This window comes from Lithobates pipiens, unplaced genomic scaffold (assembly GCF_037356315.1).
Source record: "Lithobates pipiens isolate NorthernLeopardFrog02 unplaced genomic scaffold, aLitPip1_a1.2 Scaffold_8, whole genome shotgun sequence".
Classification (NCBI taxonomy): Eukaryota; Metazoa; Chordata; class Amphibia; order Anura; family Ranidae; genus Lithobates; species Lithobates pipiens.
The window spans coordinates 124,208,315-124,264,041 of record NW_027507903.1 but is presented as its reverse complement, the minus strand read 5'-3'; the positions used below and the strand labels follow the sequence as shown (position 1 = coordinate 124,264,041).

Sequence of the window (55,727 nt, the reverse complement as noted above, 5' to 3'; positions counted from 1 at the left end):
ATCAAATGCATGTAAAGTAGGTTATATGGTCTTTAATGGCATAGTTCACACCAGGGCTTCCAGTTCCAGGAAAAAAAAAAAAAAAAACATGCTGCATTTTTCCTGCAGCGGAAGGCTGTAAAAAGAATAAAGCACTGGGACACACATGTCCTTAAGTTTAAGAAAAAAAAGAGGGGGGGGGGGGGGGGTTGAATGCACTGGACTGCATCAGATATGCACTGGAACACATCAAAAAATACGCATTAGGACTGTTTCTACGATGTGAACTGGCCTTGACAGGGAATGCAGGAGATGATAGCTACTGTGTTACTTGTTGTTTTGGCTTAAAATGTTACATTGAATTCGCAGAGATTATCTGTCCGAGTGATCCATTCAGCGAGGAAGGCATCCAACTAGCCTAGCTCCCAGTCATAGGATCTTGGGTTGTGCATAGTAGCTGAGATAAAATGTTAGTGCAAGGTGTACAAGACACATCCTGTGTACAGAGGGGGCTTTAGGGACGTTTGTAAGATGCCCAAGGTAGGCAACTGGTTAAACTATTGTGATAGCAATAAAGTTAAACGAAAATGTATTAAAAACCAAAAACATCTGTTGCCTTGCACACACACAAATGCAAATATGCGCAGGGTGCAAACGTGTGTGTAAACCACAACTGCACCACACAGGTAAAGAATGTTTGAGAGAGAGCAAAGATTTTAGCAACAAAGCTCACAGTTGACTCTAAACTGAAGAGCTGTTAAGGGCTTTTAAAGAACTGCCTACAGAGGCTTTTTGGTACTATTGTTTTAAGACGTGTCATGTTTGGTATCTATTTACTTACCATAATCCCATTTTTATATTTTAACCAAAGGAAAAAGTTGTTTGTGTACATTAAAATGTATTTGCTTATTAATAAACAGTTGTGCAAATATTGTGCAACAAAAAAAAAAAAATTGCAACTATCTTTTTATGCTAAAATGCCTCTGTTTTTAGAAAAGGAAAAAAAAATTCTGGGGCCTTTGAGTAGTTATAGCCAAAAATGCATATTTTTACATGAAATGGTTAAAGCGGAAGTAAACCTATCCATAAAACAGTAATTTCCAGCTCGTGCCGAAAATGTAACTCTACCATTGGTTGTGCTCTCAACCAAACCATCCACTGGCTGATGTCATAACTGATCACATGTGCAGCATCATGGCAGTTGTAGATTAAAACAAAGAGGCAAAGATGGCAACTTCCTTGGCTGACAACTCTGGGGGGGGGGGGGTTAATTGCACTTTAAACTGCTTAAGAAGTTCTTTACTGTTGGGGCGAAAAGTTGTGGAACACCCCTTCCACAGTTGGTGGTGTCCGCAGAAAGTGTAGGTTCGTTAAAAAAGTGTGTTAGGGGACACATTGTACAAGGCTATGGCAAACGGTAGTCTCTCACATACATACTTTATGCAACCTTACAAACTATGTATACAGGTGTGAGCTGAAAGAGTTAAAAAAAATCTTTGCATGACCAATGGTGCAGGAGAAGAACCATTTAACCACGCCAGCTCCGTAAGTTACCCCCTTCATGACCAGGCCATTAAGTGGTACGGCACTGCGTTATTTTAACTGACAATTGCATGGTCGTGCAACGCTGTATTTAAATAAAACTTATGGTTTTTTATCCACAAATAGAGCTTTTTGTTATTTGATTATCTCTGCATTTTTATTTTTGGCGTTAGAAAGTAAAAAAAATGTTTGTTTGGTTTATGCTATAAAACATATCCAAAAAAAATGTAAAAAATCAAATTTCTTCATCAGTGAAGGTCAATATGTATTCTGCTATATGTTTTTGGTAAACAAAATCCCTATAAGCGTATATTGATTGTAGATGCTATAACTTTTGCGCAAAGCAAACTATGGGATACATTTTTTTTATTTTACTAGTAATGGTGACAATCAACAACTTATAGCGGGACTGCGATATTGTGGCAGACAAATCGGACACTGACACTTTTTGGGAACAGGGGCTACTAATACAGTGGGTGTTTTTTTACACTGTGGGATGTGCTTTTACTAGGGGAAAGCATGGATCCATGTCTTCTCTACTGACAGAACGGCGATCTGACTTGATTGGCAGGTGCCAGTGCACATTGAGTCGGCAGTACCTGTTCATTAGCTACCATTGTGTATAAGCTAGTGGAAGCGAGCCGTTGGCAGAGTGTGTCGCGCCCTCTACCCCGGAAATGCCAGATTACAAATTATATACACACATGATCCGGTGCACAGCTGCCGCCCTGTAGCAGTAAAACATAGCCAGTGGTTAAAATTAGATACATTTTGTTGTTAAGGGGGGGCAAAATCAGACTACACCCCCCCCCCCCCCTCCCCATTTTAAATATATGGGGAGGAAAAAAATAAAAATAAAAAACACTGTGAATTGTACAAGTAGCTTTTATTATAGTTCTGTTATTCCTAAACCATTTAAACACCATCAGTAAAAAAAAAAAATATATCAGGCTTGGAGTAAAGTATCCTGTAAAGGGTATGTTTCTGTAATTACAAAGATCTTTATTTTTTTGTTAAGCAGCAGCCGTTTAATAATTGGCAAGTGGAATTTCCTTTAATTTTTCTTTATTAGTTCAGTCATTGCTGGTACTGCCTATAATAGGAAAAAAAAAAAAAAAAAACATTAATGTTAAAACTGGGATTGGGGTTTAATTCAGCATAAACAATGAGAGAATTCAGTCCTTGTCCTGGAATATGCAAACATTTGTATCTCCTGATTATATCAATAATATAGAGAGGGGTTATCTGTGACCCTGCATACAAGGACTTAAAAAAAAAAAAAAAAAATGACTATCTAGTCCACTGTGTTACTAAAAACTGAGCTGTGGAGGAGCAAGAAAGCTATAAGATGTTCACCATCTATTCTAGCAACAATTTGAAAAATATTACATCTGATAAAGCTGCTAAAATTGATGTAAAATAGTAGAAAACAGCAAGACCTTTGAAACCTTCTGAGACACTGAGAATTAAGTGATTGGATTATTTCTGTGTATTGTGTAAATAGCTATGGGACTAGAAGTGTCCCACTGTTCCCAGCCAAGATCCCCTGTAGAAAATAATCCTTGAATTATTTACATTATCTGTGTTTCCATCAGGTGGAATTAATATGCTCCTACAAAATTTATTGGGGAAATTGTCTACATGGTGTACATTGTAAGTGGTGGTGTCTTAGATCTGGCCAGCAGGCGTCAGTTCAGAAACCGCATTAAAAACTGGCACTACTGCCTGCTTTTCCCAGTAGACAAACGTCTGGTCACAGAAGACATCATAAAAAAAAAAAAAAGTACAGTTTGTGTATTTTAAACAAAACAAAAATGCATTCTCTTTAAAACAAAGTACCCGTATGTCTTTTTTTTTTTTTAAAGAAGACAGACATACGGGTACTTTGTTTTAAAGAGAATGCAGTTTTGTTTTAAAAAGTGCAATTTTTGTGTATTTTAGGATAGTGTACAGAGCCATAAAATCATTTCTTGCCACCTGCAGTAAAGCATGGGGACATACAAGACAATATAACTACAACAGTTAATGGCAACCAGAAAGTCCTCGTGTGTGTGTTTTCTTAAAGTGTGCTTTTTGTCCCTTTGCCCTGATCTAAAAGATCCCACCATCTACAGCTTTATAATTGCCAAGATCCAACGGCTGTAGCCTGCTTTGTTTACATCCAGTGGTGAAAGGTTCTCTCTCCCGGCCACACCTGCATATTGCAGCCCTATAGTCTTCTAATGAGGCCATCTCCTGACCACGAGACAAAGATAGACTAGCCTTATAAAAGTCTATTGGGGCTGTACTGCACAGGTGACACCAGGAGAGGGAGCCTTTCATTGCTGGATGAGCAAACAATCGAGGCCATAGAGAGTGTAAGATTGTTTTAAGTCAGGGCAAAAATAAATGTGTACTTTATCTTGAAACTTTCTGCTTTTAAACAATCAGTGCAGACTCTGCATGCCACCAAAAATCCATCACACAACCCAATCTCTTAGAGACATGTATTCCAATCTGTATCCAGCTGTTTTGGACTTATATGGAAACTGTTCTGGATGCACTATTGGCCAAAGAGGAAAAGGGCTTAAAAAAAAAAAAAAATAATAATAATTTTACTCTTGGTAGCAGTCACTGATGACAACAGGCCTTAATGAATACCTAGGTTTATGCAAGAATCTAAAATATTCGGTCACACCTTTTATTAAACATATAGTAATATTTATAAAATGATGTGTATTTGACTTTACTTAAAGTGGAACTGTAGTTTGGTGGAAGAGTTTTAATTTACAATCACATACTATGCAATACTAAATAAAGGCTTCTTAATCCTTTTTACACTGAGCTGCACAGCTCGACATACAATCCCAGCATTTGCCAACTGCCACAATTAACACCTGTGTGTGAAGTCATCTCACACCACTGCAAACCCCAAAACAGCATGAAGTTGGGGAGATTGTAGCTATTGCAATGCCAGAGCAGTGGTAAGTATAGAGGAGTTTATTTCCACTTTAATTGCCGGGGTGACCCGAATCCTGACACCTGCTGCCTTTTCAGCTCCCTAACATCGCACACAGACTCCTGACATACCAAGAGAACACTGTAAATTACTATTTCAGGATGAAAATTCTTGTTCATGCTCCATTGTGACTGGTTTTCTTTTGGATGGAATGGAGGAGGATTGGATCCAATATATTTTTTTTTATTGGATCTGCATCCCCATCAGGACGCTTTCCCCTCAGGTCTTACCTTGGTCACACTACAAGAATAAAATTGATCACAGATATGCCAGCAATGACACACTGCATGCTTTGCCTCAATTTACACATTGGAAGTAGATCCCTTCGAAGTGGCATGAGTCAAGATATCCACAATTGCTAGTTTAACCCTTTCATGACTAAGCCTATTTTTGGAATTTGGTGTTTACAAGTTAAAATCCATATTTTTTGCTAGAAAATTACTTGGAACCCCCAAACATTATATATATTTTTTTAGCAGAGGCTCTAGAGAATAAAACGGCGATTGTTGCAATATTTTATGTCACACGGTATTTGCGCAGTGGTGTTTTAAACGCAACTTTTTGGGAAAAGGGACACTTTCATGAATAAAAAAAAAACAAAACAGTAAAATTAGCCCAATTTTTTTGCGAAATGTGAAAGATAATGTTACGCCGAGTAAATAGATACCAAACATGTCACACTTTATAATTGCGCGCACTTGTAGATTGACGACAAAGTACGGTACCTAAAAATCTCAATAGGCGACGCTTTAAACATTTTTTACGGTTACCAGGTTAGCGTTACAGAGGAGGTCTACTGCTAGAATTATTGCTCTCGCTCTGACGATCGCGGCGATACCTCACATGTGTGACTTGAACACCGTTTACGTACGCGGGCGCGACTTCCGCATGCGTTTTCTTTGCTTCGCGAGCTCGCGGGGACGGCGGGCGCTTTGAAAAAATTTTTTTTATTTTTTTATTTATTTTATTTATTTTTAAATGACTAAATTGTTTAAAAAAAAAAAAAAAAAATTTGATCACTTTTATTGCTGTCACAAGGAATGTAAACATCCCTTGTGACAGTAATAGGTGGTGACAGGTACTCTTTATGGAGGGATCGGGGGTCTAAAAGACCCCCCACCCCTCCTTTACACTTCAGTGTATTCAGATCGCCGAAAACGGCGATTCTGAATACCGGATATTTTTTTAAAACCGGCGCCATTGGCAGCCGAGTAAACGGGAAGTGACGTCATGACGTCGCTTCCGTGTTTACGATGAGGAGACTGGAACGAAGCCGATTACGGCTTCGTTCCAGTTCCTCCCCAGCAGCCAGAGCCGACGGATCTTTAATCGGTGCTCCCGATCGAGCGGGAGCACCGGTAACAGCGGCGAGAGGCGGCGGGAGGGGGGGGCGTCCCCTCCCGCTCCTCCGGCATAACAGCCGAGCGGCTTTTAGCCGCATCGGTTGTTATGCCTGGATAGCCAATCGCCTGCTGTAAAAATCGGTACCGGGATGATGCCTGCAGGTGCGGGCATCATCCCGGTATAACCCCCGGAAGCCGAGTACGCAGATGTGCGTACGCTCGGCGGGAAAGGGTTAACCAAACTCTGTGGCAATATGCTACTTGGTATCCCTTGCTGGTCAAATGGCACAGGTGACCTGAGAAATGTCTGTTAACCAGTTTAGGAGAAACCTCACGCAGCCACCGCCCACCCAATTTTTTTCCTTATATTTAATTTGTTAGGCTGGATTGTCCATAATAAATAAACTAACATGCCCAGCAAATCCAGCATAAATCTGTAATGACCTGCCACTCCATGCCTGTTCCCACGCCTCTTCTGGCTTCTTGCTGTCAGCCCCCTGATGATGCAATGGGGGTTATTAACTAAAGGCAACTCCACTTTGCACTGTAAGTGCACTTGGAAGTAAAGTCGCTGTAGATCTGAGGGGGAAATGCAAGGAAAATAAACAGCATTTTAGCTTGCACATGATTGGATGATAAAATCAGCAGAGCTTCCACTCACTTCAGATCTACCCCTTAGATTCCAAGTGCACTTGCAGTGCAAAGTGGATTTGCCTTTCGTAAATAACCCCCTCTGACTGGTCCTTCCTCCTCTAGCACTATAGGCCTCGGCTGATGCCTGCTGGGATGTCTGATGTAGATATCCCAGGAGGCTGCAGGACCAGCCGGCTGTCATTCTAGCCAAGGCAAGAAAGGGGCAGAGGATGGGGTGGACCAAAAAGATTAAGGACGGGGAGGGGACTACAATGGGGGGAGCATTTTAGATCAAAGGTTTTTATTTATGGCACAACATGTAGTTACACAATGATACAAAAACAAACTACTCTACCAAATTTAGGTTGGTAATAATTATCTATGTTGTATAGTGGAATACATACAAGTGCTATGTGCAAAGAGGTTACCTGCCTTCAGCAGTACCAGAATATGCCTTCCCAATCTGATAATAGAATTTCTGCAGTAGAGCCCTGTCTTACTTCTACAATAAATGTAAAGATAACACATAGGGGGAAAAGACTTACCTTAAATAAATCTGCCACTAAACCATAATCTGACACCTGGAAAATTGGAGCCTCTGGATCCTTATTTATGGCAACAATAGTCTGCAGATTGAAAACACATAATCATCTAAGTTTACTTGAACACAAACCAAAAAACTTTATATATAATTTTTTTTGTTCACATGGATAGCAGGGGCAAGGGACAGAAGTGCTGTTATGTTCTTATTACTGTGTCTCCTCTGGAGAACTTTCCTTTATGGACACTGAACAGAAAGCAGAATTCCCACCTCTAACAGTTGTCCCCATTGAATATTTCCCCTCACCTCCAGTTCTTGTGACATTTTGCCCCAGTGGCAGTTATGAAATGGACTAATGTAGAGGGGGGGGGGGGGGGATCTCTAGAAGCCAGCAATAAAAACCAAGGTTACAACTCTTCCCTCCTCTACCTAAGGCTAGAAACAAGTTTTGGGTGTTATTAACCCTTAATGACAGTTATACATTTCAGAGTACAAAAAAAATAAAAATAAAACACTAAATTCAGAAATCACTTTTTACAAAACGGTCGTCGGTGAAATAATCAAACTGGTGCTCCGGGGCTCTGTATGCACATCTTCACTGAATAGGTCAGATGTAAATATACAATTTGCAAAATGAATGATTACTGCATAAATTATGATATTTTGTCTTACAAAAAAAAAAAACAGTGATTTTTGACTGATGTGTCGCTGGAGGCTCCCAAGAATGGACTAAAAGCTGCATACAGATGGTCACCAAAGATTTTACCCATTTGGCCAACCACAATGCTGTAGAATTACCTAAAGCAACCAGATTTTACCTTTCATTGAGTTAGATTAAAGCAGAACTTCAGTAATTTTGCTCAACTTTCCATCTATTAAGTCTTCTGTCCTTGTTGTTTTAACTTGGGATAGTATATAAAAAAAAAAAAATCTGCCAGTAAATACCTTATACAGCCCACTTCCTGATGCTTGTGTGGTAAAAAGCCTAGGCTTATGACATCATACACAGCTCTCTCTCTCACTCTTGTGAGAGTTTACCAGAAAGGGAGGGGGGTGAGTCATAAAAGGGCCAATGAGAGCTGCAGGTGTATCTGTGTAAATCCAGAAAGTGAACAGGCTTCAGCTGCCCACAATTAAATTGGATGCAGCCAGACTCAGTGGATGGAGATTTCTGCAGCATATTTGGCAAGTACAGAATCACAGTATATATAAAATAATATGCAAAGTGGTTGGTGAGAAGCTTCAGAATGGCAAAGATGTTTTTATGTTAGACTGCAGTTCCTCTTTAATATATATAACAAAAAAAAATAAAAAATAGAGAAAACAGAACACATACACAAACTTGTATAACCAGTGAAGAAATCCTGTCAAATGGTGCTAGATTCAATGCACTACTATGTTGTTACAATATAAGAAGAAAGTGCAGCACTTTTTTCTTATATTTTTTTATGCCTAGTATCTTGGTTATGGTGTTCAGCTGCTGATTTTTTTTATTTTTTACTAAGCGCAGATTTTTTTCTGTTTATGTTGTTAGAACAGTAATTTAAAGCAGTGACAACAAATGAGAGCCGAATATAAGTGGCTGAAATTAACTTACAGCATAATGATTCAAGTATTTTATCTATAAAGTAATACATTAACATTGATAGTTAAATTGCTGCAAAAAATACAATGACCTCATTTTCAATTGTAGCTGTTGTGGCATAGTATTTATTGCATCACTTCATTGCTAGCAAAAAAAAACGAAGGACTTGTGGATTGGGGTAAGGTTATAACAGATCTGGGCAAATTGCAGCCCCCAAGGCCAGATCCCGCCTTTTGACTGTCCCAATCTAGCCCTCGATGTCTCCACTGTCAGCGTGCCTTTCTGAGCCTGTCAGCTTCCTTCCTGAGGAGCTGACAGATGTCCATGTGGAGAGCTGCAAGAACTGGAAAGATAGCCTGAGGATCTGATCAGTACAGCAGGGAGGCTTAGTTCTGGTGGGAGAGTGCTGCCTAGGACACATGAGGCACAAAGCAAAGCATCGTAGCTACTGCATATGAGCAGCCCCATCCAACTCTTATTTTGCAGTTTGGATGGGTGGTAAAAACACGACTCAGCCACTAGTGTTTTTTTTTTTTTTTTTTTACCAACCCTTGACTGTTAGTTGTACCTATTATTCCTAGTGGCAGGCATTTGCTTTCTATATGTTATCCCCTTCACGCCAACTGTACGCCTATATCTTGGCTTGAAGGGGGGGTTATTGAAGGTAATGCCTGCAGGCATCACCCCAGTAGCCTTTTATTTTACAGCGGGCGGTCGGCTCTTCAGGGATAACAACCAATGTCCTAAAGGAGTGGGAGGGGCCATTCCCTCCTCCCACGCCTCCCGTCCCACAATCCGGCTCTTCCGCCAGCTAAACTGAGACCGGAACAAAGCCGCATGTATCTATGTAAAAACACGGAAGCGACATCACAACATCACATCCGGTTTACTCGGCTGCCAATGGTGACAGTATTCAGAATCGCTGCTTTTTGCATCTTTTAGACCCCCGATCCCTCCATAAAGGGTACCCTGTCACAAGTTAGGCTTACATTCATTGTGACAGCAATAAAAGTGATTAGAGGGGGGTTTTTTTCCCTTTATTTTTTCATGTGAGGTATCACCATGATCGTTGGAGTGAGAGCAATAATTTTAGCACTAGAGCTTCTCTGTAACTCTAATCTGGTAACCGGTAAATTTTTTTAAAGCGTCGTAGTTTGTCGTCATTCCAGGAGTGTGTGCAATTTCAAAGCCTGACATGTTAGGTATCTATTTGGCATATCATCTAGCTTTACTGTTTCATTTTTTTTCATGAAAGTGTATTTTTTTCCCCAAAAAAGACAATTTTAAAGACCACTACACAAATACAGTGTGACATAAAATTATTGCAAAGATCACCATTTTATTCTCTAGGGTCTCTGCTAAAAGATTATATATGTTTGGTGGTTCTAATTAATTTTCTAACAAAAAAAATATGGATTTAACCACTTGAGATCCGCGCTATAGCCGAATGACGGCTACAGCACGGACCTCCTTTACAGGGACTACGTCTATTAACGTCGTCCCGTGCACGAGCGGCCTGCGCGCCCTGTGATCGGCGAGTCTGAGACTCGCCTGATCACTGATCCGAGCAAGGGGTCGATCCCGACCCCTTATCACGTGATCAGCTGTCAGCCAATGACAGCTGATCATGTGATGCAACGGAGCCGGTAATCGGCTATTATTCCTCCTCGCGCTGTCAGCGCGAGGAGAAAAAAAAAAAAAAAGAGCCGATCACCGGCGGCCGTGATCGGGACATCAGTCCCGATCACGGCCAGCCCTGCCAGTGCCCACCTGCCCCCTGCCAGTGCCCACCTTAATAAAACATAAGTGCCACCCGGCAGTGCCCACAATCTGCCTCAACAACGGTGCTGCACCCCAGTGCCACATATCCGTGCCCAGCAGTGCCGCCGATCTGTGCCACCCATCCGTGCCCATCGGTGCCACCCATCCGTGCCCATCGGTGCCACCTTATCTGTGCCTATTAGGGCCGCCTTAACTATGCCCATCGGTGCCACCTTATCTGTGCCTATTAGGGCCGCCTTAACTATGCCTATTAGGGCCGCCTTAACTATGCCTATTAGGGCCGCCTATCAGTGCCGCCTCATTAGCGCACTTCAATGAAGGAGAAAAATGACCTGTTTGCAAAATTTTATAACAAACTATTAAACATGATTTTTTTTGCAAAACTCCCAGCTGTAATTAAATACCACCAAAAGAAAGCTATTTGTGGGAAAAAAATGATAAAAATGTCATTTGGGTACAGTGTTTTATGCCCGCGCAATTGTCATTCAAAGTGCATCAGCGCTGAAAGCTGAAAATTGGTCTGGGACTGAGGGGGGGTTTAAGTGCCCAGTAAGCAAGTGGTTAAACCTGTAAGCAACACATAGGCTTAGGCATGAAAGGGTAAAATACTTATGGACCTTTGCAGTGTCCCTAAACAGTCCCCCAGTTTCTCAGGTGGCCCCTTGAAAAAAAAATGAATGGCCCACCCTGGGACATAGGAAAGGCATCCAGGGGGTATGTCCTAAAAAGATTTGCCTGTTTCCTATCGCCTAAATGTACCAACCTATAACCCAGGGTCTATTAAAATGAAGCCTGTGTCCTGCAATGTAGGATTAAGATCTAAACATACAGGGCAGACAAGATGTCATTCAGACTATATACATTTTTACCTTGCTGTCCTTCATTCCAGCCAAGTGCTGGATAGCTCCTGAGATACCGACCGCAATGTACAGCTCCTGCAATCAACACAGCAAAGTTAATAACTTGGATAAGATTAAGTAACAACTCTTAGATTGCTATTTTTGTATTTAGAATGTTTAAAAAAAAAACATAAACAGAGAGAAATCCTATAAACAAAGGGGAAATAAAAATTGTCATTATGAAGGATGGGGCTTGATAGTCAATTCCCACATCAGTGTTGGAGGCAAAGTATCAGCACAGGGTGTATGGTACCTCTACCGACAAAAATATAGAAAACAGCAAGTAGGGTATGTTCCTTTTAAAACCCATTCCCACCAAAACACTTTTCTATGGTGGTACATTGCTGCTTGCATAAAGAGGTGCGATAGGCATTTACCTGCAAAGACGCCTTTTCAATGGACCAATACTACATGTGCATCTTTTCAAAATGTAATATATTTCAGCTTAATAATCCTTAGCTATGGTGGCTACTTTATTTTTCTTTTTCAGGGGTTTCCTCTTTATTTTAACCCTGTAATCCTGCGAATAACACACTTCCTGTCTATATTATCATATTTACTTGTTTTAAACTAATTGCGTTTCCATTTCTTCAGTCACTTCTTGGTTTTCAAGTCTAGGCAAATGATGTCCCAGGAGTCTATAACGGAGGGGGGTTTCTAAGCTAAGCACATGCCTGAGCTGAGGGCAGATGGATTCCAGGAAGTAAATGCTACATGAATCATCTGCTCTTACTTCAGATAGCCACGGCCAGAAATACTAGGGGGTGTTTTTTAAAAGTGATTTCTCAGAAAAATAAAACATGGGGACATGTATATGACACAGCTGTTCCTATATATTAGCATATAGCAAAGTTGCACATAAAATATTTTTTGTTCATGTAATGTGAGAGATTATTGAACAGAAATTATTTTATATTGTATGTAATATCACATACACTTAAAGTGTAATTCCAGGCAAACAGCTAAACAGTTTAATTACATAGACGTTTACTTGCAAAGAATTGGTAACTGTGTAAGACGATCGAGTCAAGATTTTGGAATATGTACACCTCTACCTCAATCCACAGCAGAGCGGATGACCTACCTATTCCCTGGTTGAGCAATACGGCTTCCTTTATGACCGCCTCACTTTAGATCAGCAGGAAGATGCTCCAGAACAGTAAGGAGGTTATTTACTAAAACTGGAGAGTGCAAAATCAGGCTCACTTCTGCATAGAAACCAATCGGCTTCCAGGCTTTAGTGCCAAAGCCCAATTGACCAAGCTCAGGTTAGAAGCTGATTGGCTATCATGCAAACAAATGGAAGTGAGGGGGAAAAGGATGCAAAAAATAAAATGAAAAAAAATAAAAGACAGTAAGAAACAATACAAGAATAGAACAGGGTCATTAGGTAGTAGATGTGTATGGACTATTTTTAAAGAATAAATAGATTGTTCAGTGTCCCTATTCAATTTCTATCTGGGCTTTCTCTAAGCCTCCGTTCACACCGGAGCAACCTGTTATGCGATTTGACAGTTCCGAATCTCATAAGTCAAACCCCATTGCTGGCAATGGAACCAATCATCTCGCTGTGTCTCATGTTTCAGCGACTTTGAAAAAGATTCCTGCACTACTTTTTGCCGATTTCATTGCGACTTGCACAGACTAATGATAAACGAAGTCGCAATGAAATCAAAGGTGAAAACTGCACTGATCTGCAGCTTTGAATTCATACTGAAGTAGCCCAATTTGAAAGCCGCACCAGTCTGAACCAGGGCTAAAAGGCAGGATTTCTGTGATCAAACCACAATTCAGCTGTACCCAGGCTACTTATGCTGAGAAATCTAGCACAGGTCAGGTATAAGGACGAATTACATACAAGTTCTGCACAGATGTATTTAGGTGGAGCGGCGGTAGGAAAGAAGCATAAAACTTTAAGTAGATGGGATGGATATCAGGTGGGAGTGATTTTTACTTTCTTATTAAGCCCTTAAAAAGCTCTGGGCTGACAGCCTCTTTCATCCCAAATTATCCAGCTCAGCCTTTAACTGCAGGAGAACAACATTCGCAAATTGATTCGCAAGTCCTATGGGGCCGCCGGGAAAAACATTAGATTGCTGTAAAATATTCATATGTCAGTGCATTTAGCTGAAAGCAGTTGACGTGCTGCTCCCTGGGGGTTAAACATAAAAGCAATTTGGCCAGGATGTTCTGGATCCCCCTTTAATCCCTATTAACTCCTGTGTGGCTACAACAGTGCAAGATGCGGACACATTAAAAACAAGCCAACATATACCTTCAAACAAGCCTCATTAGCATTGTGCGTGAGAAATGCACCAGATGTTCTTCACTTTACCAGCAAAATTTTATATCAAATACATAATAAATCATATAATCTAAGATATAATCTAAAGCAAAATTACTTTATTTTCTATGGATAGGGAGGATGCTACTGGCCTCTGCCATAATGAGCTTCATTGACTGCAATAAATAAGAACTTTTTTTTATTGCCTCACAGCAACCAGTTGAGCTCAACCTCACACCACAAAATTACAATTGAATCCTTGGTTGCTATGGGCAACACACCCAGCACTTATTACAGACATCTGTATACTTAGGGGTTCATTTACTAAGACAGAGAACAGTGAAGTATTAGCAAATTTTTCTAAGCTGTATGAACCTGGAAGTGCTAATTTCTGAGCACTTCTGGGGTCAGAGCTGTCAAAATCCAGTGGGCAGCAGCTAGGTAAGCAACTTTGATCTGCATAGCCCGAGGACAGAGGAGGCATCGGGGGTTTAATGGACCCCTAATGTTTACACAAAAAGAAACTGTCCCTGCCTCTGTTCTATCTCCATGGGGCTTTCCAGCCCCCCCCTTGTGAGAATAATAAAAAGGTAAAAAATATATAAAAAAATATTTCAACTATATTTAAAAAAAAAAAAAAAAAAAAAAAAAAAAAAAAAAAATCTTCTTCCACACACATGCATACCTAGTTAAGATGCACATACATATGTAAAGGTATTTGTGTGATGCTTTAAGTATTGCTCACTTGCCAGAGGTAGAACAATCATTTTAGTCATTATTTATGTTTAAATCAAAAGTGAATGAGGGACTTTTGTCAGGCACTTCAGTCACAGAGCCAATTTTTTGCATACAACATGTTGTGGCATTTTCAAAACCCATATATTGGTAAAAAATACACTAAAGTTCATTTTAGTGCACACAAACATAATATTTAACCCAGTTTTTTGGGGGTTTTTTTGGTTAAAAATACAAAATATGAGGTTGTGCTGTGTAAACAGATACCCAACAATTGACACCCCATATCAAGTCTTAAAATTGCGTGCACCAGTGAAACTGACAAATTTCAGTACCCCAAATTGTCCATAGGGGATGAAAAGCCCCTACAGGTCATCAGTTTGGCGTTAAATGTGAATAAAGGGCTTAGAATTATTACTCGGCGTTTTCAAAAGTTTAACATGTCACTTTAAATGTATAAAACGTTTTTGCCTTTATTGAAACATCAGGGGTCTTCGGCTAATGGAGTACAGAATACACATCACTTCCAGGTTCATTCACCAGTAGAAGAATCAGTGAACTGACATGTGACAATGGCTACCCTGGGCCTTCAGATGGGACAGAAGAGCCTGGTATTCATGGCTGGGCAGGCGGCATGTTGCCTTGGTTGTGGAAGCTGCCTGAATCTCTTTAATCTGAAAGCCGACAGTCAGCTTAACAGGAGTACACACTTCCAGCCGCTATAGCATCCGTGAGTGTGTTTAAAAGCCCTTCATCCTAGTGCGGTTTTACAAATGTTGAGACTCAAGTGGTTACACCTATTTAAAACTTGATTGAGTCGGGTTGGTCTGTGGCGGCCGCGCACGGGCCTCAGAGAGCAGAGACATTGATAACTTTATATGGTGAGGGTGTCTAACGTGAAATGCGAGGGGGCTTAGAGCCAAACCAAAGTGCAATGCAATCCTCTCTTATGTTAGAGTGCAGATATTATGGTACTGGTGGAAACTCCCCTTACAGGCCAACTCATGCTGACACTCAAGAAACCCTGGGTGGGCTGGTTATACCAGGCCCCATACACTAACTCCAGGGGGGTTGCTGTCATGGTGGCAAAGATGACTCAATTCACTTTAATACAGCTTAAATCTGATCCCCAAGGCAGATTTTTATTTCTGTATGCCAAGGTAAATGGCTTGGAATTGCCAATACTGACGATCTATACCCCCTCCCTTCCAATTTGCAGTTCTGACCGAAGGGTTGGCATTTATGTCCCAGTTACCCAATGTTCCTGCAATATGGCTAGGGGACTTCAACAATGTAACCAATAGAGACCTGGACAGACACTCAACGCTTCAATCTGACACCTCTACCCACCCACACACTAGATTTGGTAAACTCCTCCTTGACCTTGCCCTGGTGGACACATCTCTACCCCTTGGATAGAAAATTCTCAGGTTTCTCCACAACGTACAATACTATGTCACCTATAGACCTATTTCTGAACCCTCCTTCCCCGGGTGGGCAATGTTGACTTTAATCCCCGTGTCCTGTCGGACCACGCGTCCTATTGGATTGAGATTCAGCTGGACGTGGCCCCCTTGCCTTACACCCCTTTTGGTTGGTGGTGGTCCCGGGTCTAGAGGAGGCCAGTGGGAGTTCTACTTCCGGACCAACGGGGGTACCGCATCACCTGAGATGGTCTGGAAATCTTTCAAGTCCCACGCTCGTATGTACCTATCCCAACATATCTCTAGATACCGGAAAACCTCATGCCGTGTGGTCAGGCAGGCAGAACAAGCATTAGAGACCGCAGAGCATGAGTTTACTAACAACCCCTCCCCATCTAAAGCAGATCAGTTAAAGCTACAGTCCAGGGTGGTAAATGGTCTTTACTTTGAAAAAGGAAGAGAGGAAGATATTTTATAATAAAGAGCGGTCATGTGAGTGCGGATAGCAGGCGGGACACCTCTTGGCCTACCTGGCCCACAAGCCTCCAACAGTGGTCTCCATTCGCACTTCTGACGGGACCTTGCTTACTGAGCCCGATGAGGTGGCTGGGGAGTTCCGGTCGTTCTTCGCATCTCTGTACTCCTCAGCTGTCAATAACCCTGGGGAAGAGATTGCTACACTCTTGAACGGAATAGACCTGCCCGCGCTCACACACCCCCAGGTTGAACTGTTAGAGGCCCCCCATCACTAAGGATGAGATACTGAAGGCAATGTCCTTATTAACCCATCTAAAGCGCCTGGTTCGGATGGCCTTCCCCTCGAATTTTACACCACTTATACTGACACCCTAGCCCCCAGACTCCACAAACTATTCTCATACATATTCGAATCCGGATCCCTACCTCCTTCTATGAGTGAAGCCTACATTGTACTCATTCCCAAACCTGGTAAAGACCCAGAGCTCCCCGAATCTTACCGCCCAATATCCCTGCTCCAACTAGATATTAAGAGCCTGTGGCACCAGAGAAGCATCATCAAAGCACCAAAAAAGTATGTTGAAGCGGTAGGCGCTTTAACGTGTGTTGAAGCCGAACAAGTGAAAATCAGCCCTAAGAGAAGCTGACCTGCAACAAGGCACCTGCCTGGGATAAGTTGAGCCTAGAAGTTGATTTAAAAGCAGAATTGTAGATGGTGTTATTTCCTCAAACTTGTGAGTCCCGAAAGTTACGGCTGCTCTGGCTTTTTTTTCCTTTACTTTCAATTTAGCATTTGATTCAGACGTACCATTGTTCCATTGTAAGAAAATCTTGCTGACCTATCGGTATGTTCATATATTTATAATACTGGAACCTTCATGCAAACTAAGACAAATCATCCTTAGCGCTGATACTCTGCCTCTATGTCCCATTTGTCAGTGGGAGCTCATGTCTGTACCATCTTGTTTTGTTCATAACTAAAATTGTATAACTTTACTTTTTTTTTTTTTAAGGCCCGTATGCGCCAAAAAACTGATGGAAAAAAAAAATGCACAGGTTTCAGTTGCAGAATCCTGCGCAGAAAAAAATCTACACGCAATACCAGTGTTGTGGTGTGAACAAGGCACATAGAGAACCATTGTTTTCTTTGTGCCCTTGCAGAACGCATGCAGAAAAACTTATGTCACTACACTATGGTGTGAACTAAGGCCCCTTTCACACTACTGTGAAACTTAAAAGTCAAGCGATTTCGCAGCTGCGATTTCAGGGAATGCCCTGTGTCAACTTGCATCAAAGTCAGACCAAAGTAGTACAGGGACTACTTTGAAGTTGCACAGATATGAATAGTACTCATTGGAAATCACGGGGTACGACTTGTCCTGCGACTTTGCAGTCCCAAGTCGCACAAGTGTGAAAGGGGCCCAAGTAATTTACCTAACCTACATATTTTGTCCATAAGAAAAAAAACAAACATAACAAAATAAAAAACTCTATAATAAATTACTGAAAAAAAAAAAAAAAGCTGCACAATGCCACGTATTAACCACGCTATAACCAAATGATGGCTACAGCGTGGCTCGATAACTTTGGGAGGGTGTACATTGACGTCCTCCCAAAATCGGGCACACGGGAGTATCCGCGACCATCACGGTAAACGGCCCTACTCAGCCATCCACATTTGTGACTCAACCATGCTCAGCCACTCCCATCCACAGCTCATCCATCCCCATTCATACTCATCCATGCCACATCAGTTCTCATTCATGCCTCTACAGTGCCTCACAAAGGAGTAATTGGTAGTCAAATTAGATTTGAGAAATGTGTGCCCCTAGAACAGCTGATGGTGCTCCCGGCATGTTGGGCCTCTGTATGTGGCCAGGCTGTAGAAAAGTCACCCACATGTGGTATCACCATACTCCTCCATGCTCAGGAGGAGTAGGAGAATGTATTTTGCGGTGTCATTTTTGGTATGAAATGCATTTTCATTTTCTTTCCACATTTTCCAAAATGTTGTAGAAAAATAAATAAATAAATGTTCAAAAGACTCATTATGCCTCATATTATATGTTTGGGTGGTTGCTTTCCAAAATGGGGTCATTTTTGGGGAGTTTCCATTGTCCTGGTGCTCCAGGGCCTTCAAAGGTGCAAGAGGTAGTCAATAAATTATATGTGCAATTTATGCTCCAAGAACGCCTGACGCTGCTCTCTGCATGTTGAACTATGTGGCCAAGCTGTGTAAAAGTTTCCCATGTGGTATCACCATACTCAGGAGGAGTAGCAGAATGTGTTTTGGGTTATAATTTGGTATGCATATGCTGTGTGTGAGAAATAAACTGCTAATATGTCAATTTTGTGGGATTTTCCAAATAATTGTGGGAAAAAAAGTACAACTTCAAACACCTCACCATGCCTCTTACTAAATACATTGGAATGTCTACTTTCCAAAAAGCGGTAATCTGGGGGGATATTTGTACTTTCCTGGCTTGTTAGGGTCTCAAGAAATGAGATAGGCCACCAGTACTTCAGGTGTGATCAATTCTCAGAGATTGGCACCATAGCTTGTGGACTCTTTTCACAAAGACCAAATAACATACACCGATTTGGGTTATTTTTTACCAAAGATACGTAGCAGTATAAATTTTGACCAAAATGTATAAAGAAAAATGACTAAATTTGCAAAATTTTATAACAGAAACGTAGAAAAATGTATTTTGTTTTTTTAACCGAATTTTCAGTCTTTTTTTTCTTTTATAGCGCAAAAAAATAAAACCGGTGATTAAATACCACCAAAAGAAAGCTCTATTTGTGTGAAAAAAAGGACAAAAATTTCATATGCTCCAGTGTTGCATGACTGAGTAAAACCTGAGAGCACCGAAGCTAAATATTGGTCGGGTAAAAAAAAAAAAAAAAAAATACTTGTCATAATCATTTAACACCTTCATAATATGCACAAATACATCAATATTCATATTAAAAAGTACACTTAAAGCAGTTACCAATTCTTAGATGTGATGGCTGCATTAGTTTTCTTTTTTGGCTTTATTTGTCAGTAAGTCTGTTGCTTTTCAAAAGAAAAAACTGCCCTGCAGATGTAGCTGTAAGCCCTTGTACACACGGTCGGAGAATCCGTCGGAATGTGTCCTATCGGACCGTGTTGTCGGATAATCCGACTGTGTGTGGTATGCATCGGACTGATTCCGTCGGACCCAATTTTCCAACTTGTTGGAAATATTTCCCGACCAACTGGTTCGATCGGACATACTCCGATCATGTGTAGAGAATTGCATGGTCAGATCAAATTCCTACATCAAAGCTATTGGCTACTAGCCTGAACGTAGTCCCATCATAACAAAATTACGTCATCACGTTCTGAATGATCGGATTTTTCGACAACTTAGTCCAACTGTGTGTATGCAACAGTTTCGGACAAAATCTGACGGATTTGGTTGTCGAAATCTCCGACCGTGTGTACAGGGGCTTAGAGTGTTGACACAAACCATTTATAACGGGCAGTGATGCTTACAATGGTCAGCTTTTATTCATATAAACCTTTATCTCAAAAGAAAAAAAAAAAACTGCTGTTGTAACTGCATATAAAGTGTGAGCTGGAGTTTGGCTTCAATCTGTTAGTGTATCCAAATCTGCTAGTACATCTAACACTCTGCCTCCCCCAGATTGATGATGCTGCTTTCCAAAATAGCGTTTCTGTGCTCCTTCAGCCAGTGTGTAGCCACCCTAATACAGGAGGTTTGTTCCTGACCAGATCAGGTGAAAAAGAAAACCAATACAGTCACCACATGATTGGTAAGATGCAATATATTAAAATGTTTGGGTTGGGTTAAATAGCGCTTTAACTACTTCCCTACTAGGTACTTTTACCCCCTTCCTGCCCAGGCCAATTTTCAGCACTGTCACACTTTGAATGACAATTACTCGATCGTACAACACTGTACCCAAATAACATTTTTATCATTCTTTTTCACAAAAATAGAGCTTTCTTTTGGTGGTATTTTATCACCAATGGGATTTTTATTTTTTGCTAAAAGAAAAAAAAAAAAAAAAAAAAAAAAAGGGACTGAAAATTTTGAAAAAAAAAAAAAAATACAAATAAAAAAATTCATAGTTTGATATAAAATTTTGCAAACAGGTAATAATTCTACTTCACGGATGTGGGCTGATGAGGCAGCACTGGTGGGCATTGATTTGCAGTACTGTTGGGCACTGTTAGGACTGCCCTGATAATCATGACATGGATAATCAGTGCCCTGACCAGATGTCCCTTTTAACAAAAGCCGGTTGTCTTCTCCCTTCTCACTGTCAGCGTGAGGAAAAAGAAGGCGATAACTGACTTGTGTTTACATCCATGATCAGCTGTCATTGGGCACAGTTGATCACTTGGTAAAGGGCCTCTGTGATTGGCCCTTTACCCCGATCTGTAATCGGCTAAATCCTGAGGACTTGGCGATCACAGAGTGCACCACCCGAGCTCTGAGAGGAACACCTTACAAAGCAAGGGAATCCCAGCGTGTCACCAGAACTAGTGTCCCTTTTGGAAGATCTCCCCTCTATTACTGTAACAACCCAATTTATTGTTTTATTTCACCATCAGTGATAATAGTAAACCAGACAAATAGAGGGTGAATCTACGCCAATGGAGGCACGGGTAGAAAAAAAATATTGTAATCCCTGTCCGCTCTATCCAAAACTAAAAAAGAGGTTTATACTTTTACGTCTTTATTTTTTTTATAAGAAAGATGTCTGGTGCCATAGAATAGCCACACTGGGTATTATGTACACTACACCATTTTGAAATGCTAATGCCTTCTGAGACAAAAATAACAACACTATAATGTTTGTCAGTCTGAGACCAACGCATAAATATATAGCATGGGGGGGGGGGGGGGGCTGCACACATTTATTAGTGTATAAGAGTCAACAGGCCCTTAAAGAAAACCTGTCATGAAATAAATAGGTGGCTGCCATCGCTGTACTCCTTCTGGTCTTTGATAGGTTCCAAGTAAATGACCAAAAACAAATTGGAGTTACTTAGGAGAACTCTGCGTTGACAAACAGTATGGAAAGACGAGAAGACAATCAAGCCCTGCCATAATATACCCCAAACCTATTTTTTGGTAGATGTTTTTAACATGGAGGGTCCCATGCGATTGCTGTGAAGCCATGCATTATTAAAATTATAATTTTTTATGTTGTACCTTTGGAGTCCAAGTCTGAATGAGGTCAGCCAGAATAAATGAAAGCTCCTATATTCATCAACAATACTTAAATTTACATAAAATATAGTACTCACCGGTGCTACGATTTTTCCTGTCTGCCCCACCTGCATATCATTGGGGACAAATCCAGCATCTACAGCAGCGCGAGAGGCACCCACTACAAAAGAGAAGACGGTTGGCATAACTATTACTATATTTCTCTCACTTTTAAAAAGGCTCTATAGCACAAACTGTTCAGGCAGGATTTTGTATATGTATTCACCCAACCATAGAATTTGCTGCATTTTATAGTGTTAAGCTCGCCATACATTATACAATTTTCTTACTCCATTCCCTTTAGATTTACCTTCAACTATGTAGTAGTGCCAGCCTGATTGCATACAAATTGAAATGTTTAGTTTGGCCTCTTATTATATGGTTTTAGTAAGTCTGAAGGAAAATTGTATAATGTAGGGCCAGCCTTAGGACCTGAAATAAAAAAAAAAAAAAAAAATATATAAATAAAAATGTTTAATTGGGATTTTCTGTCACCTAAAAAATTATATGACACAATGTCAAAAAGGAAAAAAAAAAAAAAAAAAAAATGTATTTCAAATAGAAATACAAAAGAAAAAAAAAGAAAAAAAAAGAAAAGAGATATATATATATATCTTTTCTTGATTTCACATATTTTTACCCCCTCTATAAGGTCTCTTGCACACGGCTGCCTAAAAACACAGGTCTTTTTTTACTGATGTAAACACACAGACCATTGTTTTCAATGTACTTGTACACACACAGGTGCACAAACATGTTGCATATAGATCTGTAAAAAAAATTTTAATAAAATAAATATGCGTTGCTGGTCAGCATTTTTACACAAATAAAAAACATACATCATACTCCCTTGATTAAAATAAAGCGTAACCATTTTTACAGGTGTGTAGGTGTACACACAAATATGAACAAGTGCTTTACAGTCCATCCTCCCATTTTCTTCCTGACAATATCTGATGCTCAACAACCTATTACTTTTAGCAGTCACAGAGCTTGATGAATGAGATGCACCAACATGCAATTCATGTCACATGATCTCTAAAAAAAAATCCCATACATTTCTGGAAACCAACAGAACTTACTTAAACAGAATCCTGAAAACCAAGCAGCTATCAAAATAATTTTGGTGTTAAGTTCTAGATATGCACCAAGTGGAATGAGGTTATTAGACAAATAAACATCCGCGGATCTCCATTCAAAAATATAAAAAACACTACTTATCCTTTTCCTATCCACAGCCCCTAACAAATTTGCAGAATTTTTATTTTTGGGGAGTGGGCACCTCTTTTCAATAAGTGACGACTTTTAAAGTGGTTCCAAAAGCTGAAGGTTTTTTACCTTCATGCAGGTAGAAAAACCGTCAGTATGCAGCTCCCCCCACAGCCCCCTTAATATTTACCCGAGCCCAATCACGATCCAGCGATGTGCATGAGAATGGCTGCTTGCCTAGGTTTCCACCACCAGATTGGCTGGAAGCCAATCACAGCACATAGCCAGTGAGGAGAGAGTGGGGGGGGATGGGGCCTGAGCCCCATTCTGTGTACCTTATGGACACAGAGCACGCACAGGTGTCCCCATAGCAAGCAGCTTGTTATGGGGTACTCAGAGAAGAGGAGGGGCCAGGGGAGTCGGTGGGAAACTCGAGAAGAGGAGGATCGGGGCTGCTCTGTGCAAAGCCACTGCACAGGGCAGGTAAGTATAACATGTTTGCAGAGCAGGTAAGTATAACATGTTTGTTATTTATTTAAAAAAAAAAAAAATACCTTTAACATCACTTTAAGTTTTAAAAATTTTTTTTTTTTAAAGGAAAAAAAAAAAAAAAAGTGAACACAAATGCCCACTTGACCTAGAAAAGGTGGCCCACCAAAAATCAACGATCAGTTAAGGAGGGCGCCAGAAAGTTGATCAAGAGGTCAAGTGTAGCTCTGAAGCAGCACCAGATATTCACAGTTGAGATGAGAGAAACTATGAATAGAACAACTGCACCCACAAAGCTGAGATTATGGTAGAATGGCAAAGAAAGTCGGCACTTTTGCATGATTGATTTTGTATCATATTTTTAAGGTGAGCAGAAGAATAAAAAACAGTAGCAGAGAGGAAGCAGGGAGCCTTTGTGCAATTTGTGATTCTGGAATTGAGCTTGAAAAACTTTCCTAGTGAGGAGATTTAGTATGATGTTCTAGGGCAGTGATGGCGAACCTTGGCACCCCAGATGTTTTGGAACTACATTTCCCATGATGCTCATGCACTCTGCAGTGTAGTTGAGCATCATGGGAAATGTAGTTCCAAAACATCTGGTGTGCCAAGGTTCGCCATCACTGTTCTAGGGAATTCCTGCATCAGCACACTAATGCAAAGCAATAGCTATACATTTCAAAAGTGTAATACTTTACACAGAACAAAGTCTCACATGACAAATATACACACACACACACACACACACACACAGTACATTACCCGCAGCATGCAGCTGATCTGCCAGATCGTACAACAACTTGAAGTTATCGCCACTCTTTAACCCTCGACCTATGATGAAAAAACAGACAACACAAGAGTGAGATGCAGTTGTTTTTACAGTTACGCTTCACACTAGAGATGCACCAAAATTTCTGTGGCTGAAAATTTAGTTTTTGGCATTTTGCCGATAATGGCACTGGAAAACACACGATTTCGACGAGGTTTCAACTGTGTTTTTCATAGGTCATGTGACTCAAAAACCCCACCAAAAATGCAACACAGGTATGTTATAGATGTGTTCTTGCTGCGTCTTCAATGCATTTCAAGGGGGAGGTGCTTTTTGGTGCAGTTTTTTTTTTTTTAAACTGACAAAAAAATGCAGCAAGCGAGATTAACACCACAATGGAAGAGCAATACTAGTGCACAGACATACAAAGAATTTAAAGGGATGCATGTTTCTTTAGCTAAAAAGGTGCCGATAATGGCTGACAATAAATTTATATTTATTTAAATTCGTGATATTGAATTAAAAAGTTGAATATAATACAATTATATATAAAAAAAACACACAAAAAAAAAAAAAAAAAAAAACTACTAAGTGCACCCTGCTTTTTCGGTTTTGGCACCAACATTTCCTTTCAGTGCACCTCTACTTCAAACTAAGCATTTTAGAACAGCACAAACTAAACATATTTCTATAGAAATGTAAAAAATAGTTTTCAGTCCAGCACTATATAGAAGGACTCATCTGTTCTGAAAGGGAATCTATTAGTGCGGGAATATAGGAGCTTCCACTACAGACTTACCTCCAGAGACCACAACTTTAGCACTGGTTAACTCTGGACGATCACTTTTGGTCAGACTCTGCTGCAACCATTCAGATTTTCCAGCCGGTGTAAGTGGAGTCACTAGAGCAATAACAATATTTTGTGTTACAAAACAACTTTGGTACCAATGCTGTGCATGTATATATTCTCTTTTTTTAGGTTTCCCTTTTTAGATTGCATGACCATATGCCCAATAAATCACATTACTTAAAAAGGATAAGTTCACCCTTGGGAACATGTAACCCCAAAAAAATAAACGGGTGAAAAATCTAACATGTTCCCACTGCTGCAACTGTTCTCCTGCCTCTAGTGACAGTGAACCAGGGTTCTTTTCTCCAAACTCGCAGTCACAATTAAAAAAAAAAACATGGCCATGCAGGGCTCAGCCCACCCAGTCACATATTTAATTTAGAGTTCTGTGAATGAATGAACTACAAGAACTGACAGCCTTTGCAGCCGTCGACTTGTAGTTCTCAATGGTGCTGCTGAGTAGTTCATTATTCCTTGCTGTCATTGTATAGCTACCTGCTCATACGAGGTACAAGCAGACTGCTTACACAGACAGTCTGCAGGAGCCCTGCATTGCACCTGCAATCTGCTGATTGCTGGTGCAATACTTTGCAGGCTTCTAGTAAAAAAAAAAAATGCAAATTTTTTTACCTGCAAACAAATGTGCATTTATATAAAAAAAAAATTTCAAAGGTGAACTTATTTTTTAAAAACCCTGTAAGTGCCATACAACAGATCAAACAGTTCTGGAAATCTGGCAAAAAGCATGTAGTATTATTAGTATAGGTTAGGCCTCATGCACAAAGAGGTTTAAAAAAAATAAAAAATAAAAAAACACTGCTTCTACAGGTGTTTAGCATAAAGCACCTCTATGTTAACCTATGTGGCCATGCACAGCCACATATAGGCATTTACACACGTTTAAGGAAGAGCATTTACAAGCAAAAAAAAAAAACCAACACGATAAAAAGTCATGTTCTGAGAGGAATTATATAAAACGTGATCAGCGCAACTAATTCAACTAAATTACAATTATGAGGTATGATAAATATAATCACTGTGCAAATGATGGTAGTAAACAATATAATAAAGTGACTAAATAAATATGCGTAACAGTGTCCAATGGTCCTGTGCAAAAATCAAATCCAATAATCCTGTGCAAAATTTCTAAACAGTGCACATATCACTATAATGTGTATGACAAATAAAATGACTTACTGAATAATCTGCCTTATTATAATTATATTATAATCACTATAATTATAGTTATATGTGCACGGTTTAGAAATTTTGCACAGGATTATTGGATTTGATTTTTGCACAGGACAATTGGACACTGTAATGCCCTGTACACGAGCTCGGACATTCCGACAGCAAAATCTGTCGATTTTGGCCCGAACTTGTCTTGCATACACACGGTCGCACAAAGTTGTTGGAAAATCCGATCGTTCAGAACGAGGCGACTTAAACCACGTACGACAGGACTATAAAGAGGCCAATAGCTTTTGTCTCGCAATTAATTCTGAGCATGCGTGGCACTTTGTGCGTCGGAATTGTATACACACACAATCAGAATTTAAACAATCGGATTTTGTTGTTGGAAAATTTTAGATCCAGATCTCAAACTTAATGCGTCAGAAATTCCGACGGAAAAAGTCAGATTGAGCCCACACACAATCGGAATTTCCGACAACACAGTCCGATCGCACATTTTCCGTCGGAAAGTCCGACCGTGTGTACAGGGCATTACACATATTTAGTCACTTTATTATATTGTTTACTAGCAGTATTTGCACAGTGATATATATATATATATATAGATATATATACACACACACACACACACACACACACACACACACACAAGCATTATTTGCACAGTGATTATATTTATACCTCATGATTGTAATTTAGTTTAATTAGTTGCGCTGAACACTTTTTCTATAAATGTATCTGTTATGAGTGCACTGTATACACTTTAGATCTAGCTGCAATTTTTAGATATATTATTGTTCATTTAATAGATTCACTTTAATAGTGCGAGGGACTAACTTTATGTTCTGAGAGGACCTTGACAGCAGGAAAAAAAAAAAACGAAAATGCATCTAAAACACATAGAAATGTGTGTATATGCAACTAAATGTATTCCAATGGCCAGAATAAAATATTCTGGCCAGTAGGAATGAAGTTAAGCTCACATGCCATAAATATGCGCACACATATTGTTAACATAACATTACAGCCATTTTTCTGCCAAATTCTGGCAGAAAAATGCTGCTTATTTTCATAAACCAGTGAGCACGAGGCCTTATAATTTGATTATCACCACCACTAGTCTAGAAAACACAAAGTTGTAATTTCTTACAATTTTCAAGGCTTGCGTTTCCTCCTGAAATCTGAGCTGCTTCAAAGGACGTCCCCCTGATAGTGAACACTTTTACAGACTCGTCACATTTCACTGTACACAAAGCATTTCCTACAGAAAAAGGGGACATCAAGGTGATTACTTTGTCTGCAGGGAAACAAAACCTTTAAAAACAAGAACAGAATGATCCAAAATGGGAAAGTGAACACAGATCTCGCTATCTTTGCACACTGTACAGAAAAGTATCATCATTCCTAGAATTGCTATGGACACATGTGCATACAATACCATAACTGAATTTCTAGCATTCATTAATGAAAAGCTGTAAAAATATGTACCTATAATTGATTGAAATAGTCACTGACATGAAAACAGCACTGTTTCTTTCAGTTTTTTTGCCTGTACAAACTCTAGTGGCACTTTAATTCTAAACAATGGATGTCCTTACATGCTGCTCACTGCAAATTCACACAATTACTAAAACAATTTTGGATTACTTACTAATAAGCATTGCAGTGGCTAGTATTGTCCTCAGATATACGATAAAACAGGGCTCGCCAAGTGCCAGGATACCATGGCGACTAGAAATTGCGAACTGGCACCTGGGCTTTATTTTTTATTAAATCTTTTTATTGAATTTTTAAATACATAACATACAACAGTGGGATTTGTCCATCGAGGACGATATCCATAACCAGGCCACGTGGCCTACCCTATCTAACAGAAACCTACTAACTACGATTCCGTAGTATTTCTGATTTTATATAGCGGAACGAGTGTAAGTTCTAGCACCAGACCTCCCCTGTAATGCTAACCTTATGACTTATGGGGGCTTTTAAAGCGTCGCCTATAGAAAATACAGGGTACTAAAATTTATCTCCATTTCACAGGCGAAAGAAAATTTAAGGTTTGAAATGTTGGGTATCCATTTATTCGGTGCAATCTTATTGGGTGTTTGTGCCCTAAAATTAACTTTAGTGTGTTTTTTTTTTTTTTACAGAAATGTTGCATTTCCTAGACCTTTGCGGTAATATTGTGTGGCGTCCCTTGGAATTGTAACTGAATAAGACAGCTGTCACATTTTTAAACACATTAACTAAAATAAAAGCCATAAATTACTTATAATTGCTCGCCTCAGGGGACCAGCAGCGCAAGTATAAGTAATTTATAGCTTTTATTTTATTATGGCACTTTATACTCTGAACAAAAATAAAAAACCTGGCTCCCAGATTCAAAGGAAATTTATTTAAGCCATGCCATAAAATACATACTCCAGGAATGCTAGAATGCCATAAACTGGACGGACAGAAGTCACTCACTCTCCCTGTTGCACAGCTGGGAAAATACAGTAATTTCAGAAATACAGAAAATACTGTACAGGCAGTCCCCGAGTTACGAACAAGTTAGGGACTGTAGGTTTCTTCTTAAGTCCAATTTGTTCATAAGTCAGAACAGTACCATTTTTAAGTGCAACCCATGCCAGGTGCTTCTGGCTGTGCAATGTGGGGTGTTCTGGGCAATCCTGCATGTGGGGTGTGCAGTACATATAGTACTGCAGTGTGGGATATGTCCTGTTCTGCAAGATGGCTATGCAGTGATTTCTGGGACCAGCATGGACAGCAAGCTGCTGGACATCATGCCGTCTCCGTTCATAAGTAGGAGTCGCTCGCAACTCAGATGTTCATAACTCAGGGACTGCCTGTATATATATCCATCTAGTTGATATTAAGGTAAATGCCAAATGTAACTGATGTTCTTTAGTAAAACCATAGATACCATTATTCCACTCCATTTTACTGACATTTAAAGTAATCTAGTTCAAAGACAGGACAGACAACTTGTAGAGCAATGCCACCATCAATGCCCACAGCGCTGTTAAGAGGAAAAAGCAAAGCATGAGAAAGTGCTGAACATCCACTGGCAACAGCTGTTAACTCCCTGCAGAACTGAAGTCATTTGGAACACTTTCCATGGTTATCTTCGTGTTGCCAAAATGCTTGTTCTCCCATTAAATGGCCACATCGTATCTGCAGGCCAGCTGCCTTGTTGCCTGCAGTCTCCACACCATATGGTGCACACAGATTACCACGTCTTCTACTGCTGGATCTACAGCTGTTGCTGGTAAACCCCAGAAACTGGCAAAGAGTAATCTGTACATCTCTCTCCACTGCGTATTACAGTAAAGGTGAACTAACAATAGAAATTACATTATGGCCTTTATTTTCCAAAATGCACAAGGGGAAGAAAAGACCGCACAAATCCAACCAGCTGTTATATCAAACACCAAACCCTTTTTGTGTTTCTCCCGCTCTTATTTCATAAGTAGGAGGTGGGCAATACTTACAAGGTTAATTATAAAAGGGGGATAAGCAAAATGTGGAAAAAAAATAAAATCTTTTTAGAAATGCCATATCTGAGAGGAATGGTCTCTGAAAGCCTGTGGTGCCCACAATGATAAATTGTTGTTTATTGTAAACACCACCAATCTTCATGACCCGAGTGTTCTTTTTGCAAACCTGTATGCAAGCCTGTGTTTTCAAAGCGTTTTGGTTCAGCCAACAGAAAGATAATTTACTAGGAGGGGGAAGAGTCAAAAAAAATAATGCAAAATATCATGTCACACAATATAATTGTGATAGGATTTTTGACACGGGCGCACACACACACACACAAACCTACAGAAGTTGGATTGACCAGTGTCTTTATTCAACCTTACCAACTATGTAACCATGTTTTCAGACATTTTTCATTTGCTTCCATTGAAGTGTTTTGGGGCCTAAATGAATGCAAAGTATTCTCTGATTGGACAAGGTGAAGAGCAAAACGTCACCACCTCTACAATTCAGAGGACACTTTGCATTCATTCAGTAAAAAAGCTAAGCATTCTCGGAATGACAAGTATCTGACCTCCTGGGTTCAGAATGCAGCAGGACAGTGTCTTGGTGCAGGACCTGGGAACAAGGGGAGATCACTAGAATAGCAGTGGCTACTACTACCAGTGATTTCCAGCTTCCTGGGACATTGACCAGGTTTGAAATATACATGGTTACATTGATCCAAGCTGGATTGATCTACATTGATTCCCTCACTCCGGGAAATGGTACAGTATCTCAAAGTGAGTACACCCCTCATATTTTTGTAAATATTTTTTAATAACTCTTCATGTAACAACAATGAAGAAATTACACTTTGCTACAAATTTAGTAGCGAGTGTACAGCTTGTATAACGGTGTAAATTTGCTGTCCCCTCAAAATAACTCAACACACAGCCATTAATGTCTAAACCTCTGGCAACAAAAGTGAGTACACCCCTAAGTGAAAATGTCCAAATTGGGGCCAAAGTGTCAATATTTTGTGTGGCCACCATTATTTTCCCAGCACTGCCTTAACCTCTTGGGCATGAAGTTCACCAGAGCTTCATAGGTTGTCACTGGAGTCCTCTTTAACTTCCAATCTCCGAAGGGAGGAGATCACACTCTGCTTCAAAATGTCACAGTACATGTTGGCATTCATAGTTCCCGCAATGAACTGTAGCTCCCCAGTGACGGCAGCACTCATGCAGCTCCAGACCATGACACTCCCACCACCATGCTTGACTGTAGGCAAGACACATTTGTCTTTGTACTCCTCACCCTTTTGCTTCCACACATGCTTGACACCATCTGAACCAAAATAAGTTTATCTTGGTCTTGCAGACCACAGGACATGGTTCCAGTAATCCATGTCCTTAGTCTGCTTGTCTTCATCAAACTGTTTGCAGGCTCTCTTGTGCCTCATCTTTAGAAGAAGCTACCTTCTGGGATGACAGCCATGCAGACCAATTTGATGCAGTGTGCGGTGTATGGTCTGCGCACTGACAGGCTGAGCCCCCCCCCCCCACCCCTTCAATCTCTGCAGCAATGCTGGAAACACTCATACTCATACCTCTATTTCCCAAAGACAACCTCTGGATATGACACTGAGCATGTGCACTCAACTTCTTTGGTTGACCATGGCGAGGCCTGTTCTGAGTGGAGCCTGTCCTGTTAAACTGCTGTATGGTCTTGGCAACCGTGCTGCAGCTCAGTTTCAGTGTCTTAGCAATTTTCCTATAGCCTAGGACATCTTTATGTAGAGCAACAATTCTTTTTTTTCAGATCCTCAGAGTTCTTTGCCATGAGGTGCCATGTTGAACTTCTAGTGACCAGTATGAGAACAATAACACTAAATTTAACACCTGTTCCCCATTCATATCTGAAACCTTGAGGTGCCATGTTGAACTTCTAGTGACCAGTATGAGAACAATAACACTAAATTTAACACCTGTTCCCCATTCATATCTGAAACCTTGTAACACTAACGAGTCACATGACACCAGGGAGGAAAAATGGCTAATTGCACCCAATTTGGACATTTTCACTTAGGGGTGTACTCACTTTTGTTGCCAGCAGTTTAGACATTAATGGCTGTGCGTTGGGTTATTTTGAGGGGACAGCAAATTTACACTGATATACAAGCTGTACGCTCACTACTTTACATTGTAGCAAAGTGTAATTTCCTCAATGTTGTCACATGAAAAGATATAATAAAATATTTACAAAAATTTGGAGGGGTGTATTCACTTTTGTGAGATAAGGAAACTCCAGAGAAGGGTTTTACCACATAAAAATCAACCAAAAAAAATCATGTATTATTGTATGTGTTGCGACAACAAGGTCTTTCATTTGCCTAATAACCTCCAATCTGAGGACCCACAAAATGTTGGGGGAGAGGGATCACTTAATCATAGGGGGATGCAAGATTTGTCAGCAAAGGGAATTTAATAAGACACGTGGCCATTCACTAAAATTAGAAGAAAAGCGGTTTAACCTTAAACTGCGTAGAGGGTTCTTTACTGTAAGAGCGGAAAGGATGTGGATACTCTTCCACAGGCAATTGTTTCAGCACTGGGCAGCGATAATAAAAAAAAAACAAAAAAAAAAACACAAAAAAAAAAAAACGATTAGATAAGCATTTGAACGACCACAACATACAGGGATATACAATGTAATACTCACATAAATGCATACACATAGGTTGGACTTGTGTCTTTTTTTCAACCTCATATGCAACTATGTGGTAGGACAGATCATCCAGAATATGCAAAATTATTTTGGCTGGGCAATGGAGAAAAGAGGAAGAAGGTTTGCTTGTTGGGGAGATTTCCTATAATTCCCTGTCACCGAGACATAGCAGGAAGTAAGGGGAGATCTGTTCAAAGTGAGGAGATATACCCTATTAAAAAGTGGTCACCAGAGTAGGTTTCCCCATTGAAAGATTTCCACTCTTCTGTTCATAAGAAATGTAAACATTTGGGTTTCTCACCACTTGCAGTACCAGAGACATTGAAATGGATTCACAAATCTACAGGTGTACTTTGCAAAGTGAGTTTTTACATAGTGAATGAGGTGAAGCCAAGTGAAAATTTACCTTACAAAGAATGTCTAAACGTTCATGGAAAATTTACGAAAAAACAAAATGGTGTTTTGTTTACACATGACTGGCATCCGTACAGCTTCAGCTCATTTACTCAGCTAAGAAACTTCACTTTGCTAAATGAATAGTCTATTCCTATAGTAAATCAATCACCAGGACCTATGCGAGGGTGAATCTTCTCCAGCAGGGACACACACAGCAACGACAAACTAGAGTTTCTAAAGCTGAAGCATATCAAACAACCAAAAAAATATTCGAATTTGTTTCCTTCAAACTTTTAAAACTAATGTCTAGAGAGCAGGGGTCTCCAAACTGCGGCCCGAGGGCCAGATATGGCCCTTTGCTAGCCTTTATCTGGCCCTTTGGGCACTATTCCTCTCACTGATATGAGGCACCATTTCCTCCACTGATACCAATGATGGGATACTATTCCTCCTAATAGGGGCACTACTCCTCCTCCTACTGATCACCAACCCGGAGGCCATATTTATTCTCACCGATGCTGGTGGGCCCAGAACATTTTTTCCGCCACTAGCCACAATCCGGCCCCCCTAAAGTCTGAAGGGCAATAAACAGGCCCTTTATTTGAAAAGTTTGGAGACCCTGGTCTAGAGCAAGTACCCATTACAGAGTAAATCACATTTTAAAATAAGTATACAAGACATAAATAGAAGAACAGTCTTGAAGGCCTGAGAAGGATAACGAGAATAAATGAAGGGAGGGAGGTAAATGTGTAAAACAACCAGAGCGAACGCTGACAATTTTACGAATATTGTTGAATATTTGTTATTGGAATCAGAAAGAAGCAGAAAATATCTAAGCGGTAAAGAACATCGGCCCCCATAACAATCAGGACTTCTGCCATTTGTGCGACAGCTGCCCCGGCCAGGCCTGAGCTTTACACTTGGGACATGACTGGTGGAGGTGGATACTCTGTTGTGTTCTCCCACTGGGATTTCTCATCCCAAGGACACGGATTGTATGTTGTTGTGACGAGCTCTCAGAACAGCAGGAATTATTAATATTTAACAGGGCATGTGGGAGAGACAACATTTGATATTACTCTGTGCAAAATGTTCAAAGGGTCTATCTAAGGCAAAGGGGAAACACAGATGGGCTGACTAAAAACGTATACAGCATTCATTTCTGAACTCGAGTAATATTTTCACGTCAGAATCAAATCCTTATTTAAACAAACTTGCATGCAAAATGTTGACATTTCAATGTGGAAAGCTACCGATATGCATACTTTCTTATCACTATATCATAACACTTACAGAAACAAAAATTAATAGGACAGGAGAAGAGAAAACTGGAAATAAAACCCTAAATGCTGGTTCTCACTTCTGCGAGATCGCATGTGATTCGCTCCACACTGCAGTTCAAATCACATGCAATGTCCTTGCGATGAGATTTCAGCCATACAGATAGTACGGCTGATATCGCATCACATTCGGACCAAACGCGCACAGGACCTTTTTTTGGCCTGCACCAGAATTGGATCACATCGGGTGTTGATCCGATTTATGTCCAAACTGTCAGTTCGCAGTGCGATATGCAAGCTAAAATGGAGGCGTCATTAACAATGTATTGACACTCCCGGCAGTTCGCATATGGCAGTGTGAACTGCCGTGCAAGTCGGGTGCGATGCGGGAACTCGCAATGGATTTGCAGGGTTCCCGCATCACACAAGTGTGAACCGAGCAGATCTAACAAATGTACACTAGGAACTGCATGTGAATCCCACAATTTTGAATGGGCTGCATGCACTACTTTTTGAAACGCACAGCAACCGCATTGCATGGCGCTTCTGTAGCGTGCAATCTGATGAGGGGCAAACGCTCCGCTTTTAGGTGTTAAATTTGCACTGGCCCCTGCAGCCGTCTCAAGGGCAATGCGATTGGAATGTGGTGCGGGAAGCCGCAGGGGAACATGGCTTTCCCCCACTGCATTCTAGTATGAATGGACCCTTAACGGTTTAAACCTTAGTCAGGTTTTAAGTGTTGTCCATGTCCTAATAGATGTGATTTCTTCCCACGTTCTTATTTGACACAAGGACAGAAGTTAACCACTTGAGTCACTCTGCCTTTTTCTCCCTAAACCACCTTGAATCTCAGAGCATTTTTTTTTCCATTTTTGGCAATGTCTTTCAGATATATTTATATTTCATTGGTTTTAACTGGAATAAATAGTATAAAATTTTATTCAAAGTATTTTTCTGTATTTTTTTTCCCAATGCATCAACCAAGTCTAGTAATTTTTCATGTATCTTTATTCCCTTGTCAAGACTTAACATTAAGAACAGATTTAATTAGGTTGACAAGGCCATAAATTAGCACAATTGACTCTTTCATGGGTCTATGATATCATTTGAACAAAATTGTGTTCACTTACGTGGGAATTTGATGCTTGCGCAGTCAACGCAAAATGTCATTTAGGTCATCCAACTTCATAGTAGGGACCTGGGGATTAATTTGGGGAGGGAATAATATTTTTTTTAGGCTAGAAATGCTCTGTCCCAGCCTCCGTGCTTGGAGGAAATTATGTGACGTCACTTGTGACATGATATGCCTTTGAATGTAAGCACAATGCAGAAGCACCATTAAAATTGCAAATCTGTTTTGGACTTCTGTGTAGCAAGGTTATTAGCCCAGAAGCTGATCATTTCAGTTTTTGGGCTTAGCACTGGGTCCCTGCTTTGTCAGGCAGCCAGCAATTCCAGCCAACGCAGTCCGCAAGAGACCACGGAGACTGGCCAGGGTTTTAAAAAGGCACTTGAAAGAATTTAATCAGTGATATTAAAGTAAAACATTTTAGGTTAATAGTTTCAATAACATATATTAGATACACCTTGTGGTTATAAGGTGGTCTCTGTATTAGATGAATTGGGTTATTTACTACCATGGTAATGCATGGGGAATGATGGGGGGGGGGGGGGGGGGGGGGGGAGAGCCGCCTTGTATATGGGGGTGGTGCTCTGCCTCTTTGGTTGATGACCGGAGGATATCTGGTGCCCGGCGGGTTGCCTTCCATCCATGGAACCCAGTATGGCTTCCATGACTATTGTTTATTGTACTAGCCTCTCTTTTTAATTTTGTCAGTTTCAGCTTAGTTTAAATTTAGCAGTGGGTGAAGGTATCTTAGTGCTGGCCTTGCACTGGCAAAGAGTTATTTGGGGGTCCACCAACAGGAGGTTTCGTTTGTACTCTGGTCAGTCGGCGGGCATAAACAGGTACTGTGCCTTTAGTTCCACTTCAAGGAAAATTTGCCAAATTGGGACCAATCTTTTTCCAGTTTTGGATGGATACGTTTTGGCTTCAGATATACTTTAAGTGAAATTTCCTAAACAGGGACACAGCTATGAGACGTTCAGGCCTCCTTACACTATATGGCATATTTGTAAAGTAATGAATGTGTGTGACTATGTCACCAAATATTAATTGTGGGTGAATCTTCTGGCTTCAGGTGTTTTAGGCCTCATACACACGGTCGTTTTTACAGCTTAAAGTGGTTCTGCACCTTTAAAAAAAAAAAAATATTAAAAGCCAGCAGCTACAAATATTGCAGCTGCTGACTTTTAATAAGTTGACACTTACCTGTCCCAGGGTCCAGTGATGTCGGCGGCAGATGACGAGCAATCGCTCGTCTCTCTGCTGCCCCCGCCACCATCCTCCGTCAGGGAATCAGGAAGTGAAGCATTGCGGCTTCACTGCCCGGTTCCCTACTGCGCATGCGCGTCTCTGCTGGTCCCCGCTGTGTCCTGGGAACTGTGTGTTTCCCAGAACACAACGGGGAGGGGGCGGGGCATCTGCGGCGGTCTTGTCCCGGAAGTGGGTGCAGATACCTGGATTAGCCAGGTAACTGCACCCCCCCTCCCCCCTGAAAGGTGCGGATTGTGGCACCGGAGGGGGGGGGGGGAGGGCTCATTTAATAACGCCACTCCATGTTATTCAACAGCCTCATACACACCATGGCATTTTTAAGCTCAAAAAAAAAACCCAGGACCAGCGCGTTCTGAGGCTTTAGCGCTAGAGCTATACAAACACCAGACGTCGATAAAAGGTCTTAAAACACGATTTAACGAGGCTTACCACTGTATACACAGAGGTAAGCCTAGTCCCCCTCCAAAAAAAAATGGCGTGAAGGTCCCTCCCAAAATCTATACCAGACCCTTATCCGAGCAGGCAGTGTGGCAGGTCAGGAAAGGTGGGGGACGTGCAAGTGACCCCCCCCGACCATACCAAGCCACATACCCCCTCAACACGGGGGGGGGTGGGTTCTTTGGGGCAGGGAGGTCCTGCGCCCCACCTTACCCCAAAGCACTTGACTCCATGTTCATGAGGACAAGGGCCTCTTCCCGACAACCCTTGCCGTTGGTTGTCGGGGTCTGCAGGTGGGGACTTATCGGAATCTGGAAGCCCCCTTTAACAAGGGGGCCCCCCAGATACCAACCCCCACACTAAGTGAAGGAGTATAGGGTACATTGTACTCCTACCCATTCACCTAAAAAAAAAAAAAAAAAAAAGTGTCAAAAACAAACACACTACACAGGTTTTTAACGTATTTAATTAAGGCAACTCCGGCTCTTCTCCCTGTGCTGGTCCTTCTCCTCTCTCCGCTGTCTTCTGCTGGGTCTTCTTCCGATGTTGACTCGACATGATCTCCCGATGTAATGCTGGGTCCGCCGTGTACAAGGACTTATATAGGCATGGGGGGGGGGGGGGGGGGGGGCATCCAATGACTTAATTTGGAGACCACACCCTTTGTGACATCATTGTCCCATCATGCCCTGGGCAGCGACTTCATAAGGGGTGGGGCTTTCCAGTGACCCCCATCTCATGCTAATATAATTCATTGCACACGGCGGACCCAGCATTACACTGGGAGACCGCGTCGAGTCAACATCAGAAGAAGATCAGAGGGAAGACGACAGACAACGGAGAAGACCGGGCAAAAGAACAGAAGATAGCGGATGACACCCGGCAGAAGACAGAGGGAGAAGAACCGGAGAGAGAGCGGAGAAGCCCCAGAGAGGGGAGAAGAAGTCAGGAAGCTGCCTATTATTACATCTTATAGTACTTTATTAGGCAGCTTCGGGGGTCTCTTCTGACTTCTCCCCTCTCTGGGGCTTCTCCGCTCTCTCCGGTTCTTCTCCCTCTGTCTTCTGCCGGGTGTCATCCGCTATCTTCTGCTTATAGTACTTTAATAAAGTACTATAAGATGTAATGATAAAGTACTATAAGATAAAAGTACTATAAGCAGAAGATAGCGGATGACACCCGGCAGAAGACAGAGGGAGAAGAACCGGAGAGAGAGTGAAGAAGCCCCAGAGAGGGGAGAAGTCAGAAGAGACCCCCGAAGCTGCCTAATAAAGTACTATAAAAACTTGTGTAGTGCGTTTTATTTTTGACGCTTTTTTTTTCCAGGTTAATTGGTAGGGGTACAATGTACCCCATACTTATTCACATAGGGTGGGGGGCCAGGATCTGGGGGCTCCCTTATTAAAGGGGCTCCCAGATTCCAATAAGCTCCCTGCCTGCAGACAACCAAACGGTAAGGGTTGTCAGGAAGAGGCCCTTGTCCCCATCAACATGGAGACAAGTGCTTTGGGGTGGGGGGGGGGGGTTGAGGCCCCCCGGCCCCAAAGCACCCACCCCCCATGTTAAGGGCATGTGGCATGATATGGTCGGGGGGGGGGGTGCTCGCTTGCCCCCCCTCTCCTGATCTGCCGGGCTGCGTGCTCGAATAAGGGATCCCCAAGCCATTTTTTTGGAGGAGGGGATTTCCCCTTAAGATCCATATCAGACCGAAGGGTCTGGTATTGTCTTGGGGGGGAACCTCACGCAAATTTCTTTTTGCATTTTGGCAGGGTTCCCCTTCAAGATTCTCAGCACACAAGTTGCATCGCAAGTCGGATCATCTTGATCTGACTTCTGGTGCGACCTCTGTTCAAATCAATGGGCTACCATAGGGAACCACTGGTTTTGAATAGAGGCAGAGAAACGCAGCTGAAAGCTAGTGCAGCTAAATGTGCATTGACCCAAATGCAAAACGCAGATAAATTTGCATTTTTTAATGCCGTTAGTACTATCTTCACAGCCCATTTTTTAAAACTTCCGTATGTATGAGGCCTTAAATTACAGGGAATGATGAACCACCTAAGAATGTTTAGTGAAATGTCACATTCGCTGTTTTATGAACATATCCCTGTGCATTAATGAATGTTAAGGCGCACTGCATTAGAGCAGTCCATTCATTTTAAAGTGGTGCCAGTGCACCTCAATGCAGTAAATATTAGACTTGAACTTTGTTTTTTTAAACACAGTACACCGCAATGCACAAGCACATGTCCACTACAATGTACAGCACCACAACACACATTTTACAAATGTAAAGGGGTCTGATGGAGATTCTAATATACGCAAAATAAAAATGTGTTTGGAGTTGAGCTTTCACTACATCATAAATAGGAGATGGCTCAGATTATAGAAAACATTAAAGTGTCTGTGAATATGCTAGGGATGAGCTCAGGCGTGTTAGTGTGGAACATGTGCAGAGCCCGCCAGGAAGTCGGCGCAGCGCTGCGTTAATCACAGGCAGTGAGACATTGCCCAATATCTGCAGCCACACATCGGGGCAATGTCTCACTGCCTGTGATTAGCGCAGTGCAGCGCTGACTTCCTGGCGGGCTCTGCACGTGTTCCATGCGAACACGCCTGAGCTCATCCCTAGAATATGATGTACCTAAAACACCTTTCTGTAAAGCAGTTGATGCATGTCTAGGAGCATGCCCTTCTGCGATCCAGGCGGACGTCATAGACATTAGGGACTACTTTCCGTGTGTGTGTGTGTGTGTGTGTGTGTGTGTGTGTGTGTGTGTGTGTGTGTGTGTGTGTGTGTGTGTGTGTTCTACTCTAGAAGCTATCAATCCACCCGGTGACGATAGGTGGGGGGGGGGGGGGGAAGGGAATACTTTTCTGAAAAACCATGGAGAGATACAAGCATGCTGTGTATAGGTAAAGCGTACCTGTATCTCTATCAGGGATAGAGTTAGATGCAAAATGACCAGGCTAGCACCGATCTGCTTTACATAGAAAGTAAAACAAGTGGAGTGGCAAGATCGGGTGTTTATGTCCAAAAGCATTGAAACAACAGTGTTTTGAGAAGCCGATATACCTCATTAGACACATTCGGGCTATAATATGATCAGAGGTAACATACACTTTAATAGGCATACCAGTGCACAAACTGACTCTAAATGTATATAAAGAGATTATGCCCCAACAAGCTGTGTATCACATCTTAAAAACAAAAACATATTCCACCTTTTGCAAAAATCTAAAAAATGTACTCGCTTTAAAAAAAAAAAAAAAAAAAAAAAAAAACTGCATTTATTGAATGCTTGTACTGGAGCCTGCAGTAACCGGATATCAAGACCAAAGCACAGGCTCCTGCAGACTTCTCCAGCCCCAGGTCCCTACAGACCTTCAGGTACGGGGCTAGAGAAAGAACTACCAGGGCAGTGATGTCACCACAATTGTGCTCAATTGAAATCAGTCCCTCTGCTACGTTGGAAGATGGGATCCGTAGTCTTTCATTCAAACCTTGTAAATGGATCTGTGAATAAATGTTGTGGCTATGCGGGCAGAGCCACGCACAGCTGCATCAAAAATTCAAAAGAAGACAGAAAGAAGAGAAAAATCGAACAGGGAGAAGAACCCTGCAATTCAGGTAAGGGGGGGGGGGGGCGCTTTGAGTACCATCTTTCATGTTACACTCTAAATAATGACTAACATAAAACGTGATCAGAAAAGGTGGACTAAATGTTAGATTGTCATATGACAATCTGATGTGTATTTGGCAACATTAACAATACCCGAGAGAATTATTTACAATCAAGCCGGTCAAAGTTCGAATCAGCAGACAACCATGACAATAGTTATTACATGGCTTCAAACATTTTGTGACAAGTAAAAATGATGTGGAAATATCCGAGCAGCAGTGATGGGCTGGTGATTTTATATCCAACTAGTAAGCAAAGATGGTACAACAGACAGCAACAGTCACACACAAAATATGAGGCTTCCGAGAATTAGACTGGTTATATTAATTATTCCCATTTTAGGGGGTTCTTAAAAAAAGGAGACGTATGGCCAAAGCCATTTTGGCCACACCTCACCTGTGGGTCACAGGATTGCACCTAGTGCTGCACTTTTCTGACCCAGATTTAGCCAACAGTGGGGTAAAGTCCGCTTTTGGTGGATGTCAGAGAGTCAGTCCAGGGTCTACAGGGATCCCAACATTATTTCCACTCAGGATGCCTGACTGGCAGCTAGCTCAGTCTCTCTGCTCGCTACTGAGAACCTGAGCCACCTACTCCCACCCCTCCACAGTCTAGAGCTCTAGTGAGCGCTGAAGGGGCAGAGCACAGATCGGTGACGCTTAGGGCAAAACTGAGAACTGAGTGATCATTAGTCTTTTATCATTCAGTTCTCGGTGTAGAGCTGGCAGGTAACAGCTGCAGCATCAGATCAATGCTGCATCCACTCACAATCTAGCCTGCCCAAGAGGTTTCATGCCTCCCTATCTTGCTCCATAGATGGACGATTCATTAAAAGGCTTGCCGTCTGGGCCTTGTACACAGCCTAGGACCCACAGAAGTATGCCCTCCACTCCTGCAGCCTGTAGTATTCACTGGCCCAATGCTTGCCTAATGTCAGTCCCTTTTGGCAATCAGAGCCTGGAATAAAATGGTGCTGGACTGTGGACGCTCATGCTTTTAAGTGGCGGCTCCTTGAACAAAAAAGAGGCTAATTAGTTAGTGGCTGGGAAGAGGAATATGATCAGTGTCACTTTAAATTTTGGTATAGTGATTAACTCCTAGAGATGCTTGCACATTACTTTAGTTTTCCTATTGTGTCCCACAATACTACTTAATTTTGCAACACTCTGGCTGAAAATTATGGTTCGGCCCCAAGAGTGGATAGTCAAAATATATGGAAAAAAAACATGGACTTTTCAGGCACATGTACAAAAATATAACAATTCTTTTTATTAATTCATATCACAGAAAACTACAAAAAAATTCCAAAGACGCATTAAAAACACACACACACACACACACACACACACACACACATTATATATATATATATATATATATATATATATATATTCAAACTAGGTATCAGAGACACATGTTTAGCTCTAATCAAACACATTATTGTAAACGATAAGCATATGGCAAAGTTTTAGTTGGCTTTGTATGCAACAAATGTATCTCCTAATTAAACAGAGGCTCCTGAGGAAGCGATAGCATCGTGAAACATGTCGAGCATTCACCTGTAATTTTAAATGTGATCTTCAGGACCCATGAACATGTCTCAGAAATCAATGTCCTATACCAGTGGGATTGTGTAACTATATCTTTAATAACATCCCACAGGAAGAAATATTTGATGACATAATGCTGTTTGATAAGATTAGGTCATGGGCCTGTTTGAACATATATAATGTTTTTAATGAGTGTGTCTTTGGAACTTTTTTGTAGTTTTCTGCGATATGAATTAATAAAAAGAATTGTTATATTAGGAAAGACTAGAAGGAAGACTTGGGCCCATTACCGAAAAACCTATGGGAGCAAGCACTGACTTCTTTCCTTGGTTTCTTTGTCACCTACTCAGAGACTCGCCCAACTTGTATACCACACCCCTGCTAAATTGTATAGGTGGAGGCGTAGGGAAACGGATATCTGCCCCAGATGTTCTAGAGGTCCGGCAGATTTTATTCATATGATATGGTGCTGCCCGAATCTTCATAGGTATTGACAAGTGGTAATGTCTCTCATAGCCTCCATGTAGCACATTTTTTTATCACTAAATCCTAAACTGTGTCTTCTTAAAATATTTTTGATGACTTTTTGGTACCTGATGAAGCGGTAGATGCTATCCTCAGACTGCTTCACATCGCATGGAAAGTAATTGCCCAAAACTGGATGTCCTCTAACCCTCCAATGGCTGCAGAGTGGAAAAATCAGATTTTTTTCGTCATACTTACCTGTAAAATCCTTTTTTGTTTTTGAGTACATAATGGGACAAAGTGTCAGGCTAATATTCATTACCTGCTGGGTTATACTCCATGTGAATGGACACTGGTAGACCAAAAGGTCTTTAGACAGGAAGTGATCCCCTATATAACCCCTCCCACACAGGAAGCATTTCAGTTTTGTAGCAACCACTGAATCCTCAAAAAATAAAAAATAAAAAGGGGAGGGGAGTGATCTCTGTGTCCCATGATGTACTCAAAGTTAAGCATTTTACAGGTAAGCAAGTCGAAAAAAAATCTATTTTCTTTTTCATACATCATGGGACACAGAGTCAGGCTAATATTCATTACCTGCCAGGACGTCCCAAAGCAATAGCCTTGAGGGGAAAAAGATACCCTGCCAAACAATAGCCTAATAACTTATACAGCAGCCTGCAGTACACTGCGGTCGAAAGCCAAAGCATCGGCTGCTTGAACATACAATTGATAACATTTTGTGAATGTATGCACTGAAGACAAGGGCCTTACAAATCTGAGCCACAGATACCTGATGCTGAAAAGCCCAGGAGGTTCCTACACACCTGGTAGAATGAGCTCTCATCCTAAAAAGGGAGGAGTTTTAGGTTTCAGACCGTATGCCTGAATGATCGATTGACGGACACAATTGGCAATGGAATAAAAAAAAAAAAAAAAAAAAAGTCTGATCCTTGGATCTCCACAGATCTAGACAAATAAACCTTGACCGCCCAGACAATGTCCAAAGAATGCAGAAAAAAGGCGGCAAAATATTGTCCTGATTTAAATGAAAAGCCGACACTACTTTTGGCAAAAAGGATGGAACAGGTCATAACGTGACCCTGTCACGGTGAAGTATCAAGTATGGTTCCCTGCACGAAAGGGCCGCCAACTCCGACACCCTTTTAGCCGAAGTGATGGCTAGCTTGCGCGACAGCGAGTCTTAGGCCGCGTACACACGGGCGGACTGTTCGCCCAACTTTGTCCGCTGAACAGTGTTTCAGCGGACAGTCCGCTCGTGTGTGGGCTTCAGCGGACAGTTTTAGCGGACAGTCTGACGAACAAAGTTTTTCGGAAATCCCGTAAAACTGTCCGCTGAAACTTGGTTTGAGCGGACAGTTCGCTCGTGTGTAGGCTTGTTCGTCAAACTAAGTCTCGCGCATGCTCAGAAAGAATTTACACGCCGAAGGTTGCATTGCAGTGTATAGGACGTCGTTTTTCTAGTCCCGTCGTACGTGCCGTTCACGTCATCGCGCACGGTTTCAGCGGACTGTTCGTTCATCGTGTGTAGTCAAGTCCGTTCATGCTAATTTTGAGCGGACTGTTTGTCAAACTGTTTGACGAACAAGGTTGGGCGAACAGTCCGCCCGTGTGTACGCGGCCTAATGGAATTTCCTTAATAGGTTCAAATGGTTGCTTCTGCAACACAGACAGCACCAAATTCAAGACCCAAGGACACATAGGTGACTTAATGGGGGGAAGCAAGGGAGTTGCCCCCTGTATAAAGGTTTGGATCAGTGGATGGGAGGCTAAAGGCCTTTGGAAGAATACTGATAGGGCCGAAACTTGACCTCTGATTGTACTCAAAGCCAATTTGATTTCCACAGTTGACTGCAGAAAAAGAGAATTCTCCCAATCACGTATTTCTGAGGATGCCACGGTTCTTCAACACCCTGGCTTCAAAAGCCATGCCGTCAAATTTAGAGACTGTAAATTGGGATGGAATATAGGACCTTGGGACAGTAGATCGGGGCAATGTGGAAGCGTCCATGGCCGTCTATTGTCAGTCTCACAATCTCCTGGAACCAGGGCCTTCTGGTTCAGGCTGGTGCCACTATAATAACTGGAACCCCCTCTCTGAATCCTGCACAACAAATGTGGAAGGAGAGGGAATCTGAGGGCAAGCATAAACCAGGGAGCAGTGGCTCCATGGAACTATCTGCTCTAATTGCCAGAGGATCTCGTTTGCGACACAAACTGCTGTAGTTGTTGAATCTGGATGCCAGGTGGTCAACATGTGGCCCCAAAGTTGCCAAAATTTCCTGGAACACCTCTGGGTGTAGGGACCATTGCCCCATGCAGATCTGCTGGTGGCTGAGATAGTCTGCCTTCCAGTTCTCTACTCCCGGGATATGGACTGCCAATAAAAAATTGTCACATTTCCCTCTGCTCAGGCTAGAATGTAGTTCACCTCCTTCAGAGCTGAACTACTCCTGGTACTGCCTTGGTGGTTTATATAGGCCACTGCAGTGGCATTGTCGGACTGAACCCCGATAGGGCAGTCCTGAAGCTCCACCGTCCAGGACCGTAGGGCCAGACGTACTGACCATAATTTCAGGACGTTGATGGGCAGGATCTGTTCTGTCCCTGACCATTTCCACTGAGCTTTGAGCCCCTCTAGGGTTGCTCCCTAGCCTGAGAGACTAGCATCTGTAGTCAGTACTCTCCAAGTTACGAGAAAAGATTTTCCTTTTTGTAGGTTCTGATCCTGCAACCACCAGTTTAGGCTTAAGCGTGCCTCAGGAGATAAGCACATTGGATAATCCAGAGCTTTTCCTCTTCTGTTCCAAGCCAACAAGATGTCTTGTTGTAAAGGCCTGGAATGGAACTGGGCATAGGGCACTGCTTCAAAGGAGGATACCATCCTCCTTAGAAGACTCATACAGAGCCGAATGGAGGGTTGGCTAGTGCCTTCAGGGCACAGATCCTTACAGGTGCAAAGAATACTCTTGCTTAAAAAGACCCAGTACTGGTGCTAGGACCTTTGTGAACACCCAGGGAACTGTAGCAAGCCTGAAGGGTAAAGCCACAAACTGAAAGTGATGATCCTCTACTGCAAAATGTAGGAACCTCTGATGAGGCTGAAAGATAGGTACATGTAAATACGCATCTTTTATATTGATGGAGGCTAGAAAGTCTCCCCTCTGGAGTGAGGTTGCTACTGAGCAGACAGACTCCATCCAAAATAACCGCTGCAAGTGTCTCACAGCTGCCTTCTGGAAGCACCGCATGCTTGGCCTAGACAGCTTAAATAAGCTGGATGTTCACCGGAATGTTCTGTGCGTGCATGCACACGCACGCACGCACAGACCTGGTCCCGACGAATGGGCATGGCTGTATTCGCACACAACGCAAATCTTCATGCACCCAGATAAAAGGCTACTGCACATGTGCGGTGTAGCCTCGTGTGCCATGGCCACCATACAAACAACTGCTAAGTCCAGCTGAGCCCAGAGGCAAATGCAAATGCGCCATGGCCACCAAACGACAACTGCTGAACACAGCGACACTCTTGCGAACGCACGTGCACCATGGCAAAATGGCGCACCGTTGTGCGCAATCATTCTGGTAAAAAAAAAAAAGAAGAAGGGTACACTTTGCAAACAACCACAGCTAGCCCAAAACTCCCCCGTGTGGACACTGCACACAGGTGTCCAGCCTTTAGCTAGCTTGACTGATTGTCACAATCACTGGGACACCCCACAATAAAAAATAAAAGGCGTTTCCCTTACCCGTTCAGGCTCAGGGCCACTTAGAAACTAAGAGCCCAATAGTCACCCTTCATGGGGGGGCCTGTCACTTCAGGACCTTCAAAGGACTGGGTACCCTTTCCATGTTTAGGGTCCGCTCCCTTGGACCTGTACAGCACCCTGCATGAATGCTTTAGCGCTGTAGTGTCCAGGATTTCACTTTGCAGGGTCCGGAGGCCACATTATAGGCAAAAGCTTGCAGGATCTTGAGTCTTCTTTTCGAGGCTCGGGTACCATTTATCTAAACATATAAAGCCTGTGTCAAATGCATCAGATCGGTCAATCCCTTGATTAATTTAAGAACCAGGGCTCAAAGCTTAAACAAACCAAGCCATCAACCTTGCAGACACTGGTAAAAAAAAAAAAAAACACTACTGAAGTGCTTCCTGTGTGGGAGGAGTTATATAGGGGATCACTTCCTGTCTAAAGACCTTTGGTCTACCAGTGTCCATTCACCTGGAGATGGAGTATAACCCAGTATCCCATGATGTATGAAAAAGAAAACTAAGTTAACATTGTTATCGCCTGTGAAAAGCTCATATCAGCATAGGAATTGTAACGGAAAATTTGATATACTATGGAACCCTTGGCTGGCAGAGCCTGGTCTGGCCCCATTCCACTTGATCACAGAAAGGCTACTATCCCTTTGAGTGTAAAGCCAATACACACACTTGAAGTCTTGATATTTGTTTCCTGAAGAGGCCTCATTGCACTACAAGCCAATTGTAACCAAAAGGTATTCTGGTCTATTTGTGCAGGTTAAGTTACGTTTTGTTTTAGTTTTATTTTTTTCTAGTTAACTACAGGTTATGTTTATACAGTGTATCCTCTTTATTTCAAAACTATAAGTGAAATTATATAAAATTTCTTGGATCCGATTTAAAAAAATTGTTCAAGTTTTTCTCAGCAGAGCTGAAGGAAAGGCATCTAACATCCACCCACCTCCTAGGACACTAGCAAAAAAAACAAAAAAACTGAGGCATGATGGTTGGAGGTCGAGATATATGGGGGCTGGCTCAACATTTCTGTTTCTAAGAGTTCCAACCTCCTCTTGGAAGTACTATAACCTGAATGTCTAAGACAAAGCCCAGGCGCCAGGTTGCCATGGCGACCAGAATCCGCACCATGGCGCCTAGGCTGCCACCGGCCCACTCACTGCAACTCCCGACGCCCCAGACATGCAGTGCTATGATGATATTTGCCATTCCTCCTCCCTTCTCCACACTGGGCACAGCGCTTGATGCTTGCCAGAGCCGCTGAGTGTGTCAAACCGACACGTAACTGAGAAAGGAGAAAGAGGATCCGTCAGAATTTAGCTTGATGTCGTGGGTGGGCGGGACCTGGCCAGGGTGACCAGGCCCCAGCAGCTATCTAACAGCCAATGGGATGGAATCTGGATGGGCCGCTATGTGTATGTGGCCCTGCCCCTTTTCTTAAGCAGCCCAATCATTGGCTGGTGCTTGATAGCTGCTGGGTCCCAACCACCCCCAACATTAAGCTCAATTCTGACAGCTCCTCTCTCCTCTGTTACTTGTCAGTTTCACACACAGTTACACTCGGCTCAGTGTGAAACCTGCTAGTGCCACCTACCAATCAGTGCCACCCAATGCCACCTGCCAGTACCAACCAGTGCCATCTGTCAGTTCCAAACCAGTGCCATGTGCCAACCACTGACATCTGTCAGTTCCAAACCAGTGCTATCTGCTTAAGCCAACCAGTGCCACCTGCTGCCAGACTTACTCTTTCTGGCCAGCCCATAACCTTGATGTAACAGTGTTACATTGGAGTAAATGACTGGGTGCTCCATTGCGAGTTAGGGATAGGGGGGCGAAAATTACTGGCCTTACCCCGGGAGCTGACAATCCATACCATTCTAAAAAATAAATAAATAAATAAATAAAATTAAAAAATTAAAAAAACTGGCTCCTAGATTCAAAGCTAAATTTTGTCAAGCCCTGTTCTAAGAAATAATAATTGGTAGTATTTTTCAAATGATAAACACCAGAACCAAATAAGTGATCATGGTTAGATTTATACAATTGCACAGGTTTGCTCACCGGCATATATTGTCCTCACAAACGTATCTGGAGACTTGATGTCAATAACTTCAGATACTGGTGCTACGTCAAGCTTTGCTGCTACTCTTGGCAGTAAATTCTGTAAAGGAAACAAGCAGTCAAACAAATTAGCATACAGATAATGTTAATTCCATTATTAAAGAGGAAGTAAAGGCACTTAAAAAAAATAAAAAATAAAAATTAAAAAAAAAATGCAGCCTGCAAGGCAAAGGCATAATGAGCTAGTATGCATAGCATACTAGCTCATTATGAATAACTTACCTGAGAACGGAGCCCCCAAAGCGGTGCTCTTATCTTCACCGCTGCCATGTATCCCGGAGTGACTTCCGGGTCTTGCTGCTCAGGCACTGTGATTCGCCGGAGCCGCGATGACGTCACTCCCGTGCATGCACGCAGGAGCCGACACGAGCGGCATATCGCCGTGATCTGCGGCGTGCTCAGTGCGCCTGCTCGCCGCTGTCTACGGCGGTGCCTGTCTTTTTGTAAATATCTCCTAAACCGTATAGGTTTAGGAGATATTTCTTGGACCTACAGGTAAGCCTTAATCTAGGCTTACCTGTAGGTCAAAGTGGTTTGTAAGGGTTTACAACCACTTTAAGAACCTTTTGCAAAATCTTTTCAAAAACGGCAATTTACAAATGATTATTGTCCTGGATACATTAAACTGGAACTCAAGTCTAGTTTAGTGAACATCTCTAAAACTTCATGAAGACAATTCAAAACAACCTCTATGTCAAGCCATGAAAGAAGTTCACTCACCTTTCCAAAGGCTGATGCTCCAGCACATATGTGGGTAAATTTAAACTGCTTCTGTGCTTCCAAAATCAAGGGAGCCAGCTCCTCTAACGAGAAAGACTTTGTTTTAATAATGGATCATATATAAAATGTGCTAAGAAAAAGATGAGGAAACAATTTGTGTGTTCTATTGATCAAGCACAACAAATAAATATCAAAATGACTAAAAACATACAGAACTGCAAACATGCAACAGTTCATTCTCCGAAAGAACACACTGAAAATCCAAAAGATGAAAAGGCAAAGTTAACCCCTTACTGACCTCGCTATAGCAGTTTTACTGCTACTGGGTGGCAGCTCTGCGCAGGAGCATGTATGTATATACACACACGTGATCCTGCACTTCCACCTGCAGAGGCACACCACCTGCAGGCCACTTCTGCTGTGATTCTTAACAGTAAAAGCCGGTCTGCAGGTGCTGGGCACTCAATGTCCTCCGGCGCCCACCAATCGTGTCGGGGGGGCGGGGGGTTTGAGGGAATAATTCTATGTTCCTGCAAAATCCATCTCTTCCCCTAGTAAAAGCACACAAAACGCTGGCTAGGCACAAAGTTAACCCTTTGAGCGACCTAGATGTTTAATCCCTTCCCAGCCACTGTCATTGGTACAGTGACAGTGCATATGCTTAGCACTGATCACTGTATTAGTGTCACTGGTTCCCACAAACTGTCAAAAGTGTAAGTTAGTGACCGATTACCCGCCGCAATATCGCAGTCCCGCTATAAGTCGCTGATCGCCGCCATTACTTGTATAATTTTATATATATAATCCATAAATATATACCATAGTTTGTAGACTAAATTAGGTTCATGTAAACCAACCAATATATGTTTATTGTTTTTTTTGGTTACCAAACACATGTAGCAGAATACATATTGGCCTGAATTTATGAAGAAATTGGATTTCGTTATTAGAGGTTTTATAGCAAAAAGTTTTTTTTTTAATTGTCTGTCTTTGTTTATAAAGCAAATAATAAAAAATGCAGTGGTAATCAAATACCAAAAGAAAGCTATTTGTGGGAAAGAATAAAAAAAAAAAGTTATAATTTTTTACTTAGGTACAGCGTTGCATGATCGCACAATTGTCATTAAGGGCTCATTTACACTTGTTTCAGCTTCAACAAGGCTTCGGACAGGCTTTGTTAATGCTCTCTGAACGCTAGTCAAAGCTCCTGTCACTAAATAAAATGGTTAGCTTACAGTCCCGTTTATACTTGTTTTTGCTTTTTCTTTGGCCTTGCTTCAAAAATGATAACCCATGTAGCTTCAGTGGTGCTTCAAAGCCTCCATAGAAGTCTATGGCAAAGCTCGCTTGAAGGTCCACGAAGCCCCAAGCAAAAGCAGGTGTAAACAGGACTATAAACGAACCAATTTATTTAGTGACAGGAGCTTTGACTGGCATTCAGAGAGCTTTAACAAAGCCATGTCCGAAGCCATGCTTTGAAGTAACTAGCCCTTAAAGTAACAGTGCCGTATCGCAAAAATGGCCTGGTCACGTTGGGGTAAATCTTCCGGAGGTCAAGTGGTTAAACACTATACGGGAAAAAAAATACGAAGAGCAATTATAAACCTAGTGTGCTCTCCCTCTAGTCACTAACCTAAAAAAATACCTACCATTTAATACCTCACAGCAACTATATTTGCCCTTTAAAGTGGTTTTAAAGGCGCAAGGTTTTTTACCTTCCAGCAATGTGCACAAGAACTGAGCTTCCCCCGAGTCTCTCATTTCTCACTGGCTGAGACACAGCTAGTCAGCAAATGAGGAAAGAGTGGGGGCGGGGCGGGGCTGAGCATCTTATGAGCAAGCGGATTTCTATTGGAGGCACTGGCTGAAGAGCAGGAGATACGAGCGCCAGCGGGGGACCCGAAAAGAGGAGGATCGGGGCTGCTCTGTGCAAAACCACTGCACAAAGCAGGCGAGTATGACATGTTCGTCTGAATTTCCACCTGAATTGGACACAAAGAAGCACAGGACCCTTTTTGTATGCGGACCCCCGCCACCCCTGACCTGTGTGAACCCGCTCCATTGAGAACCGGTCACTCTCGCCTGTCATGCAAATTGGATGCAGGGAAAGCCACATAAGTGTAAACCCTCTAAAAACTCACAATTTTTTCTATGCTAAAAAATACATAGCTATGCATTGGAAGTCTCCAGCTCCGCCTACCATAGCTTTTTGGCTTACCCTTATAAATCAGGCACTCCCATTGTACAAACTGACATATGAGGCCAGTGGTTACCTTCTTAAATTTCATAGGATCTGGGACCCATGGGTGAACTTAGATCGCACTATATCACCTAATACGTAAGGCACTGACTGGAGCTAGGAGCCACTTGCTGAACCCCTTTTCTTTTGATTATTCTACTTCCATCTACAGTTTTCTTAATAACTTGCATCCTATGTCTGTAGATTAGCTTGTGTTGTATAATTGCTCTTTCACTGCCTGCTATAAGTGTACCAAATGGACATTCGATTTATTTAATACTGTGCTGCCTGAGCACTGTTTGCGCTCTCTTTTTATTTTGTACTTCCAATGTTATTGCACATAAGAGTTGCATTTCCACCACTTGTTATCCAAGAGCGCAAGTAAAACAAATCAAGATCTCCTTATATTCAAGACAATGTATAAGTCTTCCAACACTACTCCTGCCCAATCTGAGCAGCAGGGTTTAGACAGAGGTACAGCCAAACAAATGGGTTTTTAGTTTTGGATAGAGGGGGGAAGGGTTTCAATCGCTGTACTTGTTGACCTTTTACTGTTATCCACAGATCAGTTAGAGATTCCCCTTCACTTCCTATCCTGCCACCAATTTAACAGGATTGAAGGTAAATCAACACAAACAAAAATATGAAAGGTTTTCTTTTGTTTTCACAATCTAGAACCCCATTCAGATTTTTAGAATCTTAAATATTGCACAAAAGTCTGAGATCCTCTTGAATTGTGTTGAAAGCTGTATGAACTAAATGTTAGACAAAAGCAGTCCACATCTGAAGCAAAGTCATGCTTTATTACTGAATAACACTGAACTACTTTCACAACCAAGGCACAAGTACACAAGTTCATGTTGCATTTACACCATGGATTGTTTATTTTTTTTTCCCTTAACCAGAAATATTAGATGTATGTCAAGGATTTAATGCTCGGGAAAATGCAGACTACAAAGTGAGAACTATAAACAGGATGCAATCATTTTGTGGCATTTGCACTTCTTAAAATATCAAAATTCTCACCTGGTAGGAAACCTTTATATGCTTCATGTTGCGCTACAAAGAGCTTGGAAACTCCTTCAACCTTTGATAACTGCTCTGCTACCTAGAAATGTAATAAAGAGACGTTAACAAAAAATGTATTATTATTATACAGGAACAGCGCTGCGCTAATCACAGGCAGCGAGACGTTTCCCAATGTGCAGCTGCAGAGATCGGGACAATGTCTTACTGCCTGTGAATATCGCAGCGCTGCGGAGTTCCTGGTGGGCTCTGCACATGGAGTGTGCAAACACGCCGGAGCTCATCCCTAGCTAACATATAGTTTTTTATGTTATCTAAATGACACATACAAGTGAACTGATTGGAGGTTTGTTTTGTTTAATAAATGTAAGAAATTTTCTGTATGACTTATTACTTAAAGCTGCTTTCACACTGGAGCGGGCAGGCATTGACGGTAAAACGCTGCTAGTTTTAGCTGCGCTTTACCGTCATTTTAGCGGTGCTATTCGGCTGTTATCGGGGTGCTTATAACCCAGGTAGCGGCCGAGGAAGGGGTTAAATGTGCCCATGTGGCGACGCTGGCGCTTCGGAGTGGTATACACCGCTGCAAAGATGCTGCTTGCATGACTTTTTTTTTTTTTTTTAACATCCTGCTAGCGTATCGCCTCAGTGTGAAAGCACTCGGGTTCTCACACATAGACTGCAGGGGAGCCATTTTGCAGGCACTTTACAGGAGCTATTTTTAGCCCAAATGTGCCTGAAAAAGGCCTCAGTGAGAAAGGTGTCTAAGTGTTAGATTTTATGAAAGGAAGGGAAAAAAAAAATTAAATAAATTGGCCTAACATATCGGCATCATATATCGGCCATCGTGATTTCTAAATATCAGCATCGGCCAGAAAAAAAACTTATATCGGTCGACCTCTACATGTAACTGCACAATTCCCAAGAATGCGGAGGAAAAAAAAAAACACATGGATGTCATTACTAATCTCTCCTTATGAAGGTGTCAATTCCCTTCCTGACATAGTGACATAGTAGGTGAGGTTGAAAAAAGATAAATCCAACCTATGTGTGCGATTATATGTCAGTATTACATTGTATATCCCTGTATGTTGTGGTCGTTCAGGTGCTTATCTAATAGTTTTTTGAAACTATCAATGCTCCCCCCCCCCCCCCCCGCTGAGACCATTGCCTGTGGAAAGGAATTCCACATCCTTGCCGCTCTTACAGTAAAGAACCCTCTACGCAGTGTAAGGTTAAACCTCTTTTCTTCTAATTTTAATGCGTGGCCAAGGTTTTTTTTATCTTTATGCATAAAATGCATTAAAGATAAAAACCTTCTGCCTTTAGAACCACTTTAAGTTGGTGAACGGGTCTCTTCCACCACAGCAGAACAATGCAGATGCTAATATGGAGAAGTGCAGGCTAGAGGGTCCTAAATGACAAGAAGACACCTATAAGGAGAAGCATGCAGACATCGCCATCCGGTGGCAGCGTGGGACGATCACCTTGGTGCAGTCGGTTCCAGCCAGCAGGCAGGACACTTCCCCTCCGAGTCTCTTGGCAGCGGATATGGCATTGAGGGTGATGGGGGTGAGCTGCTGCGTGTCATGTTCTGCCACCACCAATGTGCTGAGCAGTCTGCGCAGGGCTGAGGACTGAAAACAGAGAGAATGTCATTATATGTGCACACCATGGATTATGTCTTTGTATTGTGCAAGTCAATAAAAGAAAACAGAGAGAATGAGGAGACACGATATCAGCAGCTGCAATACAAAGCAGAGAGCTGACCTCTTCTATGACATATAATAGAAGACACACACAGCCCCCCCCCCCCCCCCACAACAATGCCTCATTTCACTTCTATCACTCCACCCTGCAAAGCCTTCTCTCTACATACAACGCCCGCCTCCTCACCCCCCGCTGCGTGCCGGTACTCAGAGCTCGGTACATTCTACTCTCATAGAAGGCTTAGAGGTGACCGGGGACGACGTCAGCAGCCTGCGACACACAACTCAGGATAACGCAGGAATTACACGTCACCCAATCCAGGCCGGGGAAGGGGCGGGACAGATATTGAGTCACGTGGTGCGGCTCCTGTGTTGTGTACTCAGAGAGTGTCATCAGCCGTCACCTCATGGCGGGGTCACAGCTACTGACTGGAGAGGCGTCTCTTGTGTTATCACGTGTTTTATATGTAACTCAATATGTAAATCGTGGTTGTCCTCATGTATCAATTAAAGTGACAGTAAATGACATCTTCCTGTTACAAAAATAATCCATACACAGCTACTACTTATTGGTGATGTCACCTGTTTACTCCGCGTAGCTCCCAACTAAGGATGAGCTTGGGCGTGTTCGCACACACCACGCGCAGAGCCCGCCAGGAAGTCAGCATGGCACTGTGCTAATCACAGACAGTGAGATTTGTTCCCGATGTGTGGCTGCAGAGATCGGGAAATGTCTCACTGCCTGCGATTAGCGCAACGCAGTGCCGACTTCCTGGCGGGCTCTGCACATGGGGTGTGTGAACACGGCAGAGCTCATCCCTACTCCCAACTATCCCTGATTTCGAGGGATTGTCCCTGATTTTGAGCAATATCCCTCTGTCCCTCTTTCTCCCTCATTTGTCCCTCATTTTGGTCTGAACTATATAGTAGGGTGACCACATAGTTGCCAACATTGTAGAAAAAAAAATCGGGACGCTTTTTTGGCAGTGGGCGGAGTCGCGGTAAAATTAGGGGGTGGGGCATGCTGATACGAAAATGGGCGTGGTTTATGTAAAATCATGGGCGTGTCTTACATGGGGCGTGGCTCAAAGGGGTGTGGTTAGAGTCTGAGATGAATGCGGGATGGAGAGGGAAAGGAGGGGGATGGAGAGAGGGAAAGGGGGGAGAGGAAAAGGAGGGACAGCAGCCCCCCGAACCTACACCACAATAGCAATATGTGTTTTCCAGAATTTGACAATCAGCAGATAAAGATACTCCAAATACCTGGTGTTGGCGCTTCAATCATCCCGGCGCCATGATTGTTATGGTGTCAGGATGATTGAAGCGCATTATTTCTATTATTACATTGTAATATAAAATTAAATCATTCAACTCACCATAATGCTGAATCAGTGGTAGCCATGCGCGCATCACTAGCCATGTTGCCTGCCACCAGATGCCATCAGGTGTCCCAAGCGGAGTCTGTCCTTACATCAGGTGCCCCATCAGAGGTACCTTCCTCACATCTGTGTCCATCAGCGGAGCCCCTCCTTACATCTGGTGCCCCTCTGACATCCACAGACCGCCCCCCCCACATCCTACACAGACCTGCCCCCACATACTCCACAGACCGCCCCCCACATCTCCAGACTGGCCCCCGACATACTACTGGTCCCCAACATCCACAGACTGGCCCCCGACATCCACAGACTAGCCCCCGACATCCACAAACTGGCCCCCCACA

At 42.1% G+C, this 55,727-nt stretch overlaps 1 protein-coding gene across 1 annotated transcript; it reads right to left on the bottom strand.

The window, feature by feature from the left end:
- Window positions 1-2,390: 2,390 nt before the first annotated feature.
- ETFA (electron transfer flavoprotein subunit alpha) lies at window positions 2,391-54,357 on the bottom strand. The gene is made up of 12 exons (XM_077472271.1): window positions 54,192-54,357; window positions 53,783-53,932; window positions 52,296-52,377; window positions 49,031-49,113; window positions 48,251-48,350; window positions 27,151-27,261; window positions 24,756-24,857; window positions 23,950-24,018; window positions 21,531-21,613; window positions 11,273-11,338; window positions 7,041-7,121; window positions 2,391-2,614 (listed from the first exon to the last, which is right to left on the bottom strand). Exons 1-12 carry the CDS (start codon window positions 54,225-54,227, stop codon window positions 2,576-2,578), a joined length of 1,002 nt encoding a protein of 333 aa, XP_077328397.1. The 5' UTR covers window positions 54,228-54,357; the 3' UTR covers window positions 2,391-2,575.
- Between the last annotated feature and the right edge of the window lie 1,370 nt (window positions 54,358-55,727).

Excerpts from the sequence above, each read along its gene's own strand:
- ETFA (XM_077472271.1), bottom strand. The coding sequence starts at position 54,227 with ATGTACCGAGCTCTGAGTACCGGCACGCAGCGGGGG. Across the intron at positions 49,114-52,295 it reads ATATAAAGGTTTCCTACCAG|AGGAGCTGGCTCCCTTGATT; the intron begins GTGAGAATTTTG and ends CTTTCTCGTTAG. Across the intron at positions 11,339-21,530 it reads CAGGAAAAATCGTAGCACCG|GAGCTGTACATTGCGGTCGG; the intron begins GTGAGTACTATA and ends TGTTGATTGCAG.